The 64033-nt window shown below is 46.2% G+C and overlaps 2 protein-coding genes across 2 annotated transcripts; one reads left to right on the top strand and one right to left on the bottom strand.

The window, feature by feature from the left end:
• Positions 1 to 46262: 46262 nt before the first annotated feature.
• On the top strand, positions 46263 to 48004 carry LOC100274319 (ornithine decarboxylase). Its single transcript, NM_001148682.1, has one exon. The coding sequence runs from the start codon at positions 46364 to 46366 to the stop codon at positions 47600 to 47602; it is 1239 nt and encodes a 412-aa protein (NP_001142154.1). The 5' UTR covers positions 46263 to 46363; the 3' UTR covers positions 47603 to 48004.
• A 4879-nt stretch (positions 48005 to 52883) lies between these two features.
• LOC100217111 (phospholipase D family protein) lies at positions 52884 to 60454 on the bottom strand. Its single transcript, NM_001353614.1, has 10 exons — positions 59341 to 60454; positions 59070 to 59186; positions 58432 to 58626; positions 57997 to 58269; positions 57844 to 57912; positions 57600 to 57747; positions 56194 to 56342; positions 55560 to 55730; positions 53539 to 53736; positions 52884 to 53384 (listed from the first exon to the last, which is right to left on the bottom strand). Exons 1-10 carry the CDS (start codon positions 60292 to 60294, stop codon positions 53091 to 53093), a joined length of 2568 nt encoding a protein of 855 aa, NP_001340543.1. The 5' UTR covers positions 60295 to 60454; the 3' UTR covers positions 52884 to 53090.
• Positions 60455 to 64033: the final 3579 nt, after the last annotated feature.

The following is a 64033-nucleotide window of genomic DNA, read 5'->3' on the forward strand; positions in this document are numbered from 1 at the left end:
TCAAATCAAATTCCCACGTGTCAAAGTTAATACTAACGTGATTATAACATCTACTGTTTACAATATTTTTATTTATTATTATTTTTCCTTGCCATCTATTTATGGGAGGAATAAATGATTTCATAAATATTCCCTTCCCCATTTACTATTTCATTTTTTTTATTTAGAATTGGAGGTCGAGTTTATGATCTCGATAAAATGCTTCACCAAAATTATCATTAAGGGGTCAATCTTACCTTATTTATTTATTAGTTACTTATTTACTTTAAGAAGATAATCCCTAATATATAATCTTTATTGAAAGGTATCTTAACTTAAGTTCCTTGTTTAAAAGTATCTTCAATAATATGTTTTTTTAAGAGGGTCTTATCTATTTAAATTTTTACATAAAGATTTTTTTTTCCAAACACCGACCGTGGGATATTAGGGTGTTACAATATGCATGTATTAAGATTTATCTCCACCTTTTCTAATCCTAGTCACACAGATCAATTTCTAGTCATAGTCATACGCAAGATAGTAGTTACAGCCATAGACTTTTCTTGTACTAATACATGATCAGACTATAAATAAATAGGCGCACACCATCTTTTGGGTGTGCAAGACTTCGGCTAATTCAGTTTACATGGTAACAGAGCCATTCAGCCACTACATGATTCAAAACAATTTTCAGCAGCTAGAAATTGCCGAAAATCAAATCTATACCGTCGAAAATAACGATATACTATATTTTCGGTGGTTTATGTCTGCCTAAAAAGTTAAGCCAAAAATGGCAAAGATAAAGCATGGTCCACAAAATCTTTGATCTTAGCTACCCACTCATCACAATAGCATCCATTTCTACTACATCCATACATAATCTTGAGTCATGTACGAGACTGTTAAAGTAAACCATATCATAAAAACATATTCAACTTACTCAAGTGTGACCGACAGAACGCGGATTTATGACAACCTAGTAGGATCCGAAGGAAATTTCAGCAGCATAACCTTGTTGTTCTCTAGCTACACGCTAAATATGGTGTAGTGGAGAACAGCAAGGTTATATTTCCGAAATTTCCTTCGGATCCTACTAGATTGTCATAAATCCGCGTCCTGTCGGCCACTATGAGGATGTCTATAATAGGGACAATTCCAGACAGACTCGGTAAAAGCTTTATCAAGTGTTATCAAGGTTGTGCTGAGTGTCTGCGACGCTTGACAAAGAACTATGTTTCAATAGTGTGGAATGTTACTAGATATTGTTCTTTCCTAGGATACATGGTTTCCTTTAACCTGCAATATCTCGTCGTCCAGCATACGATAAAAGAATAATGCGTCAAATTGGACACACCCTAATCATAATAAATTCTTTGCGTTGAAGTACTCCCTCGGTTCTAAAATAAAGGCATATATGCCCTTCGTAAGAAGTTAAGTTAAACGAAAAGTGCTATTTTAGTTGATGCGTTGACACTTATTACAAATAACAAATATTAGCATTTTGTACATTGGTGAAAATCAAATTTAAAAAGTTTGATTCCTCGGCAGTCGAGAAATGCATTTATTTTGGGACAGAGGGATAATATACAACTTGTTAAATTTTATGGGACGTTAGCTCATATCCTTGTGTACATTAATTGGAGGAGTTTGTGGAGGTGATGACTGATGAAGAACTCCAACGCTCGGTGGCCATTGTGACGATGCTTCCTTTTACGAACCACGTTAGAACAGATCGGACCATGTAGTCTCCTTTAGGTTTATGGGGACAAGAATACTCTGCTGTATTTTCGTACGTATTCATTCATCAGTTGTGCCTTGAATTTGCTAGGTGGCGAATTAATATTGTGCATTTGCATTTTAATACCACAGACAGTGTCCTGCGTACGTTGTATTCTTGGCAGCATGCACGTAGTAGCAGCTGGGAGACCGGGTTTTTTTTTCCCATGCATGTGTGTGAAGTTTGTAAACTCCCGCGCGCGGACTTTTCACTTTGGGAGAGTGGAAAGTGGACTTCAACCGATCCGATCGAGAGTACTCCCTCCGTTTCTTTTTATTTGTCGCTGGTCGCTGGATAGTGCAAAATTACACTATCCAGCGATAAATAAAAAGAAACAGAGGGAGTAGTTTTTCTTTTCATTCGCGACTATATAATGTTCTAGCTAGTTAGCATTATGATATTATTATGCAGAGAAAACAACGATTAATTGTTTTCAAGTCTTCATCGAGTGTTTGAAGAGGCAGTGCGCGCGGTCAAATGTTTGGACACTACGTACCGCGCGCGGGCAGTTGATCTGGAAGTCACACGGAAATCTAATTTATATTTTAGAGCTAGTTTGGAATTCACAAAAACGAATGAGATTAGAGGGGCTAGAATCTCTTTTTATTCAAAAAATCGGTATAGTGTTGTCCAACAAAAAAATAAAAAAGTACTACCTCTCTATCATAAAATATAATTATTCATTATTATTCATTCGAACGTGGATAGAAAAAGATGTATGAAAAGAACTATATTTTAGAACGGAGAGACTATGTTCTATCTAGCTTCTTCAATTTCTAGATTTTCTGTTTCCAAACACTAAGAAAAGGAAAGGTATTAGAAGGAAGGATTTTCGATTTTCGATCCTATGGTTAAAAGGTAGGGGATAATGTCCAATATAACTCTTAGGGGCAATGCTTGGCAGTGGTTCTCTATGCTCTTTTTACGTGTTCTTAGTTCCAATTTTCTTTGACTCTTTTATAAGAATCTAATAAACTAGAATTAAGCCAAAAAGAAGAGGGGGAATTATATAGAAAATAGAGAGGGTCGACTAACCAGAGTCTTTTTGGGTCCTCTTTATGAAGAGTTTGATGATAGTCCTCAGATGCAATTTTTCATCAGGTAAATTTGTCGATACATATTTGCTCTTCTTATTAAGTTATTATTATTTGTTGCTTCTCTCATGCAATAATCAAATCCTATGATAAGTTTTTGAATGTTATCTCACTCCTTCTCTATGACTCGGTTTCATGTAGGTGTTGGAAGAAAACACCTTTCGAATTTATTTTGTCCAATTTTGAATAAAAAAAGGAAGAAAGGGCTTTATAGTGCTGAAAAAAGAATTTGAACACCACAATTTCATTCTTCTTCAGCTGCATGATCTAAATTAGGGAGGAGAGTCCCATGAGGGAGCACATTAGGGAGGAGAGTTATAGGGGGTGCCCTGGGATCGGTAGGCCACGCGGGAAGTCCCTAGACGATGTAGAATCAATATCGGAATCAATCGCTTTGCCGAGTGCCTGAAGCACTCGGCGAAGCCTTAAAAACACTCGGCAAAGGCTTTACCGAGTGTGACACTCGGCAAAGAAGACTCGACAAAGAGTGCATCGGCAAAGGCTTCTTTGCCGAGTGCTTTTTCTCGGGCACTCGGCAAACCTCTTTGCCGAGTGCCAGAGAGCACTCGGCAAAGAAAAGCGGCCGTTACGGCGCCGGGTGACGGAGACGGCGACTTTGCCGAGTGCTGCCTGGAAGACACTCGGCAAAGAAGTTATCTTTGCCGAGTGTCTTACAGACAGCACTCGGCAAAGAGCCCGCCAGAGAGGGTCCCCATGTCAGGCTCTTTGCCGAGTGTTCTGTGCGACACTCGGCAAAGCCGACCTCTTTGCCGAGTGCCAGCGACATAACACTCGGCAAAGAACCTAAGCCGGTGCCCAGGTCTGTGCTCTTTGCCGAGTGTTATGACCCTGACACTCGGCAAAGCGCCTCTTTGCCGAGTGTTACACTCGGCAAAGTGACCAGTATATACCTTTTTTATTTGTTTTTTGTATTCCATCCACACAAATAGAAGATATCACATATATATCACATATATACATCACAGATATCATCACAGACATAAATAGCCAACACAAACATAAAACCGTCACCACAAACATAAATATCCATCACAAACATAAGTGTTCAACACAAGTATCAAACACAAACATAAGTCTCAAACGTCGCAAGGTCTCACATAAGTATCAAACACAGAACTAAGTATTATACATAAGTTCTGAAGTCTAAAACAATGAAAACACAACACTCATAGAGGTGGGCGGTTTGACCGGGGCTGCGTTGGGCTGAACCCTTCCGGAGGGTTGTTGGATGCCGCTCCAGATTGGCCCTGCACAGAGAAGAGATTGCATGTGTTATACCAGATGCATTACAAAAATCTAACTACAATTTTGATACTCACAGGAGTGTGGAAGAGAGCAGGGTCAACCGGAGGGAACAATGGAGGTGGTGGAGCGATGCCCTGTGCGGCGCCAAGGCTCTGCATGTACTGGAACATCTCCGCCATCCTCAAATGATCTGCCCGGCGCTCCGCCTCCCGCTCCGCCATCATCCTCGCCTCCATCTCGTGACGTTCCCTCCTCTCTTCTTCTAGTTGGGTCTGTAATATTACAAGCCAACGTTATAGTAACTCAAAGAGTAGGTATATAACTCAAGGAAGGACGAGTTACAGAAGCACTAACCTCGAGTTGTTGTATGCGATGCTGTGAGCTGTCGTGCCGAGGTCGAATGGCTGGACTCGAGCCCGTGCTCCTTGCTCTCACCTGAGACAGAGTGGGAGTGGAGGACGAGTCGATTGCCCCATCGGCAATCCAGTACCGCCCATGTCTCTTGCCTCCTCCGACCCTCATGAGCATATCGGGGTCGATCGGCTCGGTGCTCGGATCATAGTCTGGGCCATGGACCTCCTGCGCCATGGCGGTGTAGTCATGGAGGCGGCTATAGACGGCGGGGTTGGTGTAGGCCTCGGGCCCGTCATCCAGGTTGTAGGTGACGTCGGACGTCGCCTTACCCTTATGGGCCATAGCATAGGCCGAGAAGGTGGAGCAAGGCCTGCCACCATGTGACGCCGACTGCAACGAAAACCAACGAGATAGTTAGAAATAATATCTAATTTAGTGTTATATATCTAAATAAAAAAGGTGGTGTACCCATGCTTCGGCATATTGGCCCAGGCTCCGGCTACCTTGGTGGTGGGAGGGGCCTTGCATCATCAAACGCCGTTCCCGGCTAGCTGTGTGCGCCTCGTCCCACTCAGCCGAACACCACCTATCCACCATCTGCTCCCAGCACAGAGGATCTGCGGCGCACCAATGTGGAATCATCTGCAAAGTAAACACGTAAAGTGCATATCAGAAGATAAAATAAAATTCATGCATGGAGTATTGGTACCAAACATGCATGACTTTACCTGCAGGTACTGCTCCCTGGTCAACGATATGGTTCGGGCTTGAGGTTTGGTCACCTTCTCCCCAAGGACGGAGCCGTGGTAGGTGATGATGGCCTGGATGCGGGCCTCATAGTGCATGTCCACGACTAGCTTCTTACAGCTCGTGGTGGCCACCACATCCGCCCTAGCCTCGTATCTAGCATCGCATCTGAAGAAATCGTGCATACAAAAACGATGTATCCATACATTATTTCAAGAATTTACAACGAATGCGACATATTTTACATTATACTAAGACTTACCCACAGCTCTTGCTTCACCCGCTCCGCCTTGTTATTGAATTCCCTGTCGTCCCGGTCTACTGCATCGGGGGCGACGGTGTAGTGGTCGAAGGTGAAGGCTGGGCCCGTCACTCCAGCATACTCCACAAGTCTAGGGAAGTGTTCCTTGCACAGCAGGCCGAGGATGTTATTGGGGGGGGGGGGGGGGGGGGGCGACGATGACCCCCAGCATAATCCAAAACCGTCCAAGACCTGTCCAAGTGATAAATAAAAAGTATTATTTTATATTATGATTTTGAACACGTAATATGAACAAGAATGAAGAACATAAAGTTACATACCTCTCCCCTTCCGGCCGAATCAGCGGCCGTCTGTCCCGAAGTATGGGACACGGCGGGAGACTCGTAGGGCCTCGCAGGTAGATGCTCCTCGAACTAGAGCCGCCTGAACCTGAGGCGTCATGCTGTTGGTCTTCGTCGTCCTGCTGCTGGTCGTCGTCGTCCTGAGGCGCCGCCTGCTGCCTGCTCTGCCTCGTCCTGCTGCGCTGCCTGCTCTGCATCGTCCGCCGTCCTACTCCTCCTCCCCCTCCTCCTCCTCAGGAAACCGCCCACCATATTTGTCCAACAACCTGCAATTAAGAGTAAACAAATAAGCACATATAAAAAGATGTATTTAAAACATGTGCGAAATAAAAAGTCATATAGCATTAAGATGTTCTTTCGTCTAAGTTGTAATCTTCATCGTTAGGAACAGGTAACCTCCCGTGCGGCGATACCTTATACACAACATCCCAACCCTTAAGATGTTCTTTCGTTTGACACGCATATGGGGCTTCCAGTTGAGAAACGCCATTACACGCCCAATGGCATCCAGTTGAGAAACCTTTGTCTGGCCGTGAAGGGGCTTCTGTGCCGCGTCGAATATGTCGTAGAACGCCTTTGCAGTCGGATCTGGCTCGTCATCCATACATCCTCCCGTGTACTGTGCCTCCTGATAGTCGTTCAACATATCCGCTACCCCCGCATCCGCGTCATAATCCTCGACGCGTTGTCTCAACACCTCCTCTCTCGTACGATGCGCTTCACCATGAAATATCCACCGAGTATAGCCCGGCGTAAATCCATTCTTCCAAATATGTTCTACCATGGCCTTCTTTGGTTTTCTTTTCCGGTTGTCACATTTGCTGCACGGGCATGGGACTAGACTCGCTCCTTTAGCAGCTTCGCCATATGTCCGTTCCACGAAATCATCGGTCTTTCTAATCCATTCTGTGGTGACATTGTTCCTTCCTCTACGGCCCGTGTACATCCACTCACGGTCCTCCATCCTATAACATATATAACCGACTATAGTTTAATATAACATGTAAGACATGTGCAAAAAATAACTCAAGCCTATCAACAAAAATTCGGCAGCACCTCACCTCTACGGGGATGTTTACAAAAACCTGTAAATAAAACTAGCAGCACGATGGCGGACATTCACAAATATATCTAATTGATACACATAGTATAAACTCCCTAAATTCAATAATCACACATAATTCATTATAAAAACATAATATAAACACGTAGTATACACACAATAAATTAAATAAACATGTAGTATAAATTTAATACAACACATAATATGACAATAAACACACATAAATTTAATAAATTAAATAACATATGACAATAATACCGACGGTGGAGGGCGCGGGCAACGGCGGCGGCGTTCCGGGCGCGTGGGGCCGGCGGCGGCTTGGGCGCGGCCGATGGCGGCTTGCCGGGCGCGTGGTGGCGGGCGTGTTACGGCGGCGGCGGCGGCGCGGCAAGCGCGCGGCTAGCGCGGGCGCGCGGGCGCAGGGCCGGGGGCGCGCACGTGGCCGGCGGCGAGGGCGAGCGCGTGGCCGGCGGCGAGGGCGGGCGCGGGGTCGGCGGCGAGCGCGGGCGGCGGCGTGAGCGAGTGAGCGTGAGTGAGAGAGAGAAGAAGGAGAAGCCGTCGGTTTGGTTAAGTTCACCTTCTTTGCCGAGTGCCCGCGATGCGGCACTCGACAAAGATTTTTTTATTTTTAAAATATGTTTTGCCGAGTGCCAGATCGGCGACACTCGGCAAAGGCGCCTTCTTTGCCGAGTGCCACCCAGGGGCACTCGATAAAGCATACTTTGCCGAGTGTCAACCAGTTGACACTCGGCAAAGTACATTTGTATTTTTTTTGTTTTGGGCACCAAACTTTTTTTTGGTATGTTCCTAAACTATGTAGACCTACATGTATCATTTTGGGACAATTATAACAGTGTTTGCAATAGCTAGTAGATTTAGTTCGTTTATTTGAATTTTTTCGAAAATTCAGATTTGAACTGGAGGTCACTCGAAACATGGAAAACAGTGCATGAAAAAATGATATTCATGCTACTTAGCACAAGTTACGACCGATTCCAGGAGCGGACCGGAAACTTCGAGCAATGTGCTCACTAAACATGGTCGTGAACTTGCCATCCACATGTTTAAAAATTGTATAAAACACAAACAAAGTCAGAAAAATCATAAAACTTGTCCACGTGTCATGATATCATATGTACAGGCTGTGATAAAAATTTTAGAATGTTTGGAGAAAGTTGTGAGACACTATGTGTACAAACCTAAGAGGACTACACATGAAATCATAGAGTTTAAATGTGGATCTCTTAGGTTTCTACACATAGTGTCTCACAACTTTCTCCAAACATTCTAAAATTTCTATCACAGCCTATACATATGATATCATGACACGTGGACAAGTTTCATGATTTTCTGACTTTGTTTGTGTTTTATACAATTTTTAAACATGTGGATGTCAAGTTCACGGCCATGTTTAGTGAGCATGTTGCTCGAAGTTTCCGGTACGCTTCTGAAATCGGTCGTAACTTATGCTAAGTAACATGAATATCATTTTTTCATGCACGGTTTTCCAAGTTTCGAGTGACCTGCAGTTCAAATTTGAATTTTCCGAAGAAATTCAAATAAACGAACTAAATCTACTAACGATTGAAACTCTGTTATAATTGTCCACAAATGATACATGTAGGTCTACATAGTGTAGGAACATATCACAAAAAGTTTGGGAGACAAAATAAAAAAAATAAAAATACACTTTGCCGAGTGTCTAGAGATGACACTCGGCAAAGCCGCCTTTGCCGAGTGCCTACTATGTGGCACTCGACAAAGAAGACTCTTTGCCGAGTGCCAACCGTTGGCTCTCGGCAAAGACTGACGGCCGTCAGCTTTGGGACGGCCGCTGACGGCCCTTTGCCGAGAGCCCCCTTTGCCGAGTGTTTGACACTCGGTAAACTTGTCTTTGCCGAGTGCGGTCCTGTCACACCCGGATTTTAGGGGCACCAAGACCCGGGCGCGAACATAATCACCAGGTGTGCTGGGACCAAGTCTCACACATATGATGAATCATGGCACAGGATCGAATGTCACATCTTTACTATATAACAGGAGTTCTATACAAAATAAATAATTACATTATAAGGAGACAACGGTCCAGCAACCCAAAGTTGACTGGGAGACGACGACCTAGACCTCTCACGAACACATCACAGCATCCTCCACGCGCAGCGCCTCATCCTGTGGTACCTGTTCTTGACCTGTGGGGGGGTGTGAGACAGCAAGAGTGAGCTCACATACGTTCATCGCTCAACAAGTTGTGGGGAATAATGTGCATGAACTCGCCAAAGGTGGGAGCTCACGTGAAGTGTAAGGCTTACCAAAGAGGATGGTTAGAGCTGAGCATTGCTTTTAAAGTTGGTCAAAATTTTATTAGCAATTACTAAGTATAAGTAAACACCAACCCAATTAAGTAGTAGAACAAAAGTAACAACCTCACCTGCGATGCAATGCATATGACAAATTGAGTTTAAGTTCCATAATTTAATCATGTGAGGGTCCGAGCTGCTCATGACCGTGAGCACGGCTAGTATACCAGTTTTACACTCTGCAGAGGTTGCGCATCTTTACCCACAAGTCGTGTTACCCATCTGCCAAGGGATCACGACTTCCCATAAACCTCTACCGAGGAGGCGAGGCAGGGTAACACTACGAGGCCTTTACAAAGTTCCACTAGCTTCAGAAAACCCGCTACAGTTTATAGGAAGCTCCAATGCAGGAATCCCTTGCAGGACCGCCATCGCAGCAAAATCCTCCCGAGGGCCTCCCTACACTGACCACTCCCCTACTGCCCTTGCCCCTTTCAGGTAAGGTAGTCTTCCACTAGCTTTCCTAATTAATCAGCCAAGGGCGTCCCATTAAACCCTTGTGGTAGCACTGTTTTCCCGGGTGGTCGCTCCATGTTCCAATTAACATAATGATCTTATCATGAACAGAAATAATAAACTGATAATAAAAGTGTAATCATGAATAATGTATCTTCATACCCCAAACCACATAAAGCACTAGCAAGTACTACCCAAAAAGTTCAGTGGTAAACAAGGTATAAAGATAATCAAACTAGGGTAACCTATTGGGTCCCATCAAAATTAACCTATGCAGATCATTATGATTAATGAGAACATGAGTAGGTAAAAAGAAGTGATCAAGGGCACAACTTGCCTGGGACTTGAGATTCCAGGTACCAACTTGCTCTTCAGTTGACACGTGTCCTCACTGCTAAACGTATCAATACAGACAAACATGGTATATGCAAAAATTAACATTACACCAAACATAAGAATAAACTATGTGATAATAATCTACGTGCCATAACGAGATCGTAGAAACAAGAACCACTAAATTCGGAGTTACGGTTATTAAGTTATGAATTTTCGAATTTATTTAGTGCTTAGAATAGATTAATCCAAATGAACAATTTTAATTCAAGATTTTTGGATAAACAATGCTATTGGTTGATAGACAATATTAATACAAAATTATTGCAACTAGAATGGGTCAATTCGGAGCTAAAATGGATTTTCTAGGAATTACACAAGTTCTAAAATTGTTTTTGTATTAGAAAAGTATTTTCTGTATTGTTTTTCCTATTTTATTAAGTCACTGGACTGAGCGCATAAAATCCAGAGAGCTCGGGGGCTAAACCACAATTTGTCTCGAGACTCAGTTTTCCTCCGCCCTGGACGGCGGGTTAATTATTAAAATGTCCAGGGTCTCTTTTGCAATTGTTTCACAGCGAAGGGGTATGGGCGCTAGAGATCCACTGGATCACGATCTAACGGCTGTAGACATATTGTAAAGTTGTACACGCTTAGGACCCTCGGATTCAAGATCAACGGCGCATATTCGATGGACGAAAGGGTATGCGCCGACCTAATCCTAACCATACCCCAGAGATCCGACGATCGCCATCAATCCACAACACGCTCTAATCTCCACCGCCCAAACCCAAATCGACGGCCGAGCCCACATCTTCTTCCCAACATCCACCCGAGGCAGCGCCGCCCAAATCGACGGCCGCGACCTCGCCGGAGCAAACCAAATCCGCGCCCTGACGCACCAATCCCGCGGCTAAACGTCGACAATCGACTCCAGGCTGAGCCTAGAACTCGATAAACAAAAACTTACCACGAATCCGGGCACAATCGGTGCGGCTCGCGACAAGAAGAAGCTCCGTGATGGAAGGTCCGCCCAATCCGCGATTCTGGGCGAAAACCTGCCCGGCCAAAGCCACGGACCTGACCAGCGTGGCGCGGTGAAGCCCCAAGGCGAGCAATCGGATCCCGAGCGACGGTATGGACGTGGTTCCACGACGGACCGACGAGTTCCCCCGCGAGCTTGGTTTATGGGGTGATTTCACCCGTGATGACGATGGCTAGGGGTAAAGGGGGGGCCGAATTTTATACTGATGCAGAGTCCGCATTGTTGGCGCCGTTGCCCGAGATCGCTGGTAGCTCCACCGGGTTCGGTTGTGGAATCACCGGAGTCCGCGCGACATGGGCAGCGTCTGTTCCGAACTCGGCGTGAGATGGAAAGAAGATCTGACATGCGGACCCACAAGTCAGCGCCCCGAGTTGACCAGTGTGCAATAGACTGAGTGGCTGACGGCGCGGCCCAAGGGTCAGTGGCAGTGAGGTCCCAGCGTGATTCGTGGGCTGGCGCGGGGTGCAGTGTAATTGGGCCGGCTGAGGAATTTCGGCCCAAGTGCATGAATTTTCTATTTTCTTCTCTTTTTTTTTCTATATCCCATTTCAATTGTTCAAACTACATTCAAATTCTTGTTTGAACTCCAGATTTCAAATGTCAACAAAAGTCTACATGAATCATGCTTCTACTTTCTGTATTAATATTATTTATTTATTGTTATTATCTTGTAAATATAGTGTGTATTTTTCCCTTCTCTTCCTTTTCTTCTTTTATTTTCAAATTTTGTTTTTTTTAAACTTAATCTTGTCTCATAAATGTGAATACAAATGCAAAAATATAAGAGCTCAACATGAATGCAGATTCTGTATTTATTTATTTATTATTTGACCACTTTAATTTCCCATAATGGAGTATGCACAAAGAACATCAATTAATTCCCAAAACATTTTTTTATAAATAAATACATGTATTTATTTATTCTATTATTTTCACCTTACATAAATTTTAGGGCTTTACAAATCCTACCCCCCTTAACCGAAATCTCGTCCTCGAGATTTGTAAGAAAAGGGATGCCATATGTTTGGTTTAGAATTTTAGTTTCTCATTTGGTTTAGAAATCCAAAGTTTTGTTTCAAATTTTTACATACCAACTAGTATATGATTTGGAAAATATGGATATAGTATGTTTAGCCATCTATTATGTCAGATGAGGTACAGTTATGGCAAGGAAGAGTATAATAAAGAAAGGCTTCATCCAGAACTGTGGATCTTGATTCCGCTGGCGATTCAACTTGATCTTTAAAGACTTGAGTTGATGTTTATCCTCTTTGATGTGGTTGGTCTTCTTTGGCCTTTCTTCTTGGAGTTGCCATCCGAGTTAAGGACATATAGTTAGGATAGCCGGGGTACACGAGGTAGGTAGGTTTGGACAGAGTTGTATTTTGCTTTTGGAACAAATGGACTAGGCAGCCTGTGATGTAGGTTATATTGTTGTTTACGGATGAGTTGGTATAAGACATTAATTTAGGTTAGTTTATGTTTGTTGAAGCAAAGTCTAACCCATATCACCAGATTAACTAACCTGTTAATAACTTACTTTCGATTGGATCATATTAGATTAGATGGGATCTAGATTAGATCGGTTAAGATATGAGGTCAATTAGATCTATTAGGATAAGATTACATCTTTTCAAGATAAGATGAATCTATTAAGGTGAGAGGGTATCTTTTAAGATAAGATGGATCTATTGAGATGAGATAGATCTTTAATGAAGGATAATCTAGATTTATTTAGTCATCTTACGAATTATGTTTATGCCTATATGTATATGCAGATGTAATTGTGGATATTACTCCACAACTCATCACACTCCATCAAAGATCCAAATCAGACAAGTATCATAAGAACAAACACTCAAGTATACACATATTTACAAAAATAGTTTTGATTGTTCCTAAGAGTAGGTCTTCTATTCCTAAAGGTCACTTTAGGTACAGGATTTCAAAGTGTGAAATCCACTTTTGTCTTTAGAAGAAAAGATAAGAATAATCATAGTAAAGCGGAAATAGATGAGAAAAGATCAAGAAAAGTTTAGAAAAGAATCAGAGTAGCAAAGGTAAGTAAATAAGGGTTATCCAGTTCTATCTAGGTTTCGTCCTACAGTCAACATTCCTCTGATACCACTTCTGTCACACCCGGATTTTAGGGGCACCAAGACCCGGGCGCGAACATAATCACCAGGTGTGCTGGGACCAAGTCTCACACATATGATGAATCATGGCACAGGATCGAATGTCACATCTTTACTATATAACAGGAGTTATATACAAAATAAATAATTACATTATAAGGAGACAACGGTCCAGCAACCCAAAGTTGACTGGGAGACGACGACCTAGACCTCTCACGAACACATCACAACATCCTCCACGCGCAGCGCCTCATCCTGTGGTACCTGTTCTTGACCTGTGGGGGGGTGTGAGACAGCAAGAGTGAGCTCACATACGTTCATCGCTCAACAAGTTGTGGGGAATAATGTGCATGAACGCGCCAAAGGTGGGAGCTCACGTGAAGTGTAAGGCTTACCAAAGAGGATGGTTAGAGCTGAGCATTGCTTTTAAAGTTGGTCAAAATTTTATTAGCAATTACTAAGTATAAGTAAACACCAACCCAATTAAGTAGTAGAACAAAAGTAACAACCTCACCTGCGATGCAATGCATATGACAAATTGAGTTTAAGTTCCATAATTTAATCATGTGAGGGTCCGAGCTGCTCATGACCGTGAGCACGGCTAGTATACCAGTTTTACACTCTGCAGAGGTTGCGCATCTTTACCCACAAGTCGTGTTACCCATCTGCCAAGGGATCGCGACTTCCCATACACCTCTACCGAGGAGGCGAGGCAGGGTAACACTACGAGGCCTTTACAAAGTTCCACTAGCTTCAGAAAACCCGCTACAGTTTATAGGAAGCTCCAATGCAGGAATCCCTTGCAGGACCGCCATCGCAGCAAAATCCTCCCGAGGGCCTCCCTACACTGACCACTCCCCTACTGCCCTTGCCCCTTTCAGGTAAGGTAGTCTTCCACTAGCTTTCCTAATTAATCAGCCAAGGGCGTCCCATTAAACCCTTGTGGTAGCACTGTTTTCCCGGGTGGTCGCTCCATGTTCCAATTAACATAATGATCTTATCATGAACAGAAATAATAAACTGATAATAAAAGTGTAATCATGAATAATGTATCTTCATACCCCAAACCACATAAAGCACTAGCAAGTACTACCCAAAAAGTTCAGTGGTAAACAAGGTATAAAGATAATCAAACTAGGGTAACCTATTGGGTCCCATCAAAATTAACCTATGCAGATCATTATGATTAATCAGAACATGAATAGGTAAAAAGAAGTGATCAAGGGCACAACTTGCCTGGGACTTGAGATTCCAGGTAGCAACTTGCTCTTCAGTTGACACGTGTCCTCACTGCTAAACGTATCAATACAGACAAACATGGTATATGCAAAAATTAACATTACACCAAACATAAGAATAAACTATGTGATAATAATCTACGTGCCATAACGAGATCGTAGAAACAAGAACCACTAAATTCGGAGTTACGGTTATTAAGTTATGAATTTTCGAATTTATTTAGTGCTTAGAATAGATTAATCCAAATGAACAATTTTAATTCAAGATTTTTGGATAAACAATGCTATTGGTTGATAGACAATATTAATACAAAATTATTGCAACTAGAATGGGTCAATTCGGAGCTAAAATGGATTTTCTAGGAATTACACAAGTTCTAAAATTGTTTTTGTATTAGAAAAGTATTTTCTGTATTGTTTTTCCTATTTTATTAAGTCACTGGACTGAGCGCATAAAATCCAGAGAGCTCGGGGGCTAAACCACAATTTGTCTCGAGACTCAGTTTTCCTCCGCCCTGGACGGCGGGTTAATTATTAAAATGTCCAGGGTCTCTTTTGCAATTGTTTCACAGCGAAGGGGTATGGGCGCCAGAGATCCACTGGATCACGATCTAACGGCTGTAGACATATTGTAAAGTTGTACACGCTTAGGACCCTCGGATTCAAGATCAACGGCGCATATTCGATGGACGAAAGGGTATGCGCCGACCTAATCCTAACCATACCCCAGAGATCCGACGATCGCCATCAATCCACAGCACGCTCTAATCTCCACCGCCCAAACCCAAATCGACGGCCGAGCCCACATCTTCTTCCCAACATCCACCCGAGGCAGCGCCGCCCAAATCGACGGCCGCGACCTCGCCGGAGCAAACCAAATCCGCGCCCTGACGCACCAATCCCGCGGCTAAACGTCGACAATCGACTCCAGGCTGAGCCTAGAACTCGATAAACAAAAACTTACCACGAATCCGGGCACAATCGGTGCGGCTCGCGACGAGAAGAAGCTCCGTGATGGAAGGTCCGCCCAATCCGCGATTCTGGGCGAAAACCTGCCCGGCCAAAGCCACGGACCTGACCAGCGTGGCACGGTGAAGCCCCAAGGCGAGCAATCGGATCCCGAGCGACGGTATGGACGTGGTTCCACGACGGACCGACGAGTTCCCCCGCGAGCTTGGTTTATGGGGTGATTTCACCCGTGATGACGATGGCTAGGGGTAAAGGGGGGCCGAATTTTATACTGATGCAGAGTCCGCGTTGTTGGCGCCGTTGCCCGAGATCGCTGGTAGCTCCACCGGGTTCGGTTGTGGAATCACCGGAGTCCGCGCGACATGGGCAGCGTCTGTTCCGAACTCGGCGTGAGATGGAAAGAAGATCTGACATGCGGACCCACAAGTCAGCGCCCCGAGTTGACCAGTGTGCAATAGACTGAGTGGCTGACGGCGCGGCCCAAGGGTCAGTGGCAGTGAGGTCCCAGCGTGATTCGTGGGCTGGCGCGGGGTGCAGTGTAATTGGGTCGGCTGAGGAATTTCGGCCCAAGTGCATGAATTTCCTATTTTCTTCTCTTTTTTTCTATATCCCATTTCAATTGTTCAAACTACATTCAAATTCTTGTTTGAACTCCAGATTTCAAATGTCAACAAAAGTCTACATGAATCATGCTTCTACTTTCTGTATTAATATTATTTATTTATTGTTATTATCTTGTAAATATAGTGTGTATTTTTCCCTTCTCTTCCTTTTCTTCTTTTATTTTCAAATTTTGTTTTTTTTAAACTTAATCTTGTCTCATAAATGTGAATACAAATGCAAAAATATAAGAGCTCAACATGAATGCAGATTCTGTATTTATTTATTTATTATTTGACCACTTTAATTTCCCATAATGGAGTATGCACAAAGAACATCAATTAATTCCCAAAACATTTTTTTTATAAATAAATACATGTATTTATTTATTCTATTATTTTCACCTTACATAAATTTTAGGGCTTTACAGGTTCTGTGCCGAGTGTCCAGCACTCGGTAAAGGGGCTTTTTGCCGAGAGCCTAACTTTACAGAGTGCGGCACTCGGCAAAGCCTTCTTTGCCGAGTGCCCGACAAAAGGCACTCGGCAAAGAATCCAACACTCGGCAAAGCCTCGGATTCCGGTAGTGAGTCGAAGAGGGATGAAGATTTGAGTTGGGAAAAGCTAAACTAGGCCTAAGTTACTCCTACTCCTAATGCGATGAAGAACAAAGGAAACACAATAGATTTTATTGATTGGATTAATTGTTGATGCGCACAATTGGACATACCCTTTCATAGGGGAGATCTGGACTGACCTGTTCCTAGGTGTTCCCAACAAAATTTGCATGATTAGTTTGATAAACATGCACGGAAAAAGAGGATATCTCGCCTGATCTGATCTAATCGTAGACCGTTCGGGGCTATCCCGCGGACCATCCGACTTTCTCAGGTGTCACATATGGTGCTGAACACAAGCATTGTATATATTATTAGTCTTATTTTTTGTAGAAATAACTCTTAATAACGAGCTTGCAAAATAGAACTGTTTATTATAAAGAGATTCACACTTCAATTGTCATTTGAAGAAAAAAGAAAGATAGACGCAGCAGCTGCTGCTGTTTCTACAGTGACGGTGTGAGAAGCCTCCCAACCACAGCGCAGGAAAAAAAATGGCCTGCTTTTACCATACCAGCAGCCGAGAGGCGGAGTCGACATCAGCGCTGTGTCTGAATCCACGCGCGCGTATACGACGACGAGTAGCTCCACCAACAGCTCCAGCACAATTGGCGGCCGGTCGTCGATCGAGTACACTTATTAGTAACATAAACTATCATGACCTCGTCAAAGATTTGTTATTATATATAGTAAGTACTATCTAATCTCTTTGTTGCTATATATGCTAGCTAGCTAGGTCAATGTATGTATTATATCAATTAAATTCCACGGTCTTCGCAACCGAGTTTCAGTTTCAGATCGATGCAGACGGCCGGGTAGCCATTTACGATCGAGATCGAGCTATTCTTCGACGCTGCCCCGCGCGCCAGCAGTAGATTATTCCTCGTGTGGCGGCTGGTTTGCATTTTCGATTCCAGTTTCAAGGGAGCTAGGAACAATCCGGCCGCTTTCTAAAATTCACCAACCTCGTTTAGTCAAAATTTCACCTACCTGCTGCCTCTTCCAGCTAGTCCACTCCATGCGCTCGAGAAGCACATGCAGTCAGGAATAGGATGTGAGGCCGACTGATGCTACTTGTTCGATGGATCGTCCATGGCGTCGACTGGAAAATGAAATGTCTGCTATTATATTGGTGGAAACGTAAACTTTATGCGCGCTTTACCCTTTTTTATCTTAAAAGGTCTTATTAGATGTGTGCCGTTTAGAAATATATATGTATGTATACCTTAATTTATGAATATTGAGTTCTTCTTTACAATAGTTTATATTGTTTACTGCTGACAATATATGTCCGCACTTTGCGACGACACATAATTATATTTAGTACCCATAAAATTTAATTTTAGTGTCAAAGCGAACATATGATCCACATAGTAGATATTGAATTGATAAGAACAAATATTATATTTTATCTTAGCCAAAAAAGATGATAAAGGTATGGGTTAAAAATGAGTTGGGTCCTTTTTTTAGCTCACTCATCCTCTCTAAGCTAGCGTGGTGGTATTATAAATATAAACACATTCACTCTACTTTCTGATTGCATATGTCGGTACCCTCAAACTAGGGTACCCCTTACTACTGTATAAAGACGCAGTACCCGCGCGGCTATCTTTAGTCGCGTGGTAAAAGTGATGTATGTGGGACCAGGTCATAACTCGCCCCAGCCTCGGGCGATTACTCTGGGCCAGCTACAGCGCCTGACCCCACCACATGGGCGGGTCCGGGGCCGCCACGAGTCTAGAGAGAGTGATATACTCCGAGGCGTCAACAGTGAGTCTGAACCCCATGGGAAAGTGCCGGACTCTTGGATATACAGTCCGGACCGCCAAGATTGATCCAGGACCCCCATGTATACGGATCGAACCTCTAGAATGGGATCTAGACCTTTCCGTATGGGGCCCGGGCCGCCCACAGTAGGGTCCCAAGGTTCCAGGACAGAACACACTCGGGCCTTCATCAGGGCCCAGGCGAGGGTCCGGAGCCGACACGTGTCCAGACCTGGTCTGGTGGGATCCGGATCTATCCGCATACACTACTGCTCCCCGTTCAGGCGGAGACCCGATGCTACCACGTGGCATACTACGCGCGACATAAGCCAACGGGCGGAACCTGGTATGACGCCTCTGGGCTACACGCGCCTTCACATTCATTACGGATAAGACGTGCGCCTGTCCATTCCGCTGACAGGCGGTGTACTCAGTCCACTATACGTGGGTCGTGCAGTTACTCACCATTACTCCCGCGTTACCAGGAAAAGGGTAACAGCCTATTAATACTGCATGGACTGCAGTCATCATACTCCCGCTGATTACTCATGCGTTACTCTGTCAGCATTAGTTATTCACATAATGTATTTTTCCCATTATGCTCCTGGGCCCGCATGTCGGGACTCAGCATCCTTGTATGTGCCTCCCTTAAACTATAAAAGGGAAGGCACACATCGTTACAGGGGACAGACTCAGACAAGCTCACACGCAATCACACACTCAATACAACTTACACACAGTGGAGGTAGGGTATTATGCTCCGGCGGCCTGAACCAGTATAATCCCGCGTGTCCTCTTGTGTTCATCCCGAATTCACCAAACAGGCAACCGCTTAGGCCCCCTCCTCATCTTAGGATTAGGGCGGGTGCATTCCACCACCCGTCCGGTGGATTTTCCCCACCGACATTTGGCGCGCTAGGTAGGTGAGAGCACTTAGAGGGGGGTGAATAGGTGATCCTGTAAAACTTAAAACTTAACACCACAAACTTGATTAAGACTTAGAACAATGAAATCAAGTGAGTAGAGAGGAGAGCTCTTGTGAAGCACAATAGACACAATAAAGACAAGCACAAGAGACACAAGGATTTATCCCGTGGTTCGGTCAAGTACAACACTTGCCTACTCCACGTTGTGGCGTCCCAACGGACGAGAGTTGCACTCAACTCCTCTCAAGTGATCCAATGATCAACTTGAATACCACGGTGTTCTTCTTTACTTTTCTCTTTCCCGTTTGCGAGGAATCTCCACAACTTGGAGTCCCTCGCCCTTACAATAAGAATCACAGTAAAGCACTAGAGTAAGGGAGGGAAGCAACACACTCAAATCCACATCAAATACGCACACACAAGATCAAGACTTGAGCTCAAGACAATATCTCGAGGTTCTCACTAGAACGGAGCTCAAATCACTAAGAATGTCGAACAAGTGCGCAAGAATGAAGTATGAGTGATCAACAATGCTCAAGGAATGCTTGGTGTGCTCCTCCATGCGCTTAGGGGTCCCTTTTATAGCCCCAAGGCAGCTAGGAGCCGTTGAGAGCATTTCAAGAAGGCAATTCTTGTCTTCTGTCGCCTTGCACACCGGACAGTCTGGTGCACCACCGGACACTGTCCGGTGCGGATCTCTTTCCTTATTTGGCGAAGCCGACTGTTGCAGATTCCTAGCCGTTGGCGCACCAGACATTGTCCGGTGCACACCGGACAGTCCGGTGCCCCCTTCTGACCGTTGGCTTTGCCACGCGTCGCGCGCGGATTCGGTGGCCGACCGTTGGCCCGGCTGACTGTTGGGTCACCGGACAGTCCGGTGCTCCACCGGACAGTCCGGTGATTTATAGACGTACGCCGTTAATTGCTTCCCGAGAGCAGCCAGTTGACAGTCGCTGGTCTGGCGCACCGGACACTGTCCGGTGCACCACCGGACAGTCCGGTGCACCACCGGACAGTCCGGTGCACCCAGACCGAGATGTCTTTGGCTGAACAGAGCCATCTCTTTTCCAACTTGATTTCTCCTGTTTCCAGCACTTAGACATAGTACATTAGTCTCCAAAACAATGTACTAAGTCTTAGAAACATACCTTTTTACTTGATTTGCACTTTATCCATAGATTAACATGAGTCCACTTGTGTTGGCACTCAATCACCAAAATACTTAGAAATGGCCCAAGGGCACATTTCCCTTTCAATCTCCCCTTTTTGGTGATTTATGCCAACACAATAAGAAGCAACTAAAGTAAGTGCAACATCAATACAAATGAGAACTCAAAATTGTTTTGATTCAAATTTGGCATATATGGATCATTCTTTGCCACCACTCGGTTTGTTTTTGCAAATCAAACTCAATTTCCTATCTCTAAGTCAAACACACTTGTTGAAACATAAAGAGAGATATTTCAAGAGAAATTGATCAAAGATTCAAAAACTCCCCCTTTTTCCCATAATCAAGCCTTCTCCCCACAAGAGACCAACTTTTGACAAAAGAGACAATTAAAATTTTTAACAAAAAAAACTCTAACTCTACTTTTTCAAAATCCTTAGGTGGTAGCTGATCCATTTCTTGCTTTGGCCTTATTTTCTCCCCCTTTGGCATCAAGCACCAAAACGGGATCAATTTTGGCCCTTTAACCCCATTGCCTCACCAAAATCTTCAACTAAGAGTAAAAAGGCAATAAGAGTACAAAGATGAACTTGGAATTAGTTACTCTTTCATCGGAGTGCAGTGGAAGTCTTGCATGGTCCAAGTCCACCTTTCCCTTTCAAACCTCCTTTGAGACTAAATTAAGCAAACTCAAGTACACAATTAGCCTCAAAGGGTCAAGGTGTAGCACATCTCCCCCTAGATATGTGCATCACTTGCAAATGGACTTGTGAGGTCCGGGGAGTGCTTGTACAACTTGAGCACCATAAATAAACAACAAAATGCATTAAGGAACATGATCAAGGCATAAAACACATGTATGCTATAAATCAATCCAGGTTCCGCGAATCTAAGACATTTAGCTCACTACGCAGCTTGCAAAAGGTCGACTCATCTAGAGGCTTGGTAAAGATATCGGCTAGCTGGTTCTCGGTGCTAACATGAAACACTTCGATATCTCCCTTTTGCTGGTGGTCTCTCAAAAAATGATGCCGGATGTCAATGTGCTTTGTGCGGCTGTGTTCAACAGGATTATCCGTCATGCGGATAGCACTCTCATTATCACATAGGAGTGGGACTTTGCTCAGATTGTAGCCAAAGTCCCTGAGGGTTTGCCTCATCCAAAGTAGTTGAGCGCAACACTGTCCTGCGGCAACATACTCGGCCTCAGCGGTGGATAGGGCAACAGAGGTTTGTTTCTTAGAGCTCCACGACACCAGGGACCTTCCTATGAATTGGCACGTCCCCGATGTACTCTTCCTATCGACCTTACATCCAGCATAGTCGGAGTCTGAATATCCAATTAAGTCAAAGGTAGACCCCTTTGGATACCAGATCCCGAAGCAAGGCGTAGCGACTAAATATCTAAGAATTCGCTTCACCGCCACTAAGTGACATTCCCTTGGATCGGATTGAAATCTAGCACACATGCATACGCTAAGCATAATATCCGGTCTACTAGCACATAAATAAAGTAAAGACCCTATCATAGACCGGTATGCCTTTTGATCAATGGACTTACCTCCTTTGTTGAGGTCGGTGTGTCCGTCGGTTCCCATTGGAGTCTTTGCGGGCTTGGCGTCCGTCATCCCAAACCGCTTGATCAAGTCTTGCATGTACTTCGTTTGGGAGATGAAGGTCCCATCCTTGAGTTGCTTCACTTGGAACCCAAGGAAATAGCTTAGCTCGCCCATCATTGACATCTCAAACTTTTGAGTCATCACCCTGCTAAACTCTTCACAAGACTTTTGGTTAGTAGAACCAAATATTATGTCATCGACATAAATTTGGCACACAAAAAGATCACCATCACAAGTCTTAGTAAAAAGAGTTGGATCGGCTTTCCCAACCTTGAAAGCATTAGCAATTAAAAAGTCTCTAAGGCATTCATACCATGCTCTTGGGGCTTGCTTAAGTCCATAGAGCGCCTTAGAGAGCTTACACACGTGGTCGGGGTACCGTTCATCCTCGAAGCCAGGGGGTTGTTCTACATACACCTCCTCCTTGATTGGCCCGTTGAGGAAAGCGCTCTTCACATCCATTTGGAACAACCTGAAAGAATGGTGAGTAGCATAGGCTAACAATATACGAATTGACTCTAGCCTAGCCACAGGAGCAAAAGTCTCCTCAAAGTCCAAACCTGCGACTTGGGCATAACCTTTTGCCACAAGTCGTGCCTTGTTCCTTGTCACCACCTCGTGCTCGTCTTGTTTGTTGTGAAACACCCACTTGGTTCCCACTACATTTTGCTTGGGACGAGGCACCAGCGTCCAAACTTCATTTCTCTTGAAGTTGTTGAGCTCCTCTTGCATGGCCAACACCCAGTCCGGATCTAGCAAGGCCTCTTCTACCCTGAAAGGCTCAATAGAAGAGACAAAGGAGTAATGCTCACAAAAATTAACTAATCTAGAACGAGTAGTTACTCCCTTGCTTATGTCACCCAATATTTGGTCGACGGGATGATTCCTTTGAATCGTCGCTCGAACTTGGGTTGGAGGTGTCGGTTGTGCTTCTTCCTCCATTACATGATCATCTTGTGCTCCCCCTTGATCACACGCCTCTTTTTGAAGAACCTGTTCATCACCTTGAGTTGGGGAATGCACCATTGTTGAGGAAGAAGGTTGATCTTGCTCCTTTTGTTCCAGTGGCCTCACATCTCCAATCGCCATGGTGCGCATTGCGGCCGTTGGAACGTCTTCTTCATCTATATCATCAAGATCAATAACTTGCTCTCTTGGAGAGCCATTAGTCTCATCAAATACAACGTCGCTAGAGACTTCAACCAAACCCGATGATTTGTTGAAGACCCTATACGCCTTTGTATTTGAGTCATAACCTAACAAAAACCCTTCTACAGCTTTGGGAGCAAACTTAGAATTTCTACCTTTCTTCACTAGAATGTAACATTTGCTCCCAAATACACGAAAGTAAGACACATTGGGTTTGTTACCGGTTAGAAGCTCATATGAAGTCTTCTTGAGGAGGCGATGAAGATAGACCCGGTTTATGGCGTGGCAAGCCGTGCTCACGGCTTCCGTCCAAAATCGTTCGGGCGTCTTGAATTCACCAAGCATCGTCCTCGCCATGTCTAGTAGCGTCCTGTTCTTCCTCTCTACCACGCCATTTTGCTGTGGTGTGTAGGGAGCGGAGAACTCGTGCTTGACTCCTTCCTCCTCAAGATACTCCTCCACTTGAAGGTTCTTGAACTCGGACCCATTGTCGCTCCTTATCTTCTTTACTTTGAGCTCAAACTCGTTTTGGGCTCTCCTTAGGAAGCGCTTGAGGGTCCCTTGGGTTTCAGATTTATCCTGCAAAAAGAATACGCAAGTGAAGCGGGAAAAATCATCAACTATAACAAGACCATGCTTACTTCCTCCTATACTTAGATAGGCGACGGGTCCAAAGAGGTCCATATGAAGTAACTCCAGGGGTCTTGATGTTGTCATCACATTTAAATCATCATTTATAACTTAGCATTTAAATCATCATTTATGCTCTTTAAGCTAGAAATAGAGTCATGGCATGTAGACAATTCACAAGAAAGTATTTCATTCCTTTTAATTTCTAAAGCAAGGGATTTTTGTGCCTCTACAAACTTATCATGTTCTTCATACAAAAGATCCTCTTGCTTTTCTAATAAACTATTTTTATCATTCAAGGCATCAATTAATTCGTTAATCTTATCAACCTTAGTTCTATCTAGGCCCTTGAATAAACATGAATAGTCTATTTCATCATCGCTAGATTCTTCATCACTTGAGGAAGCGTAAGTACTAGTGTCACGAGTGCTTACCTTCTTTTCCCTTGCCATGAGGCAGGTGTGATGCTCGTTTGGGAAGAGGGTCGACTTGTTGAAGGCGATGGCGGCAAGTCCTTCGTTGTCGGAGTCGGACGACGAACAATCTGAGTCCCACTCCTTTTCAAGGTGTGCCTCGCCCTTAGCCTTCTTGTAAGCCTTCTTCTTTTCCCTCTTGTTCTTGGTCACTATCATTATCGGGACAATTAGCGATAAAATGACCAATCTTACCACACTTGAAGCATGAGTGCTTCCCCTTTGTCTTGGTCTTGTTGGGATGCTCCTTGCGACCCCTTAGCGTCGTCTTGAAGCGCTTGATGATGAGGGCCATTTCTTCATCATTAAGCACGACCGCCTCAATTTGTGCCACCTTGCTAGGTAGCGCCTCCTTGCTTCTCATTGCTTTGAGAGCAATGGTTTGAGGCTCTTGGATTGGGCCATTCAACGCATCATCAACGTATCTTGCCTCCTTGATCATCATTCGCCCGCTTACGAACTTTCCAAGGATCTCCTCAGGCGTCATCTTGGTGTACCTAGGATTCTCACGAATATTGTTCACAAGATGTGGATCAAGGACAGTAAACGACCTTAGCATTAGGCGGACGACGTCGTGGTCCGTCCATCGCGTGCTTCCATAGCTCCTTATTTTGTTTACGAGGGTCTTGAGCCGGTTGTACGTCTGGGTTGGCTCCTCGCCCCTGATCATTGCGAATCTCCCAAGTTCGCCCTCCACCAACTCCATTTTGGTGAGCATGGTGACGTCGTTCCCCTCATGTGAGATTTTGAGGGTGTCCCAAATCTTCTTAGCGTTATCCAAGCCGCTCACCTTATGGTATTCATCCCTGCACAATGAAGCTAGAAGAACAGTAGTAGCTTGTGCATTTTTGTGAATTTGCTCATTGATAAACATGGGACTATCACTACTATCAAATTGCATTCCACTCTCTACTATCTCCCATATGCTTGGATGGAGAGAGAACAAGTGACTACGCATTTTGTGACTCCAAAATCCATAGTCCTCTCCATCAAAGTGAGGAGGTTTACCAAGTGGAATGGAGAGTAAATGAGCATTTGCATTTTGCGGAATACGAGAATAATCAAAAGATAAGTTTGAATTGACCGTTTTCTTTTTCTCGTAGTTGTCGTCCTCCTTTTGGGAAGAAGAGGACTCGTCGCTGTCGTCGTAGTAGACTATCTCCTTGATGCGCCATGTTTTCTTCTTCTTCCCGTCTTTTCTTTTGTGGCTTGAGCCCGAGTCAGTAGGCTTGTCATCTTTTGGATCATTGACGAAGGACTCCTTCTCCTTATCATTGACCACCATCCTCTTGCCCCTAGGATCCATCTCTTTGGGCGATTAGTCCCTTTCTTGAAGAGAACGGCTCTGATACCAATTGAGAGCACCTAGAGGGGGGTGAATAGGTGATCCTGTAAAACTTAAAACTTAACACCACAAACTTGATTAAGAGTTAGAACAATGAAATCAAGTGAGTAGAGACGAGAGCTCTTGTGAAGCACAATAGACACAATAAAGACAAGCACAAGAGACACGATGATTTATCTCGTGGTTCGGTCAAGTACAACACTTGCCTACTCCACGTTGTGGCGTCCCAACGGACGAGAGTTGCACTCAACTCCTCTCAAGTGATCCAATGATCAACTTGAATACCACGGTGTTCTTCTTTACTTTTCTCTTTCCCGTTTGCGAGGAATCTCCACAACTTGGAGTCTCTCGCCCTTACAATAAGAATCACAATAAAGCACTAGAGTAAGGGAGGGAAGCAACACACTCAAATCCACAGCAAATACGCACACACAAGATCAAGACTTGAGCTCAAGACAATATCTCGAGGTTCTCACTAGAATGGAGCTCAAATCACTAAGAATGTCGAACAAGTGCGTAAGAATGAAGTATGAGTGATCAACAATGCTCAAGGAATGCTTGGTGTGCTCCTCCATGCGCCTAGGGGTCCCTTTTATAGCCCCAAGGCAGCTAGGAGCCGTTGAGAGCATTTCAAGAAGGCAATTCTTGCCTTCTGTCGCCTGGCGCACCGGACAGTCCGGTGCACCACCGGACACTGTCCGGTGCGGATCTCTTTCCTTATTTGGCGAAGCCGACCGTTGCAGATTCCTAACCGTTGGCGCACCGGACACTGTCCAGTGCCCCCTTTTGACCGTTGGCTCTGCCACGCGTCGCGCGCGAATTCCGCGGCCGACCGTTGGCCCGGCTGACTGTTGGCTCACCGGACAGTCCGGTGCTCCACTAGATAGTCCGGTGATTTATAGTCGTACGCTGTTAATTGCTTCCCGAGAGTAGCCAGTTGACAGTCGTCGGCCTGGCGCACCGGACACTGTCCGGTGCACCCAGACCGAGCTGTCTTTGGCTGAACAGAGCCATATGTTTTCCAACTTGATTTCTCTTGTTTCCAGCACTTAGACACAGTACATTAGTCTCCAAAACAATGTACTAAGTCTTAGAAACATACCTTTTTACTTGATTTGCACTTTATCCATAGATTAACATGAGTCCACTTGTGTTGGCACTCAATCACCAAAATACTTAGAAATGGCCCAAGGGCACATTTCCCTTTCAGTAGGGGACTTGGCTTTAGGTTTTTCGCTTGTTTCCTTGTCGACACGATGGTTCAGATCGTCGAGCACCGTGACTTGGCCCCTGAAGACTTCCTGATGGAGGAAGGGGTTGCGTCTTCCGTGTCACAAGGTTCTTACCGCCCTGCGCCCGGTGCTGCTGCTATGCACGCTGCGCAGTAGCACACGCCTGTGCAGTCATCCAGGGCTCCGTCGAGGGTCGCTCCTGGTGGGGTATTGTCTGCAGCCAGGGAGTTGCTGCGTAACCCCCCAAGTTCCACGGCTTCGCCGGGGGCTATGAGGCAGTGGCGCGAAGATGTCGATCGACTCCTCGGCATGGCCCATCCTGGCTCTGCCAGGTCCAGGCCACGATCATTCCGGTGTCAACGCGAGGCGTCGACGTCTGTGCGCTCACCCTCAATGAGGGGTGCACGGACTGATGACCTACGGGCAGAGCTCAACCGCAGACATGCGGGTGAGGATGTCCGAGTCTCTCTGGAGGATGACCTACGGGCAGAACTCAACCGCAGGCATGCGGGCGAGGATGCTCGAGTCTCTCTAGAGAGGGCACGTGAGCGCCACCAAAATTTCGAGGGACGCAACCTCGACCAAGACTTCACTGCAAGGGATGCCCGAATCCAGGCGGGTGTCTCATTGGTCGGCGTGGGTTGCGCCGCACTAGCGGATCATCTCTGCGCGGCGACTTGGCCACCCAAGTTCCGGCCACACCTGCTGGAGAAGTACGACGAGACATCAAACCCGTCGGAATTCCTGTAGGTCTACGTCACTGCCATTACGGTAGCTGGTCGAAACACTGCTGTAATGGCAAGCTACTTCCATGTAGCCTTGACCGGGCCGGCCCGGACCTTGCTCATGAACCTCACCCCGGGGTCGGTCTACTCCTGGGAAGAGCTCTGTGCGCGGTTTACAACAAACTTCGCTAGTGCTTATCAACAGCATGGCGTGGAGGCTCGTCTCCATGTAGTGAGGCAGGAACCCAGGGAGACTCTCCAGGCTTTCATCTCCCATTTCACCAAGGTACGGGAGACTGTACCTCACATCTCCGATGCCTCCATTATCACTGCTTTCCGACAGGGGGTGCATGATAAGAAGATGTTGGAAAACTGGCAACACATGATGTGGAAACCGTCACTACGCTCTTCACTCTGGCCGACAAATATGCCAGAGCTGCTGAGGGCCGTGCATGGCACTCGGCTCCACATACCGGAGTTACCCAGACGGGCGGCTCAGGTGGCACCACCCAGGGTGGTGGCAAGAAGAAGAAGAACCGCGGTTATGAAAAGCCGCAGTCTGGTGCTCCGGTCGTCGCAGCTGCGACGAGCGCGGTAAGCGCCCACGGCAACAGGGAAATGACTGTGGGTCATGCCCTGTCCACCCCAACAGTCGCCATAGCGCCTCGGAATGCTGAGAGATTCTGAAGCTCGCGAAGCGCATCAGCGAGCGGCGCGAGCAGGCCTCCAGGGATGGCTCGCCGCCTCGACACCGGCCTGGCAAGGAGAAGGTCGACGAAGGTGAAGTAGCCGCGGGAGAATGAGACCTCAGGTATCAGGCCCCCGAGCAAGTCCTCAAGGAAATCCTCACTGGAGACTCCGACTCCGGTGATGACAACGACCGCCGCAAGAAGCTGTACGTGATGTACGGCGGAAGCTGTGAGCTCACCTCCTGTAGGAACGTGAAGTCCCTGCGTCGCGAGGTTCTTTCGGTGACTCTAGGGGTCCCGAAGGCAGCCCCACATCAACGGTGGCGGAGCACCACTATCTCCTTCGGGGCATCCGACTGCCCTGAAAACATGGCGGGGGTCGGCATACTACCACTCATCACCGCCCCTGTCATCGCCAACATGAAGCTACACCATGTCCTGATTGATGGTGGACCTGGGCTCAACGTCATCAGCCATGTTGCGTTCAAGCAGCTGCAGATCCCAGGATCCCGACTGGGACCCTCTCGCCCATTCTTCGGAGTGGGCCCTCAACCGGTGTATCCCCTTGGGAGCATCGCACTCCCGGTTACATTCGGGACTGAGGAAAACTTCCACACTGAGAACGTCCAGTTCGATGTTGCGGAGGTTAACCTCCCTTTCAATGCCATCATTGGCAGGCCGGCCCTGTACCGGTTCATGGCCATTGCCCATTACGGGTATTTGGTCCTCAAGATGTCGTCCCCTGCTGGGGTCCTCACCGTGCGGGGCGACCGCCCTACTGCGCTTGCAGCTGTTGAGAAGTTGCACGCCCTGGCGGTAGAAGCCACTCGCCCGGATGACGACGGGAGGGACCCTCGACTTCCTGTACCAAGACGCCTGCCAAGGTGCCTAAGGTGCAACCATCTGGAGCAGACGACGTCCCCATCAAGACCATCCGGCTCAGCGGGGATTCCTCCTAGACCACTCGCATTGCGGGCAATCTGGAGGAGAAATAGGAACTCGCGCTCATCGCCTACCTCTAGGCAAATGCTGACGTATTCACATGGGAACCGTCGCAGATGCCTGGGATCCCCAGGGAGGTGATCGGCATCATCTGAAGATCCACCCTGACGCCAAACTGGTGAGTCGGAAGCCTCAAAGACAGTCCATTGAGCGACAGGATTTCATCCGCAAGGAGGTCCGGAAGCTGTTGGACGCTGGCTTCATCGAAGAGGTCCATCACCCAGTATGGCTGGCCAATCTAGTCATCGTTCCCAAGGCTAACGGGAAGCTTCGAATGTGCATCGACTCACCAACCTCAATAAGGCCTGTCCCAAGGACCCATATCCACTTCCACGAATAGATGAAATCATGGATTCTACCTCTAGCTGCGACCTCTTGTCCTTCCTAGATGCTTACTCTGGTTTCCATCAGATCCAAATGTCTAGGCAAGATAGGAAGCATACCGCTTTTGTAACTGTGGATGGGCTTTACTGTTATGTTGTGATGCCTTACGGTCTGAAAAACACCTTGCCAACATTTGTACGGGCGATGAGTAAGACTTTTGGTGACCTGATTAGGGACAAGGTAGAGGTATACGTCGATGACATCATAGTCAAGACTAAGAGAGGGTCGACCCTAGTAGAAGACTTAACCCTGGTCTTTGACAAGCTGTGAGCAACACGCATGAAGCTGAATCCGGACAAGTGCATCTTTGGTGTCTCCGTAGGGAAGTTGCTGGGCTTACTGGTTTCGCACCGGGGCATTGAAGCAAACCCAGACAAGATCAAAGCAAGAGAGACAATGAGGCCTCCAGCCCGAATCAAAGACGTCCAGAAGCTTACGGGGTCACTGGTCGCCCTTAGCCGCTTCATCTCAAGACTGGCTGAGAGGGCACTACCCTTCTTCAAGCTATTGCGGAAGTCCGGGCCATTCTCTTGGACCGAAGAAGCAGAACGAGCCTTTCAAGAGTTGAAGCAGCACCTTGTGTCCCTACCAATACTGGTAGCTCTGAAGCCAGGGGACCCATTGTACTTATACATTGCAGCGGCTACGGAGGCGGTGAGCATGGTGCTGGTCGCCGAAAGGACAGCACAACATCCCCAGGGGAGTCAGAAAGTTCCCCTAGGAGAAGGTGGTGGCCCGACCACCACGATGTTGACGGAAGGCCAGGATTTTGAGGACTCGGGACCAACCGCAGGGGTCCGAACCATCCAGAAGCCAGTCTACTACGTCAGCGAAGTCCTCCATGAGGCAAAGGCTAGGTACCTTGAGACGCACAAGCTTATCTATGCTATTATTGTTGCGTCTAGGAAGTTGCGCCACTATTTTCAGGCACACAGAGTTGTGGTGGTGACCTCCTTCCCGTTAAGGGCCATTCTCCACAACTCTAACGCCACAGGCAACATCGCCAAGTGGGCCACGGAGCTCGCTGAGTTCCAACTGGACTTCCAGCCTCGCCACGCTGTCAAGAGCTAGGTCCTCGCTGACTTCATCGTGGAATGGACCCCTTCCCCGAGCGCTCCTAGGGGTCTGGATCCCGATTCGGACGCCACACCTACGGAGCCTAGGGATCCGATCTTCACCGAGCCCCACTAGACGCTCTTCTTCGACAGGTCCGCCCGCCAGCAAGGTGGCGGTGCTGGAGTGGTCCTCATCGACTCAAGCGGAGATCAAATGAAGTACATGGTGCACCTTGAGTTCAAGGCCACCACCAACATGGCATAGTATGAAGCACTGATCTTCGGTTTGTCTGTGGCCCTATCCCTAGGGATCCGCCAGCTCCTCGTGAAGGGGGGCTCCCAACTGATCATCAAGCAGGTCCGCGGAGAATGTAGCTGCAATGAGCCCAGGCTCGCAGCTTACCTTCTCCACGTGAGGAAGCTGGAGAAGGATTTCATTGCCCTGGAGCTGCAACATGTTCCTCGGGCTAACAACTCAGCAGCAGATGAACTCTCCACGAGGGCATCAACTTGGGCACCCGTGCCCGAGGGCGTCTTCGAAAGACGGCTGCTGAGACCTACCGCCCAGCCTGCCAAACCGGGCGAAGGTGTGAGATTAGCACCTTGAAGCTAGAGGTCCCGGTGGCGTACCATCTACACAACCCACCAAGGATTGTGTGTGCAACAGAGGGTCCTGTCAGCCTCTTAGCGCCACAGCCAGTTGCTCAGAGTGGTACCGATGCATGGATCTCTGAGATCCGGGACTACTTGAAAGAAAATATCCTTCCTGAAGATCATGTGTCCGCAGAGCGCATAGTGCGGTTGGCTAAACGATACACGGTGGTAGAAGGGGATCTATATCGCTGTGGCGCCAACGACATTCTCATGCGGTGCATCACCCAGAAGGAGGGCCGTGAGCTTCTCGCGGAGATCCATGGTGGAGAGTACGGAAGTCATTCATCATCCCGCACACTGGTTGGTAAGGCCTTCCGGCATAGCTTTTACTGGCCAACTGCTCTCCAGGATGCAGCTGAGTTGGTAAAGTCCTGCGAAGCATGTCAGTTCCATGCAAAGCAGATACACACACCGGCTCAGGCTCTACAAATGATTCCACCCTCCTGGCCATTCGCCGTATGGGGGGTGGATATCCTGGGGCCATTCCCCAAGGCTGTCGGCGGGTACCGTTTCCTCTTCGTCGCTATCGACAAATTCACAAAGTGGCCAGAGGCCACCCTTGTGGTCAGTACACCCAAGGTGTTGTTGTTGCCTTCCTCAAGTCGATTGTCTGCAGATTTGGGGTCCCAAGCCGTATCATTATGGACAACGGGACCCAGTTCAAAAGTCGGCTCTTCCAAGAGTATTACGAGGGCATCGGCACCCAGCTCTGCTTTGCGTCTGTGGCTCATCCCAAGAGCAACGGCCAAGCTGAGAGGGCAAACGCAGAAATCCTCAGGGGACTCAAGACACGCACCTATGACCGCTTAAAAAAGCATGGTGCAAATTGGGTCAACGAGCTTCCGTCCGTACTATGGGGGAACCAGACCACACCTAGCCGAGCTACCGGGGAGACCCCGTTCTTCCTGGTCTACGGGGCCGAAGCCTGCCTTCCCCCGGAAATCATTATGGGCTCCCCATGAGTCCAGTCTTTCAATGAGTCTATGCAGGAACAGCTACGGCATGAGGACGTGGACTTCATCGACGAACGCAGATGGCAAGCGGTGATCCGAAATGCACGGTACAACCAAGCGCTCAGGCGCTACCACCAATGGTTTGTGCATAGTAGGGAGCTCAGGGTCGGGGACCTAGTCCTAAGGCGAGTACTGAACCGAGAAGGGCTCCACAAACTCTCCCCCAGTTGGGAAGGACCCTTCAAGGTGACGGAAATATGCCGACCCAGGTGTGTCCGCCTTGCCACAACAGAAGGAATGCCTCTTCCCAACCCTGGAATATAGAGCATCTCCATAAGTTCTATCCATAATAGCAAAATTGGGGGTTGAGTTTTCTTCCTTTGTAACTAGGTTACGCATATGTGTACGTCAATTCGGTGAGGCCCGCCCTCGTAAGCTCGTCTGTTGGTCTACACCCATGTACATCGAGTTCTACGGAAAGGATTTACCCCCTGGATGTGCTTTTGTGATGGTTTTATTCTACTTCAGTCTACATGCATTATTTTTTATCTAACCCACCCATATAGTTGCCCACCCTTGCTGGTATGATGACATCCGAATTGAGTAGCCAGGCTTGCAGTTCAAGACCCCTTTACTGCTACAGGGGGTTCGGCAACCTGCGGACCAGTTCTAGAGAATGGGCTCTCGCCTCCTTGAGGGGTCCGGAGTTGTGTAGCTGCTTAGCATGGTTCCGTACCCTAAGCCTGCACGCTCCACCACTCTGCAACGGGCACCCTAGTATTTGGAACTGTGATCCTGTGGGTCCGGGCATACGGCTTAGCTTCCCAAGCTAAAACCTACAGGTCTTGTTGCATGAATCAAAGGATGGCAGATACCAGACGATGGGTCCTATGGGTGTGCTCCTAACACTTTAAAGCCAAAGCTGTGTGCAGGTACAGGTCCCAGTCCAGTAGTAGGTAGTCTCAAACTGTAGAGACTACCTCCTAGGGGCCGAACCACCAATTTTATCTTTGGTATACTGGTATCCAGCCTCGAAACTTCGAGCCTACCTCCCAAGGGGGCCAAGTACCAAGGGGAAGTTGATGACGCTACACATAGCAAGGACAAATAACATACAGATAAGTTTAAGTTCCAATGCTACCTCATTAGCGGTTCTTAGAATATCTTACAAAATCAAAAGTTATTACAGCCGCTTCCCAGCGGAACCCTTGCTTTGTCTCTACAGGTCGTCAGCAGGATCGCGCTGGAAGCGCTAGGCCACCAGCTCCACGGTGTCTTGAACACTCTCTCGGGCGGCGTCTTCTGTGGCAGCTACCGGACCAGCGATCACCGGCGCCAAGGATATGGCGGGGTCGTGACTCCGGAACCACGTTAGGACGTATTCATCCACCGCCTGGCAGAGCTTGCCGCCCTCTGCCTCTAGGCGGGCGCCGAGGATCAGATCCAGGCACCGGAGGCGATCGGCGGCGGAGTCCAGCACTGGGAGCGCATCGGAGATCGACGCTGGTAGCTCCGACACTGTGATGGGGCCCATCCCCAGCGGCACCAGTGTCGTGCTTGCCTCGCCGGCCCACGCGGCAATGTGCTGGACCCTGACGCGGTGCTCTGCCTGGAGATCTTCAAGAGCCTTCCTGGTGGCCTCCATCGCCTGGGGACTCGGCGCCACTTGCGCCGCGTTGAACTGGCGGATCTGCTCCTCCAGCTTCCTCTCTTTCTCCTCAGCTTCGAGCTCGTGCTCGGCCAGCAACTCGCCCCGCCGAGTGAGCATTTCTTCCCTGAAGGTGAGATCCGTCTCTCGCCTGGCGAGGTCCGTCTCCCTCCTGTCCAAGGACTGCTCCTTCGCCTTAAGGTTCTCCTCGGCGAGGGCGGCATCGCTGGCCTTGCCCTCGAGCTCTTGCTGCCACTTTTGCAGCCTCTCCACAGCCTTGACCTGCTGGGCCCGCTGGGATTCCAGAGTCTGGTCCAGGGCGCTCCGCTTGGCCTGGAACTCTATTGTGAGGGCCTCCCGGTGGGCCACGACCTCCTCCCTCTTGGTCACCTTCTTCTCCCTCTGGGACGCCTCCAGCTCCCTAGCGCACACCCTCTAGAGGTCCCTCTTGTACTCCTTGTGATACCGCTTGAGTTGGGACCGCTCGAAGATGAATTGTCGGGACGCCGTTTTGGTGCGCTCCTCCAGTTGGGTGCGCCAGTCACTGAGGCACCGGTGCTCAGCCTCAAGCGCCTCCCACTCCCGCAAGACTGCTGCCCCAGTGTCACTAAGCACCTAGTGGGCACGGGACAGCATGCGAGGGAGGGGGACTGGCGCCGCTTCTTGCTCGGCACTCGACCGGAGTCGCAGCCCAAACACCACCTCCATCTCCTCCGGAGCAGGCGAAGGGTTGGAGCTGGACGCGCCTCCTGCACCACCCCCAGTGTCGGGAGTGGGCGCGGATCCCCCAGCTGGGACCTCCTCCGCTGCTGCGACGCCACCCGACGCTGGTGCCGCTACCGCCGGATCCCCGACTGGGGCATGGGAAGCCGCTAGCGCTGTCTTGGCAGCAGCCGGGGGCGAACCGCCGGCACCACCCTCAACAGATTCTTGCTGCTGAGAGGCAGACCCGTCGGTGGGCCTGGTATCTGGCGGAGGAGGCGTGACCTTGGGAGCGGAGGGAGAAGAAGCCCTGGCAAACAGATGATGGGTGAAGACCTGACGGCATGATGATTAGGCTCAAAGAAAAAGGGACTACACTTACTTGGGGCCCTAGACCTTCCAGTGACCCTGGAAGCGAGGCGACCTCCGCTGCTGCTGCTGCTGTTGCGGCTGCTGTTGTTGTTGCTGCTGGTGCCCCTGGGGGGGATCACCCCCAGATGGTGGTGGTGGCGGCGAGACTGGAGGACTAACGCGCCTCTGCGCGTCGTGGGCCTGGGAGCTGGCCTCCTCGGCCCCGCCTGCAGTCCTCTGGTGCTTTTAGGGGGGCTCTGAAACGAGCGACTCGTCAGCGCGACACAGCCTGCGCCGCCTCTCCTCCTCGAACCCCCCGGAGCTACCTGGGGTGGAGGCACCGCTTGCAGCCCCTTTGCCCTTGTCCAAGGGGTTGGGGGCCACGGGGGGATTGGCGCTGGGAGCTACACCGGCGGGCTGGGGACCTCCAACCGGTGCATTGGAGATCCGGATCCCGCAGTGGGGGTCCCAGCCGCCTGTCTGGCGAACCGCCATGCCGCTGTCGTCGAGGGTCGGCAACGTGGCCAAGATCACCGTCCTCAGGCCCGGGTCATCGCAGAGCGCCGGGATGTTCTGGGGGAGTATCAGGGACTCAGGGACAAAAGTTTCCCCAGTAATCCCTCCCACCAGGACTGTCAGCTCGTCCTAGGACAGATCGGTGCCCGGCTCGCACTGGATCCTACCGATGTCATTCGGGCCGGTGAACCAGCAGCACAGGCGTGGTCTCCTCTGCAGCGGTGCGATCCGGCGCTTCAGGAGATCGCCGACTACGTGCATCGAGGTCAGGCTGCCCGTAGCCAAGCCCTTGATCCTGTCCAATACGGGCAGGAACTCTGGCGAGAGGGACGGCTTGGTCCTTCATTGCTTGCGGTCGAGCGCTGGCCCATCGCTCGGTAGGACGAGGCGGTCGGTGGCCTCGGCGCTGGCAATCACCCAGTCGCTGCGCCAGTTCTCCCACCTCGCACCGCCAAAGGTGGGGATGTAGACGATGGCTGGATCTGGCCTCGTTTGGAAGTAGTAGGCACCGATGTGGTCCCTAATCTTCCCGGACTTGACCAACACGAAGAATTAGCGGAAGAGGGAAGTACAGGGGGCCACACCTACGAACATCTCGCAGAGGTGGACGAAGATGGTTGCTTGGAGGATAGAGTGGGGCGTGAGGTGTTGAAGCTGAAGCCCGAACTCCTCCAGCAGCAGCAGAAAGAAGGGCGAGATTGGCAGCGCCAACCCGCAGGAGATGTAGGAGGTGAACATCACGAACTCCCTAGCGGCGAGATCGCCAAGGGGGACAGCGCCGACGCGGATTCTTCCAGCGAGCCCCGGCGCGCTCCACCCAAGCAGGCCGCGCACCAGGTTGAGCGCCTCCTCAGACTGAAAGCAGACAGGATGACCAAGTGAAGCCATGGCGTGTGTGGTGGCGCGGGCGTGGAACAAAGGAGCACGGAGGCAAAGGGGCGCAGGCGATTGGGAGAGAATGCGAAAGGGTAACTGTTGCACGCGGGGAGAATCCTTTTTCAAGGAAACCTGAGTCCTTGTTCAGGGAAACCCTTCCACATGCCCCCGAATCGCCATAGGAAATCCCGCTCGACGGGCACCTAAGACCCAAGCAGCCCAGTCTCTAACACGGGGGCCCGGGTCCACAAGTCATACAGGTTGTGCGCTGGATTTCAGGTGCGAAAAGAGCGAACCGCCGCACGCGATAGCGCGCCGCCTTGCCTTGGGGCCGCTACAGAAGACAAAGGGTTACCTTTAAAACCAATGCAGCGGCAACAAGGCGCCCCGCGCGTGGCCCAACGAAACCATCAGGCGTGGGCGCCATGGGTCAGTCAGCCGCGGGGACAGATATGGCAGTTGACGTGGCTGAAGGTGGATTGACAGCGGGCGCGTCAGCAGACGAGCTAAAACAGCGCGCCAATCACCAATCAGGCCATGTTGAGGCAAGGTGCAAGCTTTGACCCCACCTGTAGGCTCGCATCCTCCCCTGAGGCGGGCCTGGGGGCCACTGTCGGTACCCTGAAACTAGGGTACCCCTTACTACTGTATAAAGACGCAGTACTCGCGTGGCTATCTTTAGTCGCGTTGTAAAAGTGATGTATGTGGGACCAGGCCATAACTCGCCCCAGCCTCGGGCGACTACTCTAGGCCAGCTACAGCGCCTGACCCCACCACATGGGCGGGTCCGGGGCCGCCACGTGTCCAGAGAGAGTGATATACTCCGAGGCGTCAACAGTGAGTCCGGACCCCTATGGGAAAGTGTCGGACCCCTAGATATACAGTCCGGACCGCCAAGATTGGTCCAGGACCCCCACGTGTACGGACCGGACCCCTAGAATGGGATCCGGACCCCTCCGTATGGGGTTTGGGCCGCCCACAGTAGGGTCCCAAGGTTCCAGGACAGAACACACCTGGGCCTTAATCAGGGCCCAGGCGGGGGTCCGGAGCCGACACGTGTCCAGACCTGGTCTGGTGGGATGCGGATCTATCCGCATACACTCCTGCTCCCCGCTCAGGCGGAGACCCGATGCTGCCACGTGGCATACTGCGCACGGCATAAGCCAACGAGCGGTACCTGGTATGACGCCTCTGGGCTACGCGCGCCTTCGCATTCATTACAGATAAGATGTGCGCTGTCCATTCCGCTGACAGGCGGCGTACTCAGTCCGCGATACGTGGGTCGTGCAGTTACTCACCATTACTCCCGCGTTACCAGGAAAAGGGTAACGACCTATTAATACTGCATGGACTGCTGTCATCATGACTCCCGCTGATTACTCATGTGTTACTCTGTCAGCATTAGTTATTTACATAATGTATTTCTCCCATTATGCTCCTGGGCCCGCATGTCGGGGCTCAGCATCCTTGTATGTGTCTCCCTTAAACTATAAAAGGGAAGGCACACAGCGTTACAGGGGACAGACTCAGACAAGCTCACACGCAATCACACACTCAATACAACTTACACACAGTGGAGGTAGGGTATTACGCTCTGGTGGCCTGAACCACTATAATCCCTCGTGTCCTCTTGTGTTCATCCCGAATTCACCAAACAGGCAACCGCTTAGGCCCCCTCCTCATCTTAGGATTAGGGCGGGTGCATTCCGCCACCCGGCCGGTGGATTTTCCCCACCGACAGCATAGAAGTTGGGTATTACACAATTTGACAATGCCTATTGCATATGCACACCACTTATTTTCTTCTTTATTAATATGCTACCACGAAGTGTCTCCGTTAAAAAAAAATACTTGACCTTATAAATTTAAATTTTAGTCTAAAGTAATTGTAAATTATTTTTCAGTACATCCTTCTGATCTTCCAAAACATTTCTTCTAATATATTTTTATTTCTAGGTCTACATGTGTCATGTTTAATTACGAGAAGCCTATGTCATGTTACTCCATCATTCCAAAGGTTCGTGCATGTACCAGCATAGGTGGGAATAATTTTTGGGAAGCCCTAAAATGGATATGGAAGACTATAGTACTCTAGCAGGTGTGAAGGTTGAATCGGACCACTTCAATATTGCTGTAAACCTAGTTCAGACTTCAGAACAAGCTAGTGATGCATATAATTGTTTGTGGGTTCTGAACCATCTTTGAAAACGTCTCTACTATACGAAGAAATAGTTTACACACTTCCACCGTGTCGTCAACCTTGCAAAAATATCCTTATATTTCTTTCTTTTTTGTAATCAACTTATCTATGCTTTCCAAATTTAAATGATAAAAGAATTAAAATTATACACAAATAAACATTCAAACCATGTTGTTGACTTAAAACCCGCATTCACCCACCTCTAGTAGAGCCAACATGACACGATATCTTTATGTTTTATACATACTAAATAGAAACCATAGCAATGCATATAGTCTTTGGTGGTATAAATATAGGGAGTGTTTGAATGCACTAAAATTAATAGTTAGTTGGCTAAACATTGTTAATGGAATTAGCTAGCTAACAAATAACTATCTAACTATTAACTAATTTACAAAAATAGCTAATAACTGAACTATTAGATAGGGTGTTTAGATGTTTCAACTAATTTTAGTCACTAACTATTAGCTCTAGTGCATTCAAACACCCCCTAATTTCATGGTGCTCAACTGTAACTGTGGATGGGGACGTCTTTCATCACTAAAAGAATAGTCATCAGTCGATCACAGCTCACAAATATGAAAGAAAGAAAAGTGTAGTTGTATATGCGTGGATTGCACAAGTGGCCAAGTGCTCCAGTGGCCAACCTAAACCAAGCCGGCGACCAACTGCAAGTTCCTTGACTTGCCGTGTTCTTGCTCTGCAACTTGTCAAATGACCATTACTAACTAATTAAGAACCAAGACTCAGAGTCGGGTCAGACGCGCACGAAACGTCACCTAGCCACGAGTCCTGGTGACACACATAGAACCTCTTTGGTTCTCAGCTAACTACGTCATAAATAGTTAAGATTAATTGGCTACACTATAGTAAACGGAACAACTTCCGACGGCCAAAGCCGTCGGACATAAGCTTCACACCGTCGGAGATAGGTTATGTCCGACAGTATTAACCTATCTCCGATGGTTTTAAGCCGTCGGAGGTAAGGCGTCGGAAATAGCATTATGTCCGACGGCCGCCGTCGGACATAAGTTATCTCCGACGGCCGCCGTCGGAGATAAAGTGACAGTCGGATGTTTGTTATTTTACTGTAGTACTAAATTAAAGAACTAACCTCAACAGTAAAAAAATAGACAGACCATGATAAATTAGGTAGCAAATCAAACAGATCCATACTCCTCTGTGACAAAAACAATTAGCGTCCTCATTTTTAGTAAGAGTTAACTAAATATAAAAGGTACTATAGTACATGATTAGTATATTATTAGATAATTTTTGTTTACTTTTACAATAGACTTATTTAAAGATATAAATGTTGAGGATATAGATGTTGAAATTTTGACCGACACAGATACTATGCGACAACTATTTAGGGACGCGGGAGTACTACGTTAGCATGCATAGATTTGTGTCGATCTGACGACGCATGGATTGTGAGTTTGGGAACTGGCCGGCTTTTTTAAAAATATATAAAATCTTTCGTGAGGAGATGAGTTCAGTTTGCTTGTGTTCTGAATGAACGATCATTCAGACGCGCGCGAACGTTCGAGAGCCGCTTTTGTATAATGAAGCTTTTATAGTGCAGCGTTGACCTAAGACCTGGCCAATGGATTTGCCTGGTCTCTCTCTCTCTCTGTTGTAGTTGCGACCTACTAACAATCATACATTAATTCATAGCTAGTGCCCATAAACAACGGTTAGACAGCCGCCGCGCGTACCAATTGATTTGGTCGCATTCTGAGAAATCTAATCCGGCAATTCAAATTCACCCACCTCTCTCACCCACTGCTGCTTGCTGAAGAAGCATGCATGTGAGAGACTTGATGCATGCTAGCATATGTTACTAATCGATGGATCTATCGTCATATTGACTGTTCAAATTTGTAGTTCTAGATTTTATTCGCATATCATATGCTGTTTGGATGCTGATTATGAGCCTAATTATGAACTAAGCATATGACTTACTCGTACGTGAGACGAATATATTAAAACTAAATAATCTGTAATTTGTCCATAGCATATGTGATGATCATATATTACATAAGCTTAACGCGTATTCGTCTTCTGAATTAGCCATGGCTAATGTAGTTAGTTTTATAGTTAGTTAATATTCAGTTCTCTTAATTGATATATTTGATGACTAAATTTTAGTATGCAGTTCATCCATGTACTTCTCTTCCACGCGAAACAACACCATCACATTGAAGCAATCAAGCATACAGTGTTCTGCATCCCCCAAGAAGCATCCTGCATAAAATCGCATGCATGCAGTACTCTTTTTAATTAGTTTGACTGAATGAACAGAGAGCAGCAGTTTCGCTGATGGAGACCGGGGGACGATTCCAATTTTGTGCGCGCGCGCGGCCGATGAATTTTCTACTTCAGTACTCAACTCAGGACCCTCATCTTCTGCTACCTCCAAATGTGTATTGTCGTTGACTAGTGCCTAGTGGTGACTCTGATGAGACCGTACGTCCCCCTCTTGGGTCTCCACCGGGAGACCATGGAAAAGCCCAAGGCCGAACAAGGAGGGAGGGAGACTATTTCACCCTTTTTCAGCTTCTGGCCATCAGAAACAATTGGAGTCCGACAAACGTCTAACATTTTAGTCTGTTTCTATAAAAATCACTTTAATCAAAACCATTTTAAATCAACATGTACACAAAATCGATCGAGTAGCTGTGATAGTAATAAACTATTACTTTCTGCATTCTAAACCTTATAAATTCTTTTATCTTTCTCCGCATGTAATCTTTATAGTACTCAGATTCCCTCTACAGTCATATTATCTCCACGGCCAGACTTTTAGAAAAGCTTCTGAGAAATAAGTTGAACCACACAAACCCGAAAGCGGGGAGAAGGCAAGCATAGGGTGCACATGAGCACGGCTGATATACCAGTTTTACACTCTGCAGATGTTACACATTTATGCCCACAAGTCATGTATCCCTTCTATCTAGGGTTTACAACGCTCTTAGACACTTTCGAGGTGAATGCTTAGGGATCTACTACAAGGCCTTTATAAAGTCCCACTAACATGAGAAAACCCATTACAGATTCAGATAAAAGGGGCATAGGAATCCCTCGTTCGAAAAGCCATCAAAGACAGATCGACCCGAGATTCTCCTTATACCTGCAGCGATTCACTCCCTCGCTTTCCCCTTTCGGGAAAGGTTTATGTCACACTAACTTTCCTTAATTAATTGACCAAGTGCTTCTCATTCTATCCTTGTGGTAGCACTATTTTTTCAGGTGGCGACTCCTTGTTCCAATTAACAAGCTAATCTTATCATGAACAATAATTAAGCAAACAATAATGATAAAGCATTATTATAATTCATATATAATATTAATCCCAAAACCAGTTAGAGCAATAGCAAGACTATCCAATAATTAATTTGTATGCAAGGTGTAGAGTAAACAAAGCTAGGTAATCTATTAGGTCCTATCAATTTAATCTAATAGTGCTTGCATGGTGAGAACATAAAATTTAATATTATTAGGTCAAAGAAAGATATCAAGGGCATAACTTGCCTTTTACTTGCAATATCTTGTTGATTAGATCTCTTCAACAGTCTTGATCTCTAGATCCACGTACCCTCGCTAGTTTAATCACAGCAATACAACCATACAAGCAAATAATAATTAAAAATTGCAGTACACCAAACATGAAAATCAATCGCGTAGGAATATTATACATGTCGATATGAATATGTAGGTTAGAGAACCAGTAAAATCAGAGTTAAAACGAAGAACATATGGATAAAATGATATTTTAGACGCAATAAATCTAATAGATAGGATCTAACAGATATCACATTTAAACTAAGTAAGTATTAAATCCAAACATTTGAGTTGGTATTAATCATTTTAACAATTATTTATAAAAAACACAGATTAAAATTATAAATTAGTTTTAAAAAAAGTCATTTCAATAATCATTGGTTAAACAATTAATTAATTAAACAATATTATTACTTCATAGGCATAATTAATAGGAACCAAACGCAATTTGAATGGAATAAATCAGACGTCTAACACAAAATATATCACGTGTTTAATAAATTTGTGGGGCTGCATAGAAATAGGTGACATAACGTGATCTAATTAGTTATATCAAGGTCACATATATAATTACGAGGTAAATAGACATAATATATGGGATCTAGGTGTGGCATCATCTTCTACTTTTCTTTCTACTTTCCATGAAACTAGACAAGAAGCACAGAAAGAAAATCGAGGGAAAGGGACTGTCGGCCTTGGTTTAGCCAGCCAAGAGGGTTGCGCGAGCTGGAACATCATCGTGGCTACGGTTTAGGGACATTAGGGGAAGAAGATCACGAAGATAATTCGTGTAAAATAAAGAAACATAGAGAAAGATAATGGTGGAGCCCACCGAAAAAAAAGACCCTCGCCGGACATCTTAGTTTTTTCGCAGATTGACGGTGATATGGAGATCCGATCGATGAACCGGAAGCGCGACGACGGAGATCTCATCGAGCCGGTCACGACGATTTTCTGGGTCGCCCCAAAAGATAAACAGGTGGAGAGAAATTCCTCATCGGAGTTGTCGGTGTTTTAACCCGAGAATCCTATTAACTAGTGAATTAGTGTTGCGTGCCTTGGTCCAGATGGGTGGTGCAAGGAGACACAAGTCTTTATCCTGGTTCGAACAAGAGAAGGCCCTACTTCCCACAGAGGGAAGATGAGACTTATATTAATTGTACCTAAGTGCTTGGTTGATTGAGGCAAGTACCAATATTTGTGTGGATGTGAAAACCGTGAAGTGTTCCTCCTCCCTACCTGAAGCCTTGGGCTCCTCTATTTGTTGCTTTAAGGAGGGCTACCAGTAGCGTAGGGACTTGTCGCATATGGGAGAGGAGGCGTGTCCGAGCCCCTGTAGCCAGCATGGCCATCGGTATGGTCCCCATATTCGCTATTGACTTGAGTCGGGATGGGGATGTCTGGTTCCTGTATTTGCATCTTTGACCAAGCAGAGAGTCGAGGCCAAGTTCTGGGGCTCAGACACGTACCCGAGCCTGTCAGATGGAGGAGTTGTCTGAGTCGTAGTGGTTGGAGCAGTGGTAAGTATGGCAAAAAAACGCTTGGCAATACGTAGAGTATCCGACGTGAGCTCTGTAGCTTTTGGTGGCGTCGAGTGTCCTTTTGTCCACGCTCGGGAGAGGCGGATGTCTCCCCGAGGCCATGGCCGAGCCTGCTCTAGGGCTTTCAGTCGCGTAGGGAACGGTTGAAGGAGTGGCCTTCTGCGGGATTCGCGGGGTGCAGTTGGCCGAGGCCAACCTTGGGTGACACTACCGGAATCGCGTTCTTTGCCGAGTGTCTAAGACACTCGGCAAAGGCTATTTTACACTCGGCAAAGCCTTTGCCGAGTGTTACACTCGGCAAAGCCTTTGCCGAGTGTTACACTCGGCAAAGAACACTCGGCAAAAATTTCATCGGCAAAGGGTTCTTTGCTGAGTATTTTTTTCGGACACTCGGCAAAGACTTTGTCGAGTGTCAAAAAGCACTCGGCAAATAAAAACACTCGGCAAATTAAGAATCGAAAAAAATTAAAAAAAAACAGCAAAACATTTTTTTAAATTCTAGGAACAACTCTCCAATCCTACCTATTACCTTATTCGTTGCCCTATCATTTTTCACTATTATTTTGAATCAAATTTAGATACTTTGTAAATGGTGAGATTCGAACTCGTAACCTCTCTCTCACGCATACCCTCCTATACCACTACACTACTACATCAATTATGTCTATATTACGTTTTCATTCCCCATGTACTATAACAAATCGAGAGTAATTTGATTATTTAAGGCACTAAATGAGTTCATTTGAAAATGTGACCAACTATAAAGTTGCATAACTTTTTGAGATCTACAAGTTTTATTTTAATAGTTTTTACATCCGAGACCGTTTACAAAATTTGGATTTTAAATTTGAAAACTTCACACAAATTTTTCAATGATAAGATGATTTCAAATCAAAAAATTGTCAACTACAAAGTTTCATTAAATTTCAAGACCTACAACTTTTATTTTGGTGGTTTTTCCATCCGAGACAGTTTGAAAAATTCAAATTTCAAAATTCAAACATAGTTTTGCATAACAAGATGATTTCAAACCAAAACATTGTCAACTACAAAGTTTCATAACTCTTCAATACCTACAACTTTCATGTTGGTGGTTTTTTCTTTCGAAGTCGTTTTCAAAATTCAAATTTTTAAATTTTTAAATTCAGATGTAGTTTTCGTTGACAATATGACTTCAAATGAAAAAGTTGTCAACTATAAACTTCTATAACTTCTCAAGATCTACAAAGTTTATTTTGGTTGTTTGGTCATTTGTTGATCTCACATGATGGTTTTAACAATATGCACAATTTTATACGTCTCTCTTCTAGTTTTATAAACTCTCGAGAGAGATATAGGTTTTATGAACAAATTTATTTTTATTTTGTCATATGAAGAAATGTTCAATATATAAATTGTACATCATGATGAGTTATACAAATTTGTAGTTGAAAACTTTTTCATTTGAATTAATTTACTACTTTAAAATGTGATTTTTAAATTGTCTTTGCCTAGTGTTGGAGAAAAAACACTCGGCAAAGAGCTCTTTGCCGAGTGTTGTATTTGTGGCACTCGGCAAAGAGCCCTTTGCCGAGTGTCAAAAAAAGACACTCGGCAAAGAAACTCTTTGCCGAGTGTCAAAAATAAAACACTCGGCAAAGATCTTCTTTGCCGAGTGTTTTATTTTACCGAGTGTTTTTTGCGTGACACTCGGCAAAGAGCTTCTTTGCCGAGTGCCCGAAAAAAAACACTCGGCAAAGATCCAAATTCCGGTAGTGTGAGGCGGAGTTTGCTCCGAGGTTGAGGTCGGCTTCGGGCAAGGCGTAGTTTCCTCCCGAGGGCCGGACCATGCTTTATCATACGCGCATCCCATTCGGAGTTGTTTGAACTCTACGGGCGGCATGGGAGAGCAGTAGCCATTATTCCCGGGCATGCGTCATCGTAGTTGGTGCAACAGAGCAAATTCAACTTTATAATTCATTTCAATTGATTTATAATAAAAGAAAATACTTAGAACCATAATTCGTGATTCTAAGTCACTCAAATCTTACAAATTAAACTAAATATTGAAAAAATTGTTGGTTCGAAAACTAGGGTGGTACATTCTAAGTATATATGCAGTCCATCTATGGAATGAATAATAATACAGATAGATACGAGTACCCATCTGTACCATGGTTTTTTTTAAGTGGCATTCCACGTTCTATGTAAGTTCCGTTTCTTGATCACTGGATCGTTTTGAAAACCTGGCTGCTAAGGGTTGCTGTGCTGTGCAAACTGATCTGACCATTCAGCCCCGCGCGGGCACCAACTAACTAACACACGTGCCTACCTAACGCAGTCCTCCGTGGACCATGGAGGAGGTGTGGACAGCGTCGTCGTCTTCCCGCCGATCCACCGCCCGGCCGCCCGTGCTATAAAGAGGAAGGCCAACCACGGACACCCATGCCAAGCAGACCAAGATTTATTTGTTCGTCGCATTCGATTCATTAGCAGCTCCCTGCTTGCCTTGCACGTGGTGACTGGTGAGTTCATTCACTTTGCCAAGTCATCACGTCAGCAGCAGACCAAGACCAACAGAGACATGGGTGGAGGCAGCCGCATGCAGACCGTGCTGTTGGCCCCGGGCGTTAAGGACAAGAAGCTGCTCTCCTACACCCGCCGCAACGCGCTCAAGGAAAAGGACGCCGTCACCGACCTCATCCGCTCCATCATCGCCACGTCCAGCCCCGTCCAGCGGACCGCCTTCCACGTCTTCCGCATTGACAACGTCCTCGAGCTCTACTCGGCCTGGCGCCGCGGCCTCCCCGACGTGCGCCCCTACTACGCCGTCAAGTGCAACCCGGAGCCGGCGCTCCTCGGCGCCCTCGCGGAGCTCGGCGCCGGGTTCGACTGCGCCAGCCGCGCCGAGATCGAGGCCGTGCTCGCGCTCGGCGTCCCGCCCAGCAGCATCATCTACGCCAACCCCTGCAAGTCCGAGCCGCACCTAGAGTACGCCGCCGCGGCCGGCGTCAACCTCACCACCTACGACACCGAGGAGGAGGTCGCCAAGGTCAAGCGCTGCCACCCGAGGTGCGAGCTCCTGCTCCGCCTCAAGGGCCCCGACGGCAGCGAGACCACGTGCGACCTAGGCACCAAGTACGGCGCGCGCGCCGACGAGGTGGTGCCGCTCCTGCGCGCCGTCCAGCGCGCGGGGGTCACCGTGGCCGGCGTCTCCTTCCACGTCGGGAGCCCCGTGGCCCGCGTCGGCGTGTACCGCGCCGCCATCGAGGCCGCCCGCGCCGCGTTCGACGAGGCCGCCGCCCTCGGCATGCCCCCCATGCGCGTCCTCGACATCGGCGGCGGGTTCACGGCCGGCGCCAGCTTCGACGACGCCGCGGCCGTCATCAACGACGCCCTCGCGCGCTCCTTCGGCGACCTGCCGTGCGTCGAGGTCATCGGCGAGCCGGGCCGCTACTTCTGCGAGACCGCGTTCACCCTCGCCGCGCGCGTCATCGGCAAGCGCACGCGCGGCGAGGTGCGCGAGTACTGGATCGACGACGGCCTCTACGGCTCGCTCAACAACATACTCATGGACCACAAGGTCCCGCGCCCGAGGCCGCTGGCCACCCCGCGCCCCGGCGACAGGACGCACACGTCCACGGTTTTCGGCCCGACGTGCGACTCCCAGGACGAGGTGGTCACCGGCTACCAGCTGCCCGAGATGAGCGTCGGCGACTGGCTCGTCTTCGACAACATGGGCGCCTACTCCACAGGTTCCGGCTCCAAGTTCAACGGCTTCGACACGTCGGAGATTAAGATCTACGTCGCCTACTCCAGCTGAGCTAGCAATGCATATATCGACGGCGCCCGCCATCATATGCATGCATTATTACACGTCTATATACATATAGCCCCTCGTTAAAAAAACATAACTACGTACCGACGAGTAGTACACCGTCGATCGGTAAAGATGTCTTACAAATAATGAGTCGGTAAATCCACGTTTACCAGTTATTACCTGTCAGTTGATGGTAAATCCACGTTTACCCTACTTCTACCTTCCAAATTTCTGTCAATATATTCGAGCATTGTTTTTCCTTAATTCAGGTTTACTTGTGTCATGTGATTTTATATTTATACATGTACGTATGTATCAGATAAAAGGGGTGATCCACATTACATGGAAATCCGTATTTGAATTTCAGATTAATTAAATAAATGAATTGGTTACACTGTTCCAAAGATGAGCCCTCGTCATGAACTCATGTGATTGTATTGTATCATCAGTACTTACAGGCATTCTTATGATCCAGTGGAGATCAATAATTAATTCAAGAACCTGACTTTTCTTTTGTTAAGAGGGCTGTGGCCTTTTTATTTTCCTGGTGGTGTGCTCTTTAGAATTCAGATTTCCGAGAACTTAGTTAGCAGCACTGTCAAACAGAACGGTTTTGGAAGTGTAGCATGCATGCTGGTTTATAAAAAAAGGTTTTAGGAGGCATGGATTTTACTAATAGGGACAGACATCTTCACCTACCACCTTTATCAATCATGTTGGGACCTAATAGCATATGCATGTCTCTAACAATCGATTTGTATACATCAAAATAAGTCGTTTACGTAAGTGGTTTATTTTTTGGAGGTGTCATAGGTTCGGAATCAATAGGCAAGCCGCAAGCATCGTGTTGCTCGTTGGAGGTCAGTGTGTGGACATCTGATGGCTCGAACACTCAAAACACACAAACGACACAACCAATTTATCTTGTTTTGGACTTCTCGGGAACAGTATGGTTGTTCCTCATGTTAGGAATGTCTGGTCGAGGTTTTCTACAGTCAGGGGCGGACCTAAAGGGGGTTGGGGCTCTAGCCCCCTTACATGTATGCAACTCTATTGAAGAACGTTTAAAGTACAGGAGAAAAGGGAACGAAGAAGAAGAGGACAGAAAAATAAGTCTTACACTACATTGGAGAAAGAGGTAGGGGTAGAGGAGAAAGGAGGAGGAAAAAGAAGAGAGAGAAAATGTGTCTCCTACCAGCTTGTACTACCTCCATAACTGGTCACTAAAAAATCAACCTCTCCTTAAACCCGTTTCTAGATCTGGCACTGCTTACAGTTAAGAGAGATTGACAGAGGATTGCAAAGTGCTATCCTAGAGAGAGTCTTTGATGAGTTTAGATGATCAGTCTAATTACTAAAAAAATATTTAAGGATACCGAATTTTATTAATTAAATAATAGGGACAGACATCTTCACCTACCACCTTTATAAATCATGTTGGGACCTAATAGCATATGCATGTCTCTAAAAATCGATTTGTATGCATCAAAATAAGTCGTTTATGTAAATGGTTTCTTTTTTGGAGGTGTCATAGGTTCGGAATCAATAGGCAAGCCGCAAGCATCGTGTTGTTCGTTAGAGGTCGGATATCCGATGGCTCGAACACTCGAAACACACAAACGACACAAGCGATTTATCTTGTTTCAGACTTTTTGGTCCTACATTAAACAGTATAGTTGTTCCTCATGTTAGGAATGTCTGGTCGAGGTTTTCTTACAGGGGCGGACCTAAAGGGGGATGGGACTCTAGCCCCCTTACATCCATGCAACGTTTAGAGTACAGGAGAAAAGAGAAGGAAGAAGAGGACAGAAAAATAAGTCTGACACTACATTAGAGAAAGAGGTAAGGGTAGAGGAGAAGGAAGGAGGAAAAAGAAGAGAGAGAAAATGTGTCTCTTATCACCTTGTGCTACCTCCATAACTGGTCACAAAAAAATCAGCCTCTCCTTAAACTCGTTTCTAGATCTGCCACTGCTTACAGTTAAGAGAGATTGACAGGGGATTGCAAAGTGCTAACCTAGAGAGAGTCTTTGATGAGTTTAAATGATCAGTCTTATTACTAAAAAAATTAAGGACACAGAATTTTATTAATAGAGACGAACATCATTTCCTACCACCTCTAGAGATCGTATTGAGTCTTAATAATAACATATGCATGCCAAATCAATTTATAATGGTGGTTTCTTTTTTTAGAGGAAGACCTCTAAATAAGTCATCTCAATATTTTTGTTTCGTTATAACATTATCAATCAATGCAAGTACTGATTTTATAGTGTAAAATTTAGAACTAAGCCTGTTAACATAAGAAGATTGTGGCTAACCAAAAAATAGGGTAGGACGGTTATCGGTTCTTTTGTAGATTATATGAATCAGACTGGCATCACCCCCACAAAACACTAAAAACGCCTTTCTCGTCTCCTTTTCGACCCTCCCTTTCTAAATCTTTCGAAGCATGATAATTCCAAATAATTTTTAATAGGAATATCAACTCCTTCAACACATGTTAGCATATTTCCAAATTCGTTTGCAAAGGTTTTAAAATATATTTCAATCCACCACTCGGTCTTTGCATGCATGAAAAATTACAGTGTTCATGTGGCACTAGATAATTCTCATGCAAACCAGATTGCCTCTCTTAATATCATTGATATCTATCCTAAACCTAGCATACACTTCTTTACACACCAACAGCATGTAAAATAATATACCATAGAACTTATATCTTTGCATTACCTATTCCATTTTATCTCCATGCATAATCATCTTCCATATGATGTGCAATGGTCATCAACATGTGTGGACAACCACGTCACCTAGACCATTGTCTATGCATGAAGCTCCTCTATCTTCACTCCATCAAGTCACTTGATATTTTCACATACCTTCAGTTGGTTTGATCTTAATGAAATGTTATGATCCACTTTGATTCACATATTCACATGGACTTCATAGTCCATTGACCTTGGTGTTAGTGGCACAACAAAAATTTTGATTAGGGGGTGAGCAAACATGATGACACCTCATAAGTGTGATAATTATATACATCAAGTGTATGTCTCAATACCTTTTTCAATGCTTATATACATGTAGTTAGTATTCAAAACAAAACATCACAATATTATAATAAACATTAATGTGTTGTAGTGCAAATGTTTACAGGGGTTTTAAAAAAATCACTGCGTTATGGGACACGACCCCTGATAGCCCCCTTTTTCTGCCACTACTTGTCATTTCTTGCTCTTCTACACTGTCTTGGTTCATCGACACCATATCCCCTACACCACCTAGATGATACTTCATGTAAGTAAAATGGACCAAGGCACATTGGTAGTTGAGTTTTAGTGTTTGATGATCAATACATCCATTTAAACTAATATTATGTGCTAGTGCTTGTGGCTGATCTGAAAGATCAACACCTCAACAAAGACATTAGAAGACTCATTAAAGACCTATAAAATCATGTAACAATCTAAGACTCAAGATGAAAGAAGCTTGAATGAAGGCACGTGAAGAAACAAAGAAAAACATATCACTCAAAAGCATAGGACGTGTCTAAAAAGGCATTGCATAAGAGTGTTATTGTACCGAAGAAGGACTATTAAAATAGATACATTGGACACACAAGTGAAATAAAGTATATTGTACCAAAATAGAGTACATTGCACCGAAGATGGGGTCTTTGCATTACTGATGTGATCTAGTAGGTCCTCTCCAGTTGTGGTCCTCAGCACGAACATAGCTTTACTAGCTCATCTTCGACTTCGTAAGGGTTCACCACCATCCTTCTTCCTAAAGGCACGTGTTTCCATTCCTGCAACAACCTCCCACAAATCTTAACATTGGAGATAGGACTCAATCCATGTCTTTCAATAGGAAATTATGGTCAGCTTCTTGATTCCACTCGTTCCAAGATTCATTATCACCAAATACTCCTTTTGGTGATGGTCCACTATAACCTGGCTTCGATATGAATTGTTGGAAATGGGATAACCCTAAAACCCATTATATAAGTAATTATACGCAACATCAACTCACATTTAGGACGATTAGTCCCTTATTAATTTCTAGTTATGTATAAGATGTTTGGTATGACTACAGATCAGAACTCTAAAAGGAGCTGGCCAGAGCCAGCCAAACAGCCTAGCTCCGATTTGTAAAGTCCATGTTATAAGAGAGGCGATTCTAAAGGTAGAGTATCTTCTTTGATACTCTAAAATCCTTAAAAAGCAAGCTAAGGCGGCCTCCAATGGTGCACAGAGTTCGTCCCCCACTCCCGAGAGCATGTATGGCTGAGGGGGGAGATGGCTCCAACAGTGCACATGGTGGCTCCCTGAATACCAGGTGAGAGAGTGAAATCCCTAATCTCCCCCTCTCCGCTAATCAATGATTCTAACTGTAATTAATATTTTTCATGTTTAATTAGCAGATAACAATATGTATTGTTATATTACAAATATTATATAATTTTTTAACTCTAAAAATGATGTATAAAAATCAAATAGCTCAGTTAAAATGTAAAGGGGAAGCTGAATAGGGGAATGATTGGAGAGGATGAGAAATAGGGGAGTAATAAAAGAGGTGAAGGTATTTAAAAATAAATAGAAGGTACAAATAGAGGGAGAGGAGGTATTGGAATCAGCCTAACATTGATTTTGAAGGTATTTACCCTACTGTCACTAGTTATGAAGAAACGACCTATGCTCCGAAGGAGAGCTGCTCCACTCTTAAGTTTTAGAGCAGTCTTAGTGCACTATTTGTGAAAATGTTCTCGGATGGTGTCATCCACTTTTGGATGGAGAGTTTTGACCTCAATAGGCAGAGCCAAACTTTAGATAGATGACAACGTATAGGAGGCAGAACCAAAATTATCACAACTTATACACTAACTAAATAAAAATATTAACATTTATAATAAAAACAACAGTCTTTCCTTCATTCCTTCACGCGGGCACGACGTGGAACGATGGTTCAATGTGCCGGCCTGTGGTTTATGTAGTGGGACCCTTTCGAGCCTATACAAACTAAGATCATCCCAACAAGGACAACTAGTCAGTGGTGTGAGATTAATGCGGGACGAGGGGCGCAAACGACGCTTGCATTTGCAAGCAATATGGTTGCAAACATGGACGAAGGATCTGGCCTAGGATTAGATAGAATCCCCAGTTTTTCAGTCCTTCCAGCCGAATAAGCAGTGTCACTCCCATCACGGTGACAATGCAGAGTAGACCATGGAACAGAAACAGTGTGAATAAGGGGTTGAGCAAAAATGTTGAAAACTGTTGTATAATCATAATGGAAATGGAAGCATTGTCTAGGATCCTATCATATGGTTCATTTACAAACGCTGGGAAAACTTAGCACCACTAACATCTTGAACTTTCCCTGCGCCAACTATCGATGATTACAGATATAGTACAAGTTCTGCGATAAACCCGCCAATTTTAGACAATTACAAAGTTCAACTCTGAAAGAAGTTTTTTTATGTAATAACACTACATAGTCAGTGAATCAGGAAGTGAAGTTGGAGCTCCCAGAATCTTGCCCCCAACATCAGGAAAGCACTCCTGGTCTGACAGTGGGCTGATCTTACCATCAGCCTCCACCTTAACTGGGTACTTGAGGAGGTGCCCTTGTAACGTACTCATTTCTTCTGCTGTAAACCTTTGCCAGTTCTCTACAGCTATTTGATTCACAAACCTTACACACTCCAAACTCGAAGGATCCTTGAAGCGATCATCAACCGTTCCAAGGTGCTCTGCCCACAGAGACGTTCTGTACCCATATACCTAGAAGAAGGAAAATGGTATGTAGGCAACGTTAGCTTAGAAGTGGTAGCATTATTTGTATATATGGGGTTGTAGAATCACGTAGCGGAAAAAATAAGTTACTAGCCATTAACAAAACCGCAGTAAGCAAATTTGGTAGAAAGAAGAGGTCAACCTGGCCGTGAGGATGTCCATTCTTTGTAGACCATGCATAATGAGGCTGGTATGCACCCATTGCGATCTCAGTATCTCTAGAACCAGCCAGGGATCTCTGGTTGATGTTTGCTGAACCCAGAATGACATATTCATCATCCACAATCATCCCTTTTGCGTGAACATAGATCATGAACCGTCGATATTTCGAAGCTAAGGCCTGCAGATTTTAAAAGCAGAAGAAATATTAAATGAATGTGACTGCTTAGCGAATTATTATCAAGAAAATGAATGGAGCTAGGCTCAAGATAACATGACATGTCTACTGCTTCTTCAAATTAGAATGAAGAGAGCATAGTATCACATGCATGAAAATAAGATAATTGCATGGGAAAACAATAGATTGATTAGGGCTATGGAATACATGTGCATATAGGCAGGGATGACCTAGGGTTGGTCTATAGAAGTATAATTACTCCGTTTAGATTTAAGGTTGGTTTATAGAAGTATAATACTCCATTTCATAATTTAGGTCAGAGGAAGTAGTATCCTTGCCTATCATAACTAACAATCAATCTAGAGAAACCCCAGCAGCTCATGGCCCACCAGTTCGGCTAAACAGATGGCTCAAGGGCCTAGTCAAACTATATTTCTAACATCACATATCACACAGTGATTGTTGACATATTAAATATAAAGCCGAAGTTATTGCGTCAGACCCTAGAGTCAAAAGGTTTTAGAATTAGCAGGACCAAAACCGAATATATGACATGTGACTTTGATACTACAATTAGTGATGATGGAGATGTAAGCTTGGAAGGCTAGGTAGTACCCAAGAAGGACATTTTCCGTTATTTGGGATCGATGCTACAGAGAGATAGTGATATTGATGAAGATGTTAGCCGTAGGATCAAAGCAGAGTGGATGAAATGGCGTCAAGCATCGAGAGTCATATGTGACAAGAGAGTGCCACAGAATCTGAAAGGCAAGTTCACAAGACAGCGATTAAGCCTGCTATGTTATATGGGGCTGAGTGTTGGCCTACTAAGAGATGACATCCAACAACTAAGTGTCGCAGAGACGCGTATGTTGCGTTGGATATGTGGGCACACAAGATTGGACAGAGTGGGAAACGATGACATACGTGATCGGCTAGGAGTAGCGCCAATTGAAGAAAAACTTATTTAACAACGATTGAGATGGTTTGGGCATGTCCACCAGAGACCCCTAGAGGCGTCATAAGATGAGACAATAATGTGAAGAGAGGTAGAGCACGAACAAACTTGACATAGAAAGAGACAATCAAAAGGGACTTGAAGGAATGGAATATTCCAAAAGAGTTGTGTTTGGATAGAAGTGCTTGGAAAGAAGCTATCCACGTGCCCGAACCGTGATTAGGCCTTTTCCCTTTTAGTTCTCTCCAAATCTTTTTCCCCTCCGCTTTCTATCTCTCTTTTTGGTGGCTTCTTGTTTGTTTCAATTCTAGCCTACCCCAACTTGTTTGGGACTAAAAGGCTATGTTGATGTTGACATATTAAATACAGTGAATAGAGAAAAGTTTTGTATAAAACCGATAACAGAGTTCATTGGCCCTAAGATACGTTATTCCTGGCTTCCTAAATTACAACAGAGCCAAAGCCAGAGTCAATGCCAAATGAAAACTAAGACAAAAAAAAACTAAAACAATACAAGATCAACAAAGCTAGAGCCAAAATTAACATCAGTAATCTAAATCATCTTAAGCAATGTAGTGTGTGATGCAACCCAAAAGAATTACTGATGCAACCATACTAGCCAAAGACTCCATTCAGCCCAACAGCTTACTGCAAGAAGGCGTTCTTTGCATGCCAATGTATCAGCATCCCAGATACTTGTCCAGTTGTCCTTATGAACTTATATACCATTTTCTTAAGATCTAAAGACTAATAGTATTAATATGTACTGATGATAGAAACATGACAAGCAGTTAGGTAAGTTTTAGTAGCAAGTAACCTAGTCATTTTTCGTTAAAAGAATAAGGGAAAAATTGCAGCAACAGATTACCGCTGCACTTTTATCTGTAGATTTCTCTGATTCTGGACTACCATTAGATGGTGGTTCTTCCCGATTTCCAAGACAAAAGAAGTTCAAGTAATCTTCAGGGTGCATATCCTTATTGTCCGTTGCCTTGAGCTCATCTGCAATTATTTTATACATCATCTCCATTGTCTGGGCCTGTAACATGAAGACAAATCATGAACGTAGTTACTAAATCCCAATTTCTATGGCACTGTGTGATACTTTCTCTTTCAAAATAAGGTTAAGAACTTATTTTACCCTTTAAGAAGCTAGCATACATTACAAAAGTGACAGTAAGCCTAAAGCTATTCTGAAAATGTACAACATTTGCGCTTTAAGTTGAGAACAGATTTTCATGAATCACAAGCAAAGATCCCCCCCCCCCCTCCCCACCCATTGTAATACCCAAGTCTGAACTTAAATTGACCGGTGAAATTTAGTATATTGTATCCTCAAGATTAGAAAGCTATGATGATACAGTTACATATATAATCCTCAAATTTTCACTTAACTAGTACTTGCCTTACAACACAGAACATGGAATGTTTGAAGAAATCAGAAGACCTCACAATCGGTTAAATTATTCTGCCAAATTGTGACCATCAATAAAGGAACTCACCTGAAAGAAAAGGATTTCTTGCACAGATGCTGCAGTAGGGACTCCTTCCGGCCACATTGGTATCACTACATACACTGCAAAGCGTTCTCCCGCTTTAATCTTACTTGCAATTTTGAGGGCCAATTCTATTGGTACCAGATTATCAGCACCTGCCACATATTAGCATGTAGCCATTAAACATTAACAGTTAGACCGTGTCCAGCAGTTCAATATAGACTGCACTGTTCGTAGAGTCAAGTTTGAATATGAGTATGAGAATAGGTAAGCTTCTAGAGATAGCCTTAAGTCAAGCAACAGCAGTACAGCACTATATAAGGAACAACGAGAATGTAACCTACCTAAAAACTAAAAAATGTAAAATCTACCTAAATTCTGTCTGCCATTCTCCCATTTTTTGCAACAGAAAAATATACATATATACTCATTCCATTCCAAATCGTTAGTTGTTCTATCTTTTTTAGGTACATAATTTCGGTTACATATCTAGATATATATTATATATAGATACATAGAAAAGACATGTATCTATAAAGGCTGGAAAGACTTACAATTAGGAACAGAGAGTGTGTATATATAGCTACTTATAAGAGATATGTATAGTCTTAACACATGTATAACATGTTACTTGTGCTCCGGGTTGTACTTCACTATATATATGAAAGCCGCCCCCTAAATCGGATTGTGTTTTCCTAATTCTCTACATGGTATCAAGAGTTCAGGTCCCCTTCTGGCTCCTTCCTCTGCCCTAGCTTTCTTCCTATGCCACCGATTCCATAGCTGTGTGCCAGCCACCATCCTACCCTGCGCGCGCGACATCTTCCATGTGCGCCCCTTCTCTTGCATGCGCTCCTTCACACCTCGCACGCCCCTGTTTCACGCAAGGCCTCCATCCTCCAAGCTGTTGGTCATGCAATAGCTAAGTGTTGATGCCTGTGACACTTACTTCAAGAGCTTCATACCTCGATCCCTTCAGCGACTATTGTCTATTGCGACAATGTCAGTGCAGTCTATATGACTGCCAATCTGATTCATCACCGTCGCACAAAACATATTGCGATTGGCATCCACTTTATTGGTGAGAAGGTGGGTTTGGGAAAATTTAGAGTCCTCCGTGTCCCTTTGGTTCATTAGTTGGCGGATATTATGGCTAAGGGACTGCATGTATTCAATGACTTTTGGTCTAGTCTGTGTCCAGTTCCCTCCCACTGTGACTGTGGGCGGGTGTTAGAGATATGTATAGTCTAACACATGTATATCATGTTACTTTTCCAAGTTGTACTTGACTATATATACAAAAGCCACCCCCTAATTGATTGTGTGGTGTTTTCCTAATTCTCTACACTACTGTATAACTACGGATCAAGGAAAAGCAGAAGAAATGAAAAGAATGAAAAAAGAGTTAAAACCTGAATTCACATAGGATGGCCAAGCATATGAAGAACCAAGAAAGTACTGGTTCTCAATATAAATGAAATGTTGTGCAGATCTGATTGCTCGGACATATGCAGTGTGGATGCTCTTATCAATTACCAGGTTCTTTCGGCACACAAGATTCTGCAGGAATAATTTGAATAGTTAGTACCACAGCAGTTTCAAACAGTATGTTCTCTATCAGCACTACAAAGTCAGAAAATAGAAATGTTGACTAACCAGCTTTGAAGCTGCTTTGCAATCACTAGGAAATCCTTTTAGGGAACCAGAGTCAATTGACCTGAATACCTGCAGAGTAAAAATACATTAACAACTCCAGAAAATTTCAAGACTATTTTGACAAAAGTAGAACTTAACAGGCAGCACGACAACCTGAACGTGCCAATTTTCATGATCCTCTTCTTTTGAAACCCACAAACTAGGATGATTATTTGGAACATTGGGTGAAGGGCTTAAAATCCATGAGATACGCTCCAGTTTAATTAAAGCATCGTCTTTCCAATGAGATACTCTTCTAAACCGGTCACGCCATTTTGTTGCCTTTCGCCACCTTTGCTCAAAATTTGTCAAGACATCATAGGCAGCAGGGCCATCAATCCTGCAATGTAAATCATGCCATGGTTGCCTGGGACCCTTTGCACCTGCCTGCATCAAGTGAATACATATGATTCTAAGAACACCATAATCTGGACATCTAATGCAACTATATGAAAATTTCAAACTTTTTGTTGAGGAGCTTAATTCACAGGTTCTGTTGTTGAGAGGCAAAGCAAATTACTTAGAACATGATAGCACAAAAGAACTCACCGAAAATGTAGGGTTATGGTAATCATTTTGGAATACTGTGTCAAGATCTTTGAAAAGCCTGTGTTCAGGTGTGTCATAGCGGCCATCACAAAGATCTAGGCCCCCAATGAAAGCTGTAATTTTCCGCTTGTTTCCCCTGGCTTGTGTATCAACCAGCACACACTTTTGATGGTGTGTAAACAAAGTCCCAACAACCTGCCAGCTACAAATTCAATGTCATCAACTGCAACAAAAATATTCAGCTATTCAGTGCTAAAATAATAAAGCAAAAAAAAACACAGAATATGGTTCCTGTATCAAACTCAAGATGATAGATGCCTCTGATACTGTTTGAGATGCAAAATACGATTGCAGTCCTACTCTCCATTTTAGGTGACCAGCTTGTCTTGGTGATAGACCAGTGGCAGCTTAGGTTTAGCATTTAGGTTTAGAGTATGTATTTGTGCAGATAGCATGTAGGATCTATCATCACAGTCTATATCTGATTTCAGTCTTTGATATTCCTTAAGGGCACAAACAGGGACGTATGCAACGGAACGGGCGGGTATGGTCCAGCATACCCTAAGAAAGTCCCTTCTTCTAGTTCAGTCCAGTATCCATGAAAGAAAGAGAACCATAAATTTCTGCCCAAAACTTGCCTGCTGTTTGAAAATGCTGAGCTTATTGCTAGCATATCGAGGAGAGAGAACACAGATGACTGAGGAATGTTTGAAAAACTTCCGAGTTTCTTCATCATGAGTTGCCATAACCCCACCCTGCGAAAGCACAAGAAGATTTCTTACAGATACTAAAACAGGGAAATATTTGCAAAAGGAAGGAACAGCATGTTTCAATAGATTCAGAGAGCACAGATTAGATATGCATAAACTAGGAGGTAAAAAAAAGGAAAGAAGATTATTGGAACCTCACCGTCTTGATGAAGAACTTGTCATGTGAAGTCTTATCATCCCACACAAGCAGGCACACTCTGACACCCTCCTGCGACTTGAACTTGAGCAGGTCCCCAAGCGTAAGGTCTCCACCCTCGGGCAATGGCCGCGACGGAGATGGTTCGCGCACGAGGCGCACCTTGTCGTACACCGACCAGCCGACGATATATATCATGTGGTGCGCCTCTAGGATGGCGTGGCAGATGTCCTCCCAGCACGCGTTGTGCTGGAACGTCTTGCCGTTGTCGAGCTCAATCTCTGGCAGGTCCCCTTCCCTGACGTGCGCGTCCTGGTACAGCGTGAGTTGGCCGCCGTGGCGGAGCGGGAAGTAGGAGTCCTGGATGCCCCTGTGGTCGGGGTCGCCGGCGATGCCGTGGCGGTAGGCCGGGTTGTCGGCGATGGGCTGGAACTTGAAGCGGAGGCGCAGCGCGGTGTCGGGCTTGTACGGCTTGCCGTTGGTGCCTATGACGGGGAACCAGTCCTCGACCTCGTCGCCCGAGACAACGCGGTCGGCGGGGACGGCGACGGTGCCGATGAGCTGCGCGCCGAAGGTGTCGTTGTCCTTGACCTGGAACTCGAGGTCGGCGGCGCGGTGCGCGAGCGGCACGGCGAAGCGCTCCTCCCAGACGGGGTCCTGGGAGTTGGGGATGACGGCGGTGCGCGCCACGACGGCGCCGGACACGGACAGCGTGACGTAGGGATCGCTGGTGATGATGTTCCGGTGGTGGTGGTGGTGGCGGCGGCCAGCGGCGGCGGGCGGCGGGTGCTTGGTCCCGCAGGAGGAGGGCGGGCGGCATGCGGCGAAGCAGCGGCGCACGTGCTCGGAGAACATGTCCATGTTGGGCAGCAGGCGCGCCTCGAGGATCCAGAGGTCGAGGTCGCCGTGCAGGAGGACGGGCTTCGCCGGAGACTCGCCGCCGGCCGGCGACGCCATCGCCGGCGTCTAGGCAACCAACCAGAGCCCTCCAATCCTAAAGCAAGCTTATACCACAGCACCCTCCGCGGCGGGAATTCCGGTGGGCGAGCAGAGCAGCCTTGGGAGAGTTGGCGGTCGGAAACGGCAATGCGGGAGGGGGCGCTTCGATTGGATCTCGAGATTTGGCAATTTAGCTCGAAATAGTAGTAGTACTATGCGATTTTAGTTGCGTTTATTATACTAGTAGTATATCATCAGTGAGACTTTTACTTGCCGGTGTAGGCACGTTTGGTTCGTTACGAAGAAAGATAAAGATATTAATAAAGTTTAAGATGACTAATTCTACTATTACAATTAGGTATTTATGTTGATTTTAGATAATTTTATCAGATCAATTTTTATAAAAAATAGTTGAAAATTTAAGTATTTATAGTTTATAGTAGTTTTTAGTGTGGAACAAACGGATATGCAGTGTAGTGCAGCGGTGTGATTTCGTCTGATCCTGAGCGGTGACGTGCAACGGTCGCCTTTCCATTCCAGCCCACGTCGACCGCCCCCTGGCAGGTGGGACCCATTGATGATGCGGACGAAAACACAGAAGCCCACGCGCACGCCGTTTGGTCCGCCACGATCGTGCAGTGTGCAGCGAGCACGTCGCGGTCATGGGGCGCGGTGGCGTGATCACGTGGGAAGCGGAGATCAGCCAGGTGTCTTGCGCTGGAGGTGAATGTGCCGCGCTTGGCTTCGGGACTCGGGCGGGGCCTGCTCGATCCCGGATCTCAAACGGTCAAACGCAACAGTTCGTTCGTAATCGTACTAGAGGGAAAAACAAGAATGGGCAACAGTTCGTTCGTAATCGTACTTCTGTGTGAACTTCGTACAAATTAACTATCAAAAGTCATAAAAAATCTTTAAAAATTACGATGTACTTCTCTATTTACTCTACCCCTTGCTAAAATTTTAAATTAAAATTCATTGTTTAAAGATATAGAAAAGGAAAAAATTCTAAGATTACTTTCACCTTTTTGTATCTCAGAATTTTCTCTTTTTTATCTCTTAACATATGATAAATTTTAACTTGAATGTTTATACAGTGGTATCATAGACAATGAAGCTGTTGACACCTTTTCGGAGGCGCCAATCACTTAAAAGAACCAGCGGCGGTGTTCTCTGGTCAGGCGCGGACGGTCCGCGGCCTGGGGCCGGACGGTCCGCGACCTGGCGCGAGGCGGCGGTGCTTTCTGGTCGGGCGCGGACGGTCCGCGGCTTGGGGCCGGACGGTCCGCGACCTGGTGCAGGAGCTCGGGTCCTCTGCCTGACGGCCGGACGGTCCGCGCGTGCGCAGGGGCGGCGGAAGTCGCCGGCGGCAGCCTGGATCTCGCTCCCGGGAGGGACCCCGTCGGGGAGGAGAGATCCTAGGGGTTGTCTAGGCTCGGGCCGGCCGACCTAGACTCCTCCAATCGGCGTAGAGTCGAAGAGAGGCGAAGAATTTGGGGATTGGAATACTAAACTAGGGCTAAACTAGAACTACTCCTAATTGTGCTGAAAATAAATGCGAGATAGAAGTTGTATTGGTTCGATTGTTGGGGGTTTAATCGGTCGTAGCCCTTCATCTATATAAAGGGGAAGGTCTGGATCCGTTTCCAACTGTTTCCCGAGTTAATCCCGCGATTTTAGGTAACAAATCCCGCGAGAAACTAGGAACCCTAACTGACTCTGCGCGCGCGCGGACCGTCCGCGCCACCACCGCAGACAGTCCGGACCGCGGACCGTCCGGCCTCAGGGCCGGACCGTCCGCCAGGCTCATTTTAGCCTTCAACATATGCCCCCTGCCTTTTGGTGCAGTTTGACGAACCAAAAGCATATGAACTAAACTTGATGTAAGTCATCGACTTTTCAAAATAGAGATCATTCAATAAAGCACCAATGTATAAAGGCCGTTTTGGATTGTATCTTTCTCGACCATGACCATTTGATCAATGGATCAAAATGAATAGAATGGAGGTGCCCCCCCAGCCTGGATAGACAAAGGGACTATACATGTACCATGGATTCATCGTCATGTCATTCCATGTTTGAACAGGATAATATACCGACGATGAGTAAATAGGTGGAAAGTACCCTGGTCTCAGAATGAATAGGCGATGCTTGTTGTGTCGCCTTTCGGGTCGTTTTGTTTGACCGTTTTGTTTTAGCAGGTGACCGGGGTTTCTTTGTTGACCGATCACGTGGAACAGTCTTTTTGCTAGTATTTTTGGAGAGCAACCGATCAAAAGTAGGATCGGCTTTGATCAGCCGATTATATGTGCTTTGACCTTGCGTCTTTTTCCTTGCTTTGTGTAGAGGTTGACGCCTTTGGTCATAGGTGGACTGTCCGGCTGAGTTAGTCGGACCGTTTGTCTGAGCACCGGATTGTCCGCACGTAGGTGCCGGGCCATCTACGATGTTGGGGCTAGGCTGATGTGTTTGGTTTATTAACTGTGCCTGCCCCCCGGCGTCTTCGGACCTTTTAGCCTTCTCGTCCGAAGCCTTTCGAGCAATCTCCTTTCGTGATATATCTGACATGCGAGAATTGCTGATGACGATGCCCTTGCCTTTGCCTTTATCAGCCATTTCGGGCCGAACCAAGACCTTTTTGCATGTGAGTTCTATTGTATTAACAGGAAAGGGTTGTGTGTCTACTTGCATCTCCTGAAAAGCCAATCGACCCTCATTTATGGCCGATTGTATCTGTCGACGAAAAACATTACAATCATTGGTGGCATGAGAAAAGGAATTATGCCACTTACAATAAGCACGTCTCTTTAATTCATCAGGAGGAGGAATAGTATGAGTTAATTTAATGTTGCTGTTTTTCAGTAACTCGTCAAATATTTTATCGCATTTGGCAACATTAAAAGTAAACTTAACTTCTTCTTGTCGATTCTTTCGAATCGACTGTAAAGCAGAACACGCTGAAGGTTTAGCCTGTCCTGGCCAAACCAGTTCGGCGGTGTATACATCCGTGGATTCATCGTTCGAATTATCGTATCCCACTAAATGCATCTTATGGCTAGCCGATTTTGATGTTTCCTTACTTCGGCTTTCACAGGTCATAGCCCGCTGGTGTAAGTGCACTAATGAAAAGAATTGGGTGCCATCTAATTTTTCTTTTAAGTAGGGTCGCAACCCATTGAAAGCTAGCCCTGTCAGTTGTTTTTCTGCGACATGAATCTGAAAGCATCGGTTTCTAGTGTCCCGGAATCTCCGGATATAGTCATTAACCGATTCTTCAGGCCCCTGTCGGACTGAAGCTAAGTCAGCCAATTCTAACTCATGTTCTCCTGAGAAGAAGTGTTCATGAAATTTCTGCTCTAATTCTTCCCAAGAGTTAATAGAGTTTGGTGGCAAAGCTGCGTACCATGCAAATGCAGTATCAGTAAGGGACAACGAGAATAAACGAACGCGGTAGGCTTCCCCATCAGCCAATTCTCCCAAGTGTGCTAGGAATTGGCTTATATGTTCGTGTGTGCTTTTCCCACTTTCACCAGAAAACTTAGAGAAGTCTGGTATTCTAGTTCCCTGTGGGTATGGAATGGTGTCGAATCGGTGGCTATAAGGCTTCCGATACGATTGCCCTGTACCTGACACACTAACACCGAGTTTGTCCCTGAACATACCGGCTACCTCGTCTCTGACCCTCTCTGCCATGTCTGGCGACCATCCATTAAGTTTGTGGGTGGAGATTTCAGGTTGCCTGACATTACTCTGTCGGCTT

This window comes from Zea mays, chromosome 7, assembly GCF_902167145.1.
Source record: "Zea mays cultivar B73 chromosome 7, Zm-B73-REFERENCE-NAM-5.0, whole genome shotgun sequence".
Classification (NCBI taxonomy): domain Eukaryota; kingdom Viridiplantae; phylum Streptophyta; class Magnoliopsida; order Poales; family Poaceae; genus Zea; species Zea mays.

Coding starts and splice junctions, on each gene's coding strand:
- LOC100274319 (NM_001148682.1), top strand. CDS start 46,364: ATGGGTGGAGGCAGCCGCATGCAGACCGTGCTGTTGGCCCCGGGCGTT.
- LOC100217111 (NM_001353614.1), bottom strand. CDS start 60,294: ATGGCGTCGCCGGCCGGCGGCGAGTCTCCGGCGAAGCCCGTCCTCCTG. Junction 58,627..59,069: donor TCAGCATTTTCAAACAGCAG/GCAAGTTTTGGG, acceptor TGTAGCTGGCAG/GTTGTTGGGACTTTGTTTAC. Junction 56,343..57,599: donor GCCATCCTATGTGAATTCAG/GTTTTAACTCTT, acceptor AATATGTGGCAG/GTGCTGATAATCTGGTACCA.